Consider the following 72,089-nt stretch of genomic DNA (forward strand, 5'->3'; position numbering starts at 1 on the left):
AAAAAAATGGTGTCAACAGCTTGACGACTCCACTGGGGACTTTAAATAAGAGAGTCAAGCCACGAGTTGATTATTTCTTGTCTTTTTGTCGAAAGCCGATAATATGGTTTAAATTTACGATCCTCTCATTACATTTCATTTTTTTTTGAATTATAGTTTTCATCATATTTTGTATTTTAAATTTTTATATCTCCACACATTGCATTGCATGACCGCTGGTCACACCTTTTTAAGTGAGAGTGAGAAGCTACTCCTTCGTGAGGTTTTCACCTCCGTGCAGGATAGCGGATCGCTTTCGGCATACATCCGTACCTATGTCTTCGTAAGATTTTAATCTTCATGCAACCATAGGGAAATGTATTCTCCTGAACTGAACTCGATCCATATGAGTCCATAATGGGTGAGGATCGAGGAATTTGTTGGTTTGGGTACCTTTGGTATAGAGCCGAACTGCATGTAGTGAACCTAAGAGCCTACCCTAGGTAGAACCACTTCAAACCCCTAGTGGTCACCCGAATAGGTGTTCTATTTATTCTTGCTTGCTTTTGCTCTGTACTAACCTGTTTTCTTTTGTTTTGGTTATGATTGCATTACATTTTCATCATAAAAAAAGAGGTGTTGATTCACGTTCACTTGCTAAATAGAGAGCTTGTCATAAGAAAATGAGTTTCTTGATAAAGTGGATGGTAATACGGTTGTCTGAATATGGTCTAAGAAAACGTGATAAGAGAAGGATGATAGTTTAATGGAGGACTACACGACTATTACTCCAATGCCCTAGGATTCAAGATGACAAAGATTATTCAAGAGTCGCTGAACTTTCTTAAAGAGAAGCCAACGAGCATCACGATGATGAATGAGCAACGAAAGAGAAGGATGACAGTTTAATGGAGGACTACACGACTATTACTCCATTGCCCTAGGATTCAAGATGACAAAGATTATTCAAGAGTCACTGAACTTTCTTAAAAAGAAGCCAACGAGCATCGCGATGATGAATGAGCAGCGAGTCGCGGCCTAGATCAAGCAAAAAGGAGATAGAAGAGACGTCCCTTTTGAAGAGTTCGTGAGATTTATCTTAACGCTCGAATAAAAAAGAGGATCGAATGTCTCCGCCTATGAGGGCAAAGCCGTATATATATCTGCTTTATGTAAAGATATTTGTTTTCTAGTAAAGTTGTTCTAATAGAATTGAACCAAGAATCAATGTCTCTTTTTGCATTCATTTCATGCATTTGCATTACATAACATCATGTGCATTAAAGACCATTAAAAGACCCTAATTGAGTAAAATTATTTCAGCTAATCTGGAAAATCAACATTCTTGCGGTACCTAAACAGAAACTAAAGGAATGGGCTAAAGGTTAGAGAGATTAGAGTAGATGCAAATACAGATGCTAGAGCAATTGGCCAAATTTCAATAAGATATGAAGGATCAGATGCTAGAAGTCCAAAGAAATCTGATGAACCACTTAACCCAGTTGTTGGATATGGGGTTAGGAAAAGGAAAAAATCCAGTGGTCCACTTTGGGAATGATAATGAAGGCCCTGCATATCTTCCAGACTTTACCCCAACAAACATCCTAGCACAACCAAACACATATCCACAAAGGGTAACTGTTAACATCCGACCAAAATACCAGACCAATACCTCGGTACCGGTGAATTTCGCGATAGGCTCAGGTTCCAATCTTAGGGGTAATCTAATTAATCTTGTTATCCTTGATGATCTAGCGGAAACAAAACAGGCGAGATTAGAATTCTCAAAACAATTTGAAGATTGTTACAAACGGAAAGGGCAAGAGTGGAACTCCCAAAATAATACTTCAAAGGTCCCGAGAAAGAGGAAAAATGAGGTGAATAATGCCAGTAGGTATAACGAGGGTTATTCAAAGCCGATTACCACAAGCCAGCCAATGACGGTTGCTACTGGCCATCAGATCCCCCCAAGACAAGAATCCGGCACAAAGCAAAATATTAAGAAGCCCTAATTTGCACCAATCCCAATGTCGTATCGGGAGCTGTATCAGAGTTTATTTGATGCACATGTTGTCTCTCCTTTCTACTTGAAGCCTTTACAACCTCCGTACCCCAAATGGTACGACACAAATGCGGAATGTGACTATCATGCGGGAATTACGGGGTATTCTATAGAAAACTGCACTGCCTTTAAAAAGTTGGTCGAAAGGTTTATCAATATGGACATTGTCAAATTTGAGGATTCACTCAGTACAGAAAACTCGCTACTCAATCATATGGATAATGGGGGGAATGCGATGAATGAAGAAATGTTGGGAAACGTTCACATCAGTGCCGTATACGAATAAGCAACTGAAGAAGAGATCTTATTAGATATCCGCCCTTATAAACCTGGGAGTGTTCTAAATAATAGGACAACAGAAGAGACCCTATAGTATTTAGAGCCTACTTAGAGTAATATTTAGAACACACTTGTTGTTTCCAGCCTAGAGGCAACAAAAACTCTTTTGTGAAATAGGCTCATGTCTGAACGTCATTATTTTAATGAAATGCATCTTTGCGATAATTTTTGAGCCAATATTCTTTCATTCTTTACAAATAATTATTGTTGATTCTTTCATTCTTTACAAATAATTATTGTCGATTCTTTCATTCTTTTAGATTTCCTTCCAAATTATTATTTTATTCATTCATAATCATACTGTACATAATTTCATATATTCATTGTATATTCTTTTGTACCTATAATAGGTCTCAGAATATCAACGACATGAGTGACGTTGCTACAGACTCAAAACCTTCTTTTGAGTGAGACATGTGTTTAGAGGGATCTCATGACTTCGAAGATGACACAGATTGTAGTCTATCTCTGGACTTATTGAGGATGGTAGAACAAGATAGAAAACAGATCCTACCCTACAAAGAATCAATAGAATCCATGATGTGGGGCATAAAGGTCATTCGGTCGATCTCGCCAAAAGCTTCTAGCGGTCATCAATTTATCTTCGTAGGTAGAAGCCGCTTCATATGCCAATGTCACAAAGTCGACAGCTAGTAAATATTTGAAAAATCATATGTCAGTATGGAAAGCAAAAAGGATCATATCAGACAATGCACTAAATTTGAACAACAGAACAATATCAAAAGTTTATATTCTATTCACGATTAATGTCATATCTCTCAAAAAAAGATGGCAAAAAAAAACTCTGCCGGGGCAAAGCCTTCCCTTTTGACTTATCGCGGTTTCACCCAAATAGGTCAAGATTTTCTTCTCTCTGAGTTTTTGGATCCAATCCCAATTGAAGAGGAATGTTAAAAGTTATCCATTATGGTTAAATGCAGCAAAAGCAAATGATGTGAGCTCAAAAAAAAAAGAAAAAGAAGAAGAAGAAGAGTTCTCCCTAGAGGATTTCACGAGAGGGGTTTGGTATTGAATAAGATCTTTCCCATACAAAAGGACTTTAGAAGGAAGCGGATGCTAAACCAAGAAGGGCCTTATGTGAAAGACTCTATTTGGAAAAGTGTTGATTTTGACCGTAAGAGATAACGAGGACTTGCCTAACCCTATGAGTTCAGAGTCAATACAAATATATTTAAAAAAAAAGAAGGAAAGGAAAAGAAAAAAGAAAAAGAAAAAGAAAAAGGAGAGGCCAAGGCGAAAACCCGCAAAGGGCACCTTGAAACCAAATGAGATTTGAGTTGAAAACCCGAAAAGGGCGGCTCAAATTTTGGAACAAAATGGGGCATGAGGAGATCAGAGCAGCTCAAATTTTGATCAAATTGGGGCATGTAGTGATCTTGTTATACCTGAATCAACAGGAAAGGTTAAGCGACATCTTGAGGCATCGACAAAGCCCTGTAGATCTCCTAAACACATGTCAAACTCAAAATGGTCTTTCAAATAGTTTGTACAAAGAAGTTCAAGCTACGATATCTGGGGCATCTAGTCTTCATACTATTCATATTGAATTTTTTGTTCTTAGAATACTCCATTCTTTTTCAATATACGTGTTCCTAATCAATTCTTTTTTTTATTCTTGCTATCCTTGATAATTTATTTCAAGCTATGCTCCCAAATCAATTCTATTTTTTATCCATCGTTATGATCTTTTGCAAGAATGTTGGATTGGAATAATGATTAATGAACTAATAATACTTTCACAAGGGAAGTTTTGCATATTACTTAGGAGTTTCTAAATAATATAGGAACCTGAAACATGACAATTGTTTAGAACTCACTGAGTTTAAAGGTTGAAATATCTAAGAAGGAAAAGTCTAAATTAAGACCATCTTTTGGATTCAAAATATTGATTGAACAAAATGACAAGATGCCAGAGCTTCAATGAATAAATAAGCGATGTTCACCAAACAATAAAAAGAGGTTTCCTAGGAGAAAAAAATTCTTCATTGGTGCATGAGCATTTGGTATGACACCCGGGAATAGAGTAAAAGACCAAAAAGCTTCACATTCTGTATCCTTGAATTGCGATAAGAGAGGATTAAGAAAAGCCATATTTTTTCTACCATTGGGTTACAGTGAGAGAATGATGGTACAAATTTTGCGTCCTAGTGGATTGAACTTTGACGTTCACAGTGGGGGACAATCAGATTAAGTGTTTCTTTGGATACGCCAGCCGAGCAAGAAGACGTTGTAGCACGTCAGTGATAAAACCTTAATAAACTTTGAGTAATGATAACATAATCATTAAAAAGGGATCATTCTCATGACATTCTACAAATATCATACATACACATCTAGTTAGGAGCATTTGATTCATTCTAATCATGACATCCTAAACACTAGGCATAAATAGGTCCATGAAATGGATTTTGCAGGTCATGTTCCTAGAGAACAGATCAATGAAGTTACCCATACCCCTGAAGTTGCAGTGGGATGGATTGAAGTCATTATATCAAGTCTTATCTCCCTAAAATTATAGCGGAGTAGACTAAAAACAACAGATTTTGCCTTCCTGTACTGACAGCGAAGCAGATTGAAGACACCAGCCTTGCCTTCCTATACTGACAGCGGAGTAAACTGAAGATAACAGATCTTGCCTTCCTGTACTGATAGTGAAGCAGATCGAAGACACCAGTTTTTCCTTCCTGTACTAACAGCAGAGTAGACTAAAGATAACAGATCTTTCCTTCCTATAATGACAGCGAAGCAGATCGAAGACACCAGCCTTGCCTTCCTATACTGACAGCGGAGCAGACTGAAGATAGCAGATCTTGCCTTCCTGTACTGACAGCGAAGCATATCGAAAACACTAGCCTTGCCTTTCTGTACTGACAGCGAAGCAAATCGAAGACACCATAGTTTGCAGCAGAGTGGATTGAAGCTACAACAACGAATCTTACTTCCCAGGCGGTGCAGTGGAACAGATCGAAGCTACAACGGCAAATCTTGCTTCCCAGACATTGCAATTAAAAGATTGAGGCCACAACAACGAATCTTACTTTCCTGGCAGTGTAGTGGAACAGATTGAAACTACAACGGTGAATCTTGCTTCCCCGACATTGCAATTAAAAAGATTGAAACTACAACGGCGAATCTTACTTCCATGGCGGTGTAATAGAGCAGATTGAGGCTACAACAGTGAATCTTGCTTCCCCGACATCGCAATTAAAAAGATTGAAGCCACAATGGCGAATCTTACTTCCCTGGCGGTGCAGTGGAACGGATTGAAGCTACAACAGCGAATCTTGCTTCCCCGACATTGCAGTTAAAAAGATTGAAGCTACTAATCTTATTTCCCTGAAGTTGCAGTGGAGCAGGTTAAAAATAAACCAATCTTATCTACCTGAAGTTGCAGTGGAGCAGATTGAAGATCGGCTGTAAATCTCATCTCCCTGAAGTTGTAGTGGAGCAGATTGAAGCTACTAATCCTATCTCCCTGAAATTGCAGTGGAGCAGATTCAAATGATAAATTCAATACCTCTGAAGTTGCAGTAGGTCGAATTAAATTTACCATGACAAGTCTTATCTCCTTAAAGTGTAGTAGAATGGATTGAAGCGACAAGACACAGTGGACTGGAATGGGGCTACTTGAAGAAGAAAAGCGTCAAAATAAGTCGAAACTCGGTGAGACCGGGCAAAATTGGTGTTTCTTAGTCTTTGCCCTATTCTCGTTACACGACAACGAACAAAGAGGGGCAGCTGTAAAGCCCATATTTTGCCTGGGGCCCAAAACCAAGTAAACAAAATAACAACAGTCCATCAAACCTAATAAAACAGTCTAATTACATTACAAAAAATGGCCCAAACCCAATTAGCCCAATACCTAAAAATAGAAAAAACAAAAGAAAACCCTAGCCGCCGCACCTAGCCCCTGACAGCCCCTGCCACCGCCAACTACTCTGCTGCCGTCGCACCAACTCCACTTGTCACCGCCCACTTGCACCTGCAAAATCAAAACAGAAAAGACAGCAAACAAAAAAATAATAGAGATATTGTAAAATGGCTATATAAGCCAAGAAAAATCCATTGTAAAAAGAGGGATTTAAAAAAAAAACGGGGAACGTTTGAGAAATAAAAACAGAAATAGTTTTTTAAAGGTGATTGTTGTCATTTTTTACTCTTATTTTTCATTTTTTTCTTTCTTGTTTCGAAATAACACAAAAAAAGAGAAAGGGGAAGTTTTTACCTTTTGTTTGCCGTCGTCGGAGTGTAGGAAGCCGAGGATCTTAATCAGAGGAAAAAAAGAACTTTTTTGGACTCCCCACCGCCGTGCACGGCAGCCATTGGCCGGATTCTGGGCCGGTGGCCGAATGGGGGGAGAGGATATTTTGAGAAGGAAGGATTTTTTTTTAAATGAAAGCTGAAATGATTTTTTTGGAAAAAATTGACTTAAATAGGCCTCCAAAACGACGTTATTTTGGGCAGGCCTCTCAGGCACCAAAATGGCGTCGTTTTGACCTGGATCGGACCGACCCGACCCGAATCGCCCAGGATCCGCGTGTTTCTAGATAAAAGGGGTTATTTGCGCTCCTAGTCCTTCCGCTTTTGAGGTGTTTACAATTGGGTCCTATTTTGTTTTTATTTTTCAATTTTGCCAAAAAAAATCATTTTTCTCTCGATTTGGTCCTCAATGAAGCTGTGCGTTTTGGAGGGACAGGATTATTTCCCATTTAGCCCCTCTTTGTTATTCGCGCATTCAACATGGCCCTTCTCCTTTAATTTATTTACGATTTGACCCCAAATGTTATATTTTTTTAATTCAATTTAGTCCTCTGTTTGTATTTTGATTATTTTATTATTAAGAATAATAAATTATATTTATTATTATTAGTAGTATTATTATTAATATTATTAAATACTTTTTTTTACTTCAGATTTTGTTATATGTATATACATACATACAATTATTTTAGTATACATACGTCACATTACATTTTATGTTTTATATATTTATATGCACATATGTTTTTTTATATATTTTACAATTTCAAATATGTATATATGTGAATAAGTTTTTATAATATATATACGTACATATTTTTTAATTTGTATAAATATATACACATACATATTTTTTATCTTATAATTTATATATTTATGCACATACATATATCTTTTACCTTTTGTAATCTTATTAATTTCTTTATTTATTTATTTATTTACATTTTCATTATTATTTAGGAAAGAATGTTTTAATTTTATTTGCTCGTATACATTGCTATGTCGTATGTTATTGATTTGTCCTTTTATTTATCTTATTTTTGTTGCTATTGCTCGTATTATTTTCATACCATCGTATTCAATATTACCTTGTTACGCATATTGACACCGTGTTTCATTTATACTATTTCGTGTTAGATTAATTTTATCCAATGCATAAACTATGACTTTTGAATAAGCAAAATCTCGTGTTTAGATTCGAGAAGGTCGTGCCCTAATTTACTGGGTTTCGATTTTCACAATAAATCTAAATACACGAATCTTTTCAAACTTAAGTTTTAAACGACCTCGAGAATTAAAAAGAGATCGTGTCCTAACTTACTGGACATGATTCTTTTTTTTCTCAAGTTTTAAACGATCTCGGGAATTAAGAAAAGATTGCGTCCTAACTTACTGGGCATGATCCCTTTTTTAAATCTGAGATAGCTAAATAGCTTTTAAATAAGTAAATTTTGGCATCCATTCGCGCATCGGGAATTCAAGACATTATGTCCTAATTTACTGGATATAATTCTTTCTCTCGATTAACGTGAAATATGTCATTATTTTTCTCAAAAATTTTCAACATTTCAATAAAGGATCGTATTTTAAATCTCTTCAAAGTTTTCAATCTTCGACACTAAGACATTAATTAATCAACTAGGTACCAATTTTGGGCGTTCCGAGGGTGCTAATCCTTCCTCGTACGTAACCGACTCCTGAACCCATTTTTCTGAATTTCGTGGACCAAAATCGTTGTTTTAATAAAATCAAATTGTTTATTAAAAATAACCACTTTTCAAGGTGATCGATCACATCTTATCAAAAAGATTGGTGGCGACTCCCGTTTCCGTTTTCATTTTCAAAATCTAAGTCAACCCCATTTTCACAAAAAAAATGGTGTCAACATTTTTGTTCTCAATGAAACAATTCTTATACGAAAAAAATGAAATGCTCTTATCCCACTAAATAGATGCATATAAAAAGGTCATCGTGTATATTCAATTATCCTTATAATGGCATAGACGTTCTCAATGTTAAACTCTTATTAGAATTCGATCTTCTATATAATGGAACTTGAATTGAATTGAAAGTATTCATTTGATCTTCGATTTATTTATTTCTTGCATGTTCAAGCTTCACTAATGGGTTGTTTTAACAGAGTTCAAGATTCATCAAGCAAAGGTCCATATAGTTTAGTTCAAAAATATGTCAATTCATATCATGCAAGTTTTATCATATTGTCAACTATTTCTCAAGTTGCAATTTGCTTCGCATTAAATTAATGACTCAATTTGAAATTTAAAATTTAGAAAGTATAGGACTAAATTTAACCAAATTAAAGTACAATGACTATATCTACAAATTTTATAAAGTATAAGGACTAATAATAGAATTTAACCTTTAGGTTATGGTTTCATTTTGTTGATTATTTTAGTTGGTTATTGATTTTTAGATTTTTAAATTTATCGGGCCAAAAAAATGACTTAATTTAATATTTTTATTTATTTAAAATAAATACATATTAATGAAGCCCAATAATCCAACCAATAATTAAAGTTGGTTAACATTTGAATTGACTAAATTAAATTAAGTAAATTCTTAAGCTTTAATTCAATCAGTTGGATACTTACTAAGGCTTCCTTTGGTTTGCCTGTAAAAGCCAGTGAGGTGCAGTTGGGGGGGAAATTGTACCAATCTCACTGCTATGCTGTTTGGTTCAGCAAATCAGTGCAGTGAGATTGCATCTCCACCACAGTGCTCGGCTGAAAATCAACTGGAGATTTTAGCTGCAATTAAAATCAACTGAACTGTTGGTATTTTTAACAGACAAAAATACCCTGCTGCAACTAGAACCATCGTCAATGGATAAGCTTTCAAAATGGAGATAAAAGAGACAGAAAAATATATACCCTAAAAAATGGCGACCCTTTCAACTCCACTCTCCCATAACTCTTTATCCTCTCCAGAATTATCAACGAAACGCCATGGTTGTCCTCTTCATCAACCTATGTACCTCTCAAAGTCACCTGTTCTTCTTCTGGTATGGCCCTTGCTTTTTTTTCTTTCTTTATTTCTTAAACTGCTTCCAAATTCTTTTTCCTTTTTTCCTCTTTGTGAATGTTTGGAATATGGATTCAAGTTTGAAAGTAATTCCCATTATGTGGGTAAATCTCAATTGTCGTGATGTCTTTAGTTCAAGTCATGTTTTGGGGTTTATGTTGTTGAGTTATTGTCTGGAACTTTAATAGGGGAAGCCATGTTTAGCTTTGTGTTTTCTCTTTAATTACTACCGCTGATATGTTTTCTTCCATCGAAGCAGCTAGCAAACGTGTTCCCAAATCCGAGGAAAGCTCGTCTCCCTTTAAGGAACTGAGGACTGTAGCTTGTGGCCTTCTTGTTGTATGCACCGTTGCCACTGCCTCGCCTGTAATAGCTACCAATCAGGTTGAAAACCTTCACCACTCCTTCTGGGTTAAGAATTGCTAGGAACACATAAATTGTTGCACGGTAGCTGTTTGTATCTTAGCCTGAAAGAAGAAATAATGGAATTCATATGTAAATTAGCCTAGTTAATTCAATCAAACTGTCTATCCAAGTTACCTTAGGTCATTTAGTAACTGGCTTGCTCAGGTAAGGATGACTATTGGGATTAGGGAATAAATGTTCCCATATCCATCTGAAGATTCAAATTAACACTGTCAAAAGGCTACTAAAAATGTCCAATTACTAAAGCATTGTCATGCAGAGGCTTCCTCCGTTGTCAACGGAGCCGAACCGATGCGAGCGTGCATTCGTTGGTAACACCATAGGTCAGGCAAATGGTGTGTACGATAAGCCGCTCGATCTACGCTTCTGCGATTACACTAACGAAATCGAACTGAAGGGAAATCATTGCTGCACTTATGTCAGATGCTAAGTTTGATGGTGCAGACATGTCTGAAGCTGTGATGTCAAAGGCTTATGCTGTTAGAGCTAGCTTCAAAGGTAAATCTTCTTTATGTTTTGCATTTTCTGCAATCATACATCTTATCGTAACTCAGTGTTTTTGAGACAATTATAATTTTGTGCAAATTATCTATTTGATAAACTTGGCACAATTACTCGTATATATTTAGATACAGATATATGAGTATGATCTTCAAAATACATGAAAACATTTAGAAAAAATTAAGCATACACGTACCGAGTACATGTGTGTATTCAACACATATCCAAGTTGAGTATTGGAAATCATGGTGAATAAGTTTAGCATAAAAATGGGAAATGATCCAAAATATAATGAACATAAGTACAGACTTCTCGAATGCGGTTTTGGATCGAGTTAATTTCAGAAAAGCGAATCTGCAAGGAGCTTTATTCAAGAACACAGTGTTATCTGGTTCAACATTCGACAATGCGCAGCTTGAAGATGCAGTTTTCGAAGATACCATCATCGGTTACATTGATCTTCAGAAGCTTTGTACCAACACAAGCATCGGTGCTCAAGGAAGAGTTGAGTTGGGTTGCCAATGACTGATTTATATACACATATATATTCTATGTTCTTACTTTCTTTTTCTTTTTTAATTTTCATGTTGAGATTAAAAATGGTACTGGAAAACAGTTATTTCTGGTTTTGCTGCGTCTTTTATCTGCTTTGGGCCACAAATGAAACGATCAAATATTTGTGGAAAGGAATTTGGGTCAATCGGCGCTCAGGCTGATGTCTGATTTGAAAGTTTGCTTTTTTATTTAAAGGCATAATGGCTATTTAAAAGAAAATTTCTATTTTTCATTTTTACTCCATTAAACTTGCATTATTTGGTAAAATCTCAAAATTGATAGAAAAAATTACTTTTGTTGATGTGGCATGTACGTGAATGTAATACCAAGAATTAATTAAAATTTTAAATTTAAAAATTTAAAACTATATTTAAAAAATAAATACATTAAAATTATAAAAATATATTTAATTACATTGAATCAAAGTTCATGTATTAAATTGTACATTGGATCAAAATTAGTGTATAAATTTAAAATTTATACCCATATAAACTATAACAAATATAGCAATTTATACTTGCATCTTAGGAAATTTTGAGAAAAGAGATTAAAAGCCATCTAAAATAAACAAGTCGATTAAGGCATTATTGGCGTTAACTGCATATGCTCCCTTTAGATAGGCGGTGCTTTTATCTAATAAATAATTTAAATTGATTATATAATTCATTAAAATATTAGAAGATACAATTTAATATTTTATTAAATGAATTTATAAATTCACATATTTTAATAATTTTAAAAAAAGTAAAATAATTTTAAAAAAAGTAAAATAATTTTAAAAAATTATATTATATATCAATTCTAATCTGATGTCCTTAATAGTCATTTTTTATTCTCATCTCACCGCTACAGCTGCGTTTGAATCCAAACACACACTCCACCATTGTTTTTAATCTCACCGTTACAGTATCTAATCTCACTGCTACAGTAACTAATCTCACCACCACCGTTATTTTTAACCTCACCAGAAATAAACACACCGCCCATCCAAACTCACCTAAACTTGCTACAAAGAATACCTTGGAAAACAAAAAAAAATGTAAAATATATATATATTATAAGAAATAGTTCTCCAACACTCGGGAAGTTTCTGCGACCGCTCAGTTTTGCCACCTTCTCTCCTTTTCCTTTATCCACGTTTCTACATTGCTCCCATGTTTAGTCTCCTTTATAAACCCCCCACTATACCCAAATCCACTACTACAAAACATTGCCAAAATCCAATACAAAGAACCTTCCACTGTTTTAGTAGCAATGGCATATTCGACTGCTTTAAGAAGAGTACCTGTATCGATTCTGTTTTCGAAGCTGGCCAATCTTTCACCAGCACGTACCGTTTCAGTGGCTACTCCCACCGTGGCTCGCTCCTTCAATACCAATGCTCAGCTCACCAAATTCAACGACGAGGATCGCTCTGTCAACGTTCAGCGCCAATCTGATCGCTCTGTCTCTCGCCGTCGCGATTCTCCCCGTTTCTTCTCTGGTACTTGTTTTCTAGCCCCTTCTTTTCCCCTTTCGTTCGTGTTTCTTTCTGTGACATTATAAATATCATATTTGAGTACTTGAAGCTTTTTTTTTTTTCAGTTAGGTTTATGATCGAGATGGGTATTTGTTTTCTTCTTTTAAAGTTGAATTTTGTTTTAAAGAGTGAAGCTTTGGATGTTTTCTTGTAGATGATATAATCCAATCTGAAAAAAGAAATGAATGTAACAAATAAGCAATTACTATCTAAAACAATGAAATAATTACAGTTTTGAATGTGGATGCTGATACAAATTTCATTCAAATTCAAATTTGTTTTAAACCTCTCATTATCCCGGAAGCAGGGGAAATGCTTATAGCTATATTGTTGGTGGTACAGACGTATTTGATCCATTTTCACCAACAAGAAGCCTGAGCCAAGTCCTGAACCTAATGGATCAATTCACGGACCACCCATTGCTGTCAACTCCGAGCTTGTCGTCAAGGAAAGGGTGGGACATGAGGGAGGACAACAATGCTCTTTATATCCGGATTGAAATGCCGGGGCTTAGCAAGGAGGATGTTAAGATCTCGGTGGAACAGAACACACTCATCATCCGAGGAGAAGGGGGTATTGATTGGGAGGGTGAAGAAGAAGAAGAAGAGGGGGGAGGGAGACGGTACTCGAGCAGGCTTGACCTACCCCCCACCATGTATAAGGCGGATGAGATAAAGGCTGAGATGAAAAATGGGGTGTTGAAAGTGGTTGTGCCTAGAGTGAAGGAGGATGAGAGGAAGGATGTGTATCAAGTCACCGTTGAGTAGTGTACAAGTTTATTGCTAGTGAAGGTAAATGGATGTGAATGAGGACTAGGGTTTTGCTGCTTTCGGGAGATGGAGAGTTAATGTTAGCTGATATTGTAATGTAATCTTCGGGTCTTTAAGATGTGAGTTTAATAAATAATCTAGGGTTATGTTTTGTATGGTAAAAGTAGTTTCTCTCCATCTTTAGTTTGTTGGCTTCATTTCTGCCACACTTGATATAACTGAGGCACTGTCAAATAGAGAATTGAAGTAAGTATGACAATTAGCTTTGCTTTCAATTGATGAAATTTTGTCTGAAAATCAGATAATAGAATACTTTCTTTGCAGTAATTGGGATTCTAAGAGAAACCCTGAGCGGCGAAAGGGGAAGCCATGGAGCTAAACATACATTCACTGATTAAGCTATGGTCTTTACCGGAAAGGTTAAAAATTTATTTATTTCTAAAGCCAATAATTTTGATAGTCAAAAGTGCTAAAACCAATCAACTTTCTCCATTTTTGTTCTTTTTGTAACCAAAATACAAAAGCCAATTCGAAGTAAAAAAAAAAAAGAAGACTCGAGAAGTACCGAGTACAGTGTGAGGCTCAGCTCGGACAAAACAAGCAATGATGGCATTATTTTGATAAACATTAGCTTCCATACTATATTGAATTTCCCAACACTTAATAAAATGTCTAATCATATTATATATCATGCAGGCTGCTTTCCACATGTCCATCCGCATCTTATCTGGAAAATAAAGTATGAATACATAATATATATTAATTAAATGAAAAAACACCGTTAACAAGAGGGCACCAGTGGTCTAGTGGTAGAATAGTACCCTGCCACGGTACAGACCCGGGTTCGATTCCCGGCTGGTGCATATCAATTTTCCGTCGTCATTCTTCAGCAGGAAATTATCCCTATTTTATGGATCGACCTCTTTAACCATCAATCTAGCATCTTGTTGACGTTATTTCTGCCAATAAAAAATTGGGTATTTGATGGCATAACCTTCTTCCAACATTTTTTCTTTTCTTACACACAAGGTTGTGATCTGATGGTCTGAGCCCCTCAATGCCACCACATCTAGAAAACAGTAATGGCGTTGTTTGAAGTAATATTGATTTTGCCAATTTAAAATAGTGCTTTAGATGGAAACTTTAAAAATTAACTCAGGTTTGTGGGATATATACGTTTACAAGTTGAGAAGGAGCATGGTGATGAACCAAGTAATATAGTTAATTTATTTTTGAAGTTTTAGAACCAACATAAATTAATAAATATTTAAAGCTAAATTTATTACTTTATAAAATGTATAAATTCTAAGACCAAAAAATAAACAGGTGACGAAATTAACCATATCCTTCTTTTGTTTATTAATTTATAAAATCGTAGGTTGGTACTCATCATCACATCAATTAAATATCACAATTTCATATAACTTATTAAAACATGCATATTTAAAGAAACAGCTTCGGGCCATGGAGTTTCCTAGCATGCGAATTCCTTTTCAATTTTATTTTGATTTAAGTATACTTTAAATTTTAATTTATTCATGCATTATAATAATTTAATTTTATTCAATAATCATACGAAATATATTGTTTAATATTTTAACATATATAAAAAATTATACTGAACGAAATCTTTTGAAGAATTATAGGGATTATATCAAATTAGTCTCTCTATTGTTAAATAAATCACTTTAATCCATGTGCTGCTAAAAAGAATCAAAGAAATCCGAATTGGAACAGAGTTAATATTTACCACATGAAAAATATCTTAAAATTTTTTTTGTTCAACTGCACTTCAATTTCAAACAAAATATTTCATTTACTAAAACATAAAAACTTTAAAAAGTAATCACTTTGGTAAACAATAAATTATATATGTTTTAAAGGATAATATTTTATGCATTGTCGGTGCATGGGCATCATGCCCCATCATCATTGGTGTAAATTAAAAATATCTAAGGACTTGAAAATAAATACAATTAACTTTATTTAAACATGATTAAATATTAGTTATAATTATTTTATTTATATTTTAAGATTTGAGTTTTATTTATGTTTAATAATTACAATTAATATTCATTTTAAACCCTTCAATTTCTTTTTTGTTTTATGCTAGTAATGATATGTTATTTTATTATTTAATGGTGTATGAAATCTATGCACCGACGATGTATCAAATACTTTTCTTTTTTAGAAAAATGTTAAATGTTAACTATATTCCGATTTTTTAATAGCACATGGATTAAATGGATAGGTAGTATAATACAGGATTTTGACATTTTTTTAATATTGAAGAAAGCAGCTTGTTTGAATAATTTAGTTAGTGAAGTTGAGCAGTACGTCGTAGTTGTCATTTTCTTTTTTCTGCAATATATAGATATTTTGGTTGATAGGGTTTATAAAAACGACAGTTTTGTAGCCAAAATAAAAGGGTATCAGGTTGTATTTAGTTTTCATAACCATGCAATAAAACTAATAAAATATTTGGGAATTTCAGGGCTAGGGTATTGATTGCTATATAGCTGGGAATGGGAGTATCAAAACTATTAGTTGAAAGAAATAGTGGAAAATGAATGGTAATCAACCAAAATCAGACACAATATCCCAATAATTGAGGCCAACCTGTCGTACCTTTTTAGCACTCTTGGTCCCACTAATTATCCATAATCACCTTCCCTCTCCACCTCTCACTTCTCCTTTTCCAAGTACAATTTATTACTTCTACATCTACCCAACTTATCCATAATCATAGGTGTAATACCCTTTCCGGCTAATCACGTGAGACTTTCAGAAGGTATCATATGAATGTTTGAATACAGCTTTTCATCTCTCATTTGTCCCTTTGTTTTTGACTACTTAGTTTTTCGGACTTTTTACTTGTCGTTAGATCACCTATTAATGGAGGAAATGTCCTTTTTTTTATCACACTTTTCATTTATTATGGCTTTTCAGTTTGAACACTCTTTTTAAAGTCCATTGAGGAACATCTAAGCATAACAACTCGTACCGCCTCAAAAAGAAATAATAGAATAAGCCTCACCTTGTACGTCTTCATGCCTTGCAATCAACCTTCCTAGCCCTCATAGCAATCTACCTCCTCTTGTCTTTCTTTGGCTCTATGCCTATTCAGGTGAATTGGTCTCCTTTGCACCATCACCCTCTTCTCTTTATTTCCTTCATTGTTGAAACTTGTATTAATAATAAGTAAGAAAACAAATCATATAATTCCAATGTATTAGATTGTTCACTTAGATCATATGATTTTATGTATAATTCTATATGCTATCAGCTTGCGAAAAAAGAGAGTTTAAGTACCAATTTGAGAAAAAAAAAGGGTATAGTTTAGATATTAATTTGTGGGTTAAGACCTTTTAAAATAAATGTAACAGTTTGACTAACGTTGGACAAAGGGAGGTGCCAATTTAGAAAAAGAATAGTTTAAGTACCACTTGTGATTAAAAAAACCAAAATAGAAAAAGAATATAATTTAAATACCAATTCATGAATATCTCAAAATCATGCTATTTCGGTTTTTTGGAGTATGATATTGGGGAAAAATGTTCTCTGATTCAATTTGTTCCGATTTGTTCATTTGTTTGGGATCCAAAACTTGATAAAATTATTGCTAATTTTAAGTTAGGTGTGGATATTTGTACTCATTTAAAAATAATAAAAGAAATATATATTTAAAATTTTGAGTTGTTTTTAAAATTATATATATTTGAATTTTTAACTTATATATTTTTATATTTTAGATTTTTATATATTTTTATTTTAAATATTTTTAAAAAAATTGTGAGTAAATTAATAGAATGTATGATAGTTAAATTTCTTGATATTTTTAGAATCAAGACTTAATTAATAGAATGTGTGAGCGTTGATGACTAAATTTATCATTATAGCAATCAAAAGGAGAATAAATTGATGGGAAGTATGGATGCTGTGATTAATTATCCCTAGTGACTTTAGAAATTGATAGTGGCTAATTTGCTCCATATTTTGATGATGGATCAATTTGCCAAATATTGAAATTGAGAGAAACTAGAGAAATATTTTACTTGTTCTTTTTTCAAATAGACACTCCTTACTTAAAAAAAAAACCCTTAAAAATTTGAGGGGCCGTAGCCCTTACCCGCCTCCTTAGTTATGCCCTTGTATGATACATAGTTAAGAAATTTTAAAATTAAATGACATTATTTTTGATGATGTATCATTTTATTATTTTAAGGAGGGATCCACCTATATCCGTGTAAAACTTAAAGTGATTTAATACTCTTTCGTAACTTTTTTATACAATTAATATTAATATTTCATACCCCATTCATATAGATTATACATGTCAAGTTTCACATAAATTAAAAAAAATCTAACTATTTGTTTGATATAAAAGGCTTTCAAAAGTTAAATATATATATTAATATAAATAATATTTTATATTGATATGATAGAGGTATTGGATAGATTCAAAATTTACATGCACAAATATTTTAATAAATTTTAATTATATAAAAGGTTACGGGAGTATATAAAACCATAAATGAACACTTTTATCCTATTTTATTTTATTTTTTGACAATGCATAAAATCAAATATTAAGAATAAATCTTAGTTATACAATTGATTTAAAGAAAAAAAAAGTATTTTAAAAAATAAGAGGCATTTGTAAAAATACTCTATATATTAATGGGAAGTTGGAAGAATCAGCGATAGACCAATGGGAGTGGAGAGCGTAGAAATGGAAGGTATTAATGGCCACCTCTTTGCTTTTTGCAGTTAAAACTTGAAACTGTCCTACCACCCCTGACTGCTCTCAATAACCCACAAATCTAAAATATATTATTTATTTTATATAAGCAATGGAAAGGAATCCCAAAGATTATGAGAGAGAAAGAGACGACAAAAAGTGAATATAAATACCAGAAAAAGAAACAATGATGTGCCACACAAACCACTCAACACCTTTCTCTTCTGATACAGAAAGCAAAAGAAAAACAAATAAAAATAAAAATCTCTCCTCTTTCATAGTTTCATTACATTAAATTCCTTCCTCTCTTTTATCTTCTTTTTTTTCTTGTCTTAAACCCAAAGTGATGGTCTGATTGTTTTTCTCTCTTGGGATTCTTGGGTTTTTCTTTTAATATCTTCATGGGGAGGAACTAGTGGAAAGTAGAGACCTTTTTTTTAATCTATCTAATGATGGAATGCTTTTTTTGGGTTATTTGTCTCCTGGTGAGTTCCTTTTCCCCTCACAGTTATGGGATTCGGTGGATAAATTTTAAGCTTTGTTTCTTTTGTTGTTTTATGTGTTTATATCTTGTTTGTTTCTCTGCCTCTTTGTTTTAATGCTTCATGGCTTGTCTTTTATGATGTGGAATTTGTTTTCATAAATGTTGATGTGCTTAAAATTATTGGAATTTAACATCAAGTTCTGTTTCGCTGGGTTGACTCTGTTTCTATGTTTTCATAATCAATGTTTTTCTTTTTTGTATGCGTATAACAACTGTAAACAATGTGGTTTCCTTGGCTTTTTTTATATCTTAAAAAATTCCCGTTAATTTTACTAAGATCCATCTGCATGGTTCAATCATGCACCAGATAAGTGCAAGAAATGGCTATATCTCCATAAGGAATGAAAGAATTTTTTCTCTGCACATCCTTTGAACTATGCAATGCAAAGGGTTGGTTCAATGGCTCTTTGTAATCACATAGTGTACTACTTTAGCGATGTTTCTTTTATATTCAACTGACTCGTCTATGTTTGATTAGCTTGAGTCTTGTATGTGATTGTAAGAAGTGAATTCCAATCACCTAAATCTGCAAGTTTTCTTACATTTTCATGATGAGATCTGTGTGTTTCAGCCGGCTATCTTTTGCCCCAACTAAAGGGTTTGTTGGTGGATGATTTTCTTTTCCTTTTTCATAGGCAAGAGTATAGCATGCATGAAGTTGAGTTGAGCCTTCTTGTTATCTCTTAGATCATTTCATAGTTACTAAATGTTATCATTCTGGGGGATTCCCTTGTATCATATCATGAGATAACATTACTGTTCAATCCGAATTAACTGATAAAATAAAATCTTTATGTGTGGTGCTAAAGTTTGTTATATATTCTTTGATTTTTATGCTTAGATCTTTCCCCATGCCTTCAGATTCTTTGTTTCATACAGCTGAATGATCTATATTTTTCATCATAATCCCACCTAGGACCTATGTACCATTTGGCTACTTTAACTTGCTTGGCTTGTTTTAGTTCCTAAACTCTTCTATGGCTAAGCATGCAAGTAGATAGAGTTACAGCAAAAAACTTGCAATGACTACAATTAATTTGGTATTTCTGTTTAAATTTGTCGTTGTTTAAATGGAAATATTTGTCAGTAAGGACTTGTCCTATTTGCATGCCATGAAATTGATGAAACTTCTTCGAAGTATATCTGATAGTTGTTAAAACTGGAATTTTCTAGGCACCTTTCCCACGCGGAAGGCTAGTATCTTTCCAAGATTGGCTGCCTTAATGGCTATTATCAGTTTTCCAGCCTTATAGATTATTGGTGGTACATCACTAACTTATAACCATCATTTCTCCGTGGAAACTGTGCAGAGATGGAGAGCAAAAGACTGTGTAAAACATCATTTCAAGACTCAGTTATTTGAGGATGCAAGATTTGATATCAATTAATGTATCTGTTCAATTTTTACGAGGAAAAAATGTTGGTAGGAGATTTTGATATGAATTCAATGCCACGAGACGCTGATTCACTTAAAGATGTTTTCAAGCAGACCATGCTTGATCAAGAGATCATATTCAGAAAGCAGGTACAAGGATTTTCCTTTATGGCTCATTACATGTAGTTTGCTACATTTTTCCATTCAAAATTGGCATAAGGGCTTCAGCCATCTTGGTGCGGAAGGTTTTGGCTTGAAGCTTCTGTTCTTGCCAATTTTATTTTCATGTGATTTACTATTATATTTCAACTCATTGCTTTTACGGTAAGGGTCGAACATGATGCTGTGCATGTCACATCTGTTGCATGGAAGAAGCATATGCCTCTCCCTCACTTTAGATGCTTATACTCTGGATGTTCTGTTTTAGGTCTGTGAGCTCCATCGTTTGTATAGTGTTCAGAAGACTCTAATGAAGGATCTTACACCACCGGAGCTTGAAAAGTACAATTCATGGAAAGCAAATCTACAATCTTTTCCCCAAGAAACAAGATTGCCAACAAATTCAATTCCCATGGTAATTGAAGCTACTGTCTTTTGAGATGTTAGAAGTCGACTGCCAATATATTAGTTATTGGTTTCTCTCTTTCTTGAGTGGTGTTAAGAAAAAAAAATGCCCTAAATCTAAAGCATTTTAAGGTTTGATGAGGTGTAATCATGAAGGTTTGCTAAAAACTATTCTTTAATAAGAGAAATCTACTTGAAAATTCTTTTCTTTTGCATGCACTATCACGACTTTCAACATCAGGGAAGTATCTGTATTGTTTTGTACAGGATGGATTAACTGAACTAATACTAATACCTTTCTCTTTGAAATTTTCTTCAGTTGGACTCGGGGGTATCTTCAAGTCTGGAGTTGTTAGAAGGGTGGAAGGACAATAGCTATAAGTATCAGCCTAGGCCTTTTGATCTTCAACTTGTGCCTGATCGGTATATTCGCCTTGGAGATAATAATAACCTTCCAAAAAAAGTAAAGGTTGGAGATCACTTACAAGAAACATTGGGTGTAAATTCTGTCCATGATGGTGGTTTCTCGGATCCACTGGAGTTGAGGCTTTCTCTAAGTCTAGGAGTGGCCAAGGGGAAAAAGGAAGATAAACAGAGAAGCAGGTGTGACCAGAAAACTAATACCTTCTCTAGAATTGTGATTGATCTGGAAGAATCTACCGAGAGGACCTCAGATGAGGATGCAAAACACTCACCTTTTGATTTTGCTGCTAAAGTTACTTATCCTGGAGGAAAGCATGATTCACAAGTTGCAATAAATTCTAATCCAATCACTTCAGAATGCATGAAGAAAGATTTATCTTATAAGATAGCTGAGACTAGCTCCTTTGTCGGGGATAGAAACTGCCAAGATTGGAGTGATTCTGATCAAGGTACTGTTAATTCTTCACATTAGAACCTGCGGTTTCATATTCATTTCCTGTTCAGTTGAAGCATATTATGTAATTTAATCTATCATATCTTTACTCCCATTTGCAGGATTAAAATGCCACAAAAATATGCTACACAAAAACCTTTTGGCCAGGAAGCAACAGTTCACTTCATGTGGAATGGGAAATGTGGACCTTAATGAAGTTCAGCTTGATGATTTGTCTTGTGAGTCTGATGATGCCATAGTGGTCAATCCTTTAATGACTAGCTCGTCATGTGGTTTTAGTGGACTGGTTAGCAAGAATCATGAAACCTTGTGTCCAATTATACTTCGGGGAAAAGAAATTAAGGAGTTCCCCAATGGCACTTCTGAGATGATTCAACAAGAAGATGGTGTAAAACTTGATTTAATTAATTCCAATAACAAAGACAGGAGAACAGAAGTTCAAGTCAGAAATTCTGTACATAGTGGAACGAATGAACGTGGAATCAGTCTTAATAATCCTGCATCTGAATCCAGCCCCCGAATAAACATGCCCGAGTACTGTAGCAGCCATGGTGGAATCACGAAGAATGGAAGGGATGAGCTGATACTGAAACTACAAAATGGTTCTGCTCATGGTCTGAACTCAGCATGTTTAGTTGCTAAACAATTTGGTTGTGAGAAGACTGAAGAAGAGGAGAATGTGTCGATATATTCTGATAAAGTCCAAATTACTATTGAAGATGAACATCATGATGTGTCTCCTCACTCATGGAAGTCTAGTTGCATTTCAGATAATGATTCTAGTCCTATAAGGACTATGGAATCTGGAATTCAATCCTGTAATTCAAATATTCCTGCTTCTGATCAATTTTCGGAAACCCATGGGAGACCTAAAGTTGCAGAAACTTTATCAGGTGAGCAGGATCAAAGATCTTCTGGCAGTAATGAAATGAAACATGAGTGTTACTATAAATGGGAAGAGTCAGCCGAAGTGGATGATTTGATCCATATAGCAGCTGAATCACTTATCCATATCTCCTTGGAGAACTCAGCTTGCTATCAGGAATCTTCAACCCAGGCAGCATCGAATGAGTTAGAGAATGAGGTCAAGGAGCAGCCACAACGGTCCATTGATTCTTTTGAGTTAATGACTTTGGAACAGGCAGAAACTGGTGCTGATGAATATTCTGTAACATCGAAGCCATTTGAAGTAAGTGATGGACAGACAAAAGATTTTGGTATCAAGTTGAGAAGAGGAAGGAGACTAAAGGATTTTCAAAAGGACATTCTTCCGGGCCTCGCATCTCTTTCTAGACATGAAATTTGTGAAGATAAAAACATTCTTGAGGGAGTTTTAAGATCCAGGGAGTACAAGAAAATGAGAGCCAAGATGGCTATTGGAGAGAACTGGTGCACACCGGTGAGAAGTAAACAGTCAAGGCTCAATTATGTTGGAAGAAAAACTTTTAGATAATATTCTAGTTCACGTTGGAAACTTAATCAGATTTTTAACGTAAATGTATTGTGTTATCCAATACCTGTTAACTGCAAATAATCTTTAACTATTTTCTGATATATGATTCGACCTTTCAATTGGTACTCTTTTTCTTCGACTTATTTTAGCTATGCTTTTGAATGTGATTCAAGGGAGAAAGAACTTGAGTAGTAAACATCATATGTATGACCAGTGAGTGGAGGAGTGTTGTTCCTACAGATTTAGCTCATAATGGATTTTATCAAGTGCCATGAATTTCTGTATGAAGTGCCCAACTTTATATGGCTATTCCCACCAGCAGAATCCATATGATCAGCACTAGAATCTAATGACAGAAGTCCATTTTTATAGTGGACCCATGCACAATCTTGAGCATATCGCTGAGGGAATGATCCCAGAAATGAAATCTACGGCCTTGATTCATAGATAACAGCGTTTTTATTAGAGGATCAGTCCATCATATCATTATTTTCTTTGACAAGAAAATTAGACAATGAAATAATGGAAGGAGTGGAAGCGAAGCCACTAAAGAACAACCTTTAGGAACAAGCATGCCTCAATCAGGGCCCCAGTAAGAAAAAGGATAAATACCAATGGTTGAAGTCCCTTGAGTGAAAGTGACTTCTTCTAATATTTGATTAGTTGGCTGCTTTAGTGGATTAGATTCATAGGCAACTCGAATAATGCCACATGCAGCCAAGATTTTTCACCTAAATCTTTGAATCTTTGTGTTGTATGTGTCATCCTCTGTAATTTCACACATCCCCACTAATATAATGCTATTTCATTAATAATCTATTAATACCAAAAGGTCAGGGATTTCATTATATATTTGTTTCTTTATCTTCATTGGCTTCCTCTAATATGATTCTAATCTATAAGGGTATCATCCTCTCAAGAAATTTAATATACTTGGTGTCGTATATATACCCATATCCATAATTCGTCTACGTCCTGGTAATATAGGCAAGCAGTGCACCTTTAAGGTTGGTTCTTCTCGAACTATATTTCTTTTTACTTTTTATCATTGAGTCTTGATGAAGCAGAAAAATGATTGTAGCATAGATTAATACATAAAACCAGCAACTTGAACATGTATTTGCGTTCATTGTTGAGTCTGCTTTTTCAATTTTCTTATCTGTTTTCACCTTCATCCCTTTCTATCAGTCTTTATTATTAATTTGTTGCTAATTTTGAGACTATAATGGTTTATAGTGTGCGTTGGTTGGCGTATTATCTAACCCAAGCCACCGTTGACTAAGAGGGCAGAGTGTTAGATGTGATCGGTTGAGCACTTCAAAAAAAAAAAGTAATCTTTAATATGAACTTGGTTTTCTACATTTGGCTCATTCACTTAATACAAAACAGGGTTCATCTATTGGTTGTTTCTGGTGCATAGGTTTTATCAAAAACTTAGTCTAAATCTCTCTAGCCTATGCTATTTTTTTATAAAGTTGATCATTAAATTCTTTGGGGGTGAAAAGTCTTTTGCTTTTTTGCTACATTTCAGGCTTTAACTGCTAGATTCAGATGCATTTCTTTCTTATTAGTGCATAAATGCAGTAGTAAATTGTAAAATTAGGACAGAAGCTTGAGGTGTTTGTGTGTCAATGAACCCAAGATGGGATTTAAAAGTCCATGAAGTTGCTGAAAGCAGTTTCAGACGTGCCAATCACCTCTTTAGCTGCATTTGTGATGGAAGTCAAAAGAGAAGCAATCAAGAAATTAGCCTCATGGCTCAAGATACAGTAAATGGATTCAGGAAATTGCTTAGCCTCCTTGATGGATCAATGCAATCAGAGTGTAAAAGGATCAGGAGGGGTCCATTGCCGAAATCCAATAATGTAAATCCAGCTGAATTGATGGACAGCCCCAGTTTTGCATCCCAAAGTTCCATTTGCAAACCGAGTCAACCACATATTCTGGGACAATTAGTCTCTCCACAGTTTAATCAATCAAATACTCGTTTGATCCCCAGAAATGTGGTGGTTTTGCCAAATTTGATCATGGGATTGCATCATTCTTCAACACTACCAACCATGATGCCAATATTTGACAAGAAGTTAATTCCATGGTCATCATCAGAAATTGTGGTTCCTCAGGATGAGTCTTGTATGCTTCTTTCAAAGAGAAAGATTGGGGTGGAGAGTGAAGAAGCTAGTACAAAATGTGCAGCCTCAACCGGGGGATGTCACTGTTCAAAGAGAAGGTAAATCCTTATCATTGAAAGAGTAACATGGAACATTAATAATCTGATATAAAGGATGAATTTGATCAGTTCCTTTATTTCTTATTTTCTTTCCCTGCAGGAAACTGAGAATAAGGAAAACTATACGAGTCCCAGCTATAAGTAATAAACCATCTGATATACCACCAGATGATCACTCTTGGAGGAAATATGGCCAAAAACCTATAAAAGGATCTCCATATCCTAGGTATGACATAGTATTGCTTTTTTCATATTCATCCCAAACTAGCTAGTTTATTAATTCAAGAGTCAAAATTCTAAATTGTTGGATATATGATGAAGAAAGGACTGAAATTGAAGCAAAAACAAGATAAAAATAAGCTAAGAATATTAATAAAATAATTATAACTTGACGAATATTGGAACTTGATTAATTCAATTTGCTTCTTCATTGGTTGATTTCAGTCTAATCAACAATCAAAACGTCTTATAAAAAATTATCATTGTTTCAGTGCAAGTTGACAAGTTGGCAACTTGCAGAGTAAGGGCTCGTCTAACATAGCCCGCACTTTTGGGCATTTCACAGCTTTAATGAGCTCGTAATTTTGTAGAGCTCGCACATTTGATGAACTCGCAGTCTTACGATCTGGGTTCACCAACGCATAAATGATCACTTTGCAACATATATCAACTCTTTAGGATTTGAAGTTATTGAGGGGTCAAATATTGGCTCCACTAAGGTTTTGTCTGTGATTCTACCCCCAAAACCTTGGTGGGTTCGCATAGTGGAGCTCCTAAACATACAAAAAAAAAAAAAAAAAACTTTGAAGAGTTTGCGTGCAGTTAAACTCATTATCAATCTTGACTGACATAATTATTTTTTAATGAATTTAATTTCAAAGGAGTTACTACAAATGCAGCAGCACAAGGGGATGCCCTGCTAGAAAGCACGTGGAACGATGTTTGGAGGATCCAAGCATGCTAGTTGTGACATATGAAGGAGATCATAAACACTTGAGGATTACATTTCAATCCCCTTCCAATGTGATGGTTTAAATTCAGTAATAGCAATGGAAGCTCATTTAAAGATTTTGTTTTCACTCGTCACAAGCCTATGTCGAATATTTTAAAAATGACCCTAGAAAATGAAGTACATACATGGGGGAATTAAGTTCATGGGAAATGAGAGTATGATTAGACTTGCAAAAGATATACAGTAGATGAAAAATCAACTCAAATCTTCTGAGATGGGCCTAAATCTTGAACTAATATTGAGCAACATGTTTTATTTCTGAGAGGGGCCTTCTAATGTTGGGTTTTCTCTTTTTTCCCCTTACATTAGATATCATTTGTATGAAGAGAAAACCTATGACTTAAAAATCTCAAATTAAAAATTTTAACATTCTACATGGAATTCGTCTTTTAATCAAATATTATTTGTTGAGTTGTCGGTTGATATTATCAGATGATAAATTTCTAATATTTGATACATGAGTGGGTTATAATAAAGTTAGGCATTACGCACCGGTTATTTCTTCTCATCCATTATCGATGGCTTGTTCCTTTGGATGGTAGACCCAAAATATCATAGTTTTTTTATCTTCTTACAGCAAGAAAGTTTTTTTGTTGGGTTTAAATATGTCAAACATCTATACACTCTTTTAAAATTTAAAATTAATTTATTATACATTATTTAAAAATTTTGATACCTCTATCTAGTTTTGCCATTAAAATTAATATAGATTTACTATTATAGATGCCATGTTTCTTTTCCCTTTTGAATCCAATTGATGTCATATTTAATTGGCTATGTAACGATTAGTACTAGGCAATTACAGATTAAAACACATGCAAAATGTTTTGCTTTTCCAAAAAAACCGGTGACAGTTTATCACCAAAATATAGATTGATGAATATCATTTGTTATAAACTGCGGCCAAACTGACCATCAGTTATCACGAGAAGAGATTGTATGAAACTGTAATTCTGCGTCATCCTTATCCATTTCTAATCAGATTTTTCCTCTTGATTTTTAACTTTTTCCTTTAAGGTAGAATTACAATTTCATACTATCCTTTCTCCCGCTGTCACTTTTGTAATTAGCTATTATTAACTTTGGAAAAGGTATTCATGTTCTTTTCCTGATTTTCCTCCTACTCTCATTTGCATGGCCAAAATTCAAGTCTTGAATACTTTACAGCTAGTTGTAAATTGTGTATATATGGTCATATATATATATATAAATATATATACATATATATCCTTTACAAATTAAATGATTTCTGTGCCTTTTCAGCTTGCGAGAACGAACCAAGTGGGGTATTGTCACATGATTTATATTGTCGTTAAGTAGCACCCAAATCAGAGTTTCAGTTTTTCTATACGTTTTTAGATGCTATAGGCTTGTATGTATATCATTTCGAAGTTTCCATGTTGATCCTTTACAATTCTTTTTGTATAAGTAAAGAGGGTTTCAGACTTATTGAAAGTCAAGCGAAGGACTAAAAATAATACAAAGTTATAATATAAGCACAAAAATCTTAACCAGTTTAAGAAACTGTCATGTTCTTCTAATGGAAGGTAGGGTCGGCTTCTTCCAATTCAATCCCTTCATCTGCAAGCCTCTTGTCTTTGTACATATACCATTTAGCAAAAACCAAGTAAATTCCCAAGTTGAAGCAACTCAAAATTGTCAAAAGCCAATAGAAATTATAGAGCCTCCCTTGGTTCAGATTGTTTGGTAGCCATGGTTTTTTGTTACCGGTGACCTTGTGAACTACGGTTACCAACAAAGAACTAACGAAGAATCCTAATGAAAGGGTACTCAAAAATAAACCTGTACTCATTGCTTTCATCCCTTTGGGGCACTCCCTTAAGAAAAAGTCAAGCTGCCCTATATATGTGAAGGCCTCCCCGGCCCCCACTAACAAAAACTGAGGGACCAACCAAAAGACGCTTAATGGGATTTTAGCCACCGGGTTGGTTGTAAGACCATGTGAGCTTGCGGTTCTCAATCGCTTTATTTCCGTCAGCGCTGCCGCGATCATGGCTATTATGGATAAAACTAAACCAACCCCGATCCTTTGCAAAGGGGTTAAACCTTGTGGATTGTTTAACACCTTTTTTGCAATTGGAGCAATGAGCTTGTCATAAACTGGGACAGTCAAGAGAATGGCAGCGACGAAGAAAACTGTGAGTGACGCGGGTGGGATTTGAAATTTGCCAATGTGACGATCCATAGTTGTAGCCTGAGAAACTGAAAACGTTGTCATTTGGGCATAGACAGTCCAAAATATGACAGTGGTTGCCCAAATTGGCAACATTCTGAGCACCATTTTCACTTCTTCAACATCCGTTAATGTAGCTAAACTCCACTTGTTTGCCTCAAGACCAGATTGGTTCATGATCGCGGCCCTGTCTAAGAATCTGCACACAATTTAAAGCCCTCAAACACATATATAGCCAATAATAAGAAACGAAAGAGAGATGCGTTTTTGTTTGTTTTGTTTTTGTATCTGAAACTTTTCATACACGACATCGAGCCAAAAAGTATCAAAAGTGTTGGTTAATTTCTATTAATAGAGCGTGGTGCAATATCACTTTGAGTATTAAGTGGGGAGTCGCGTGAAGTGAATCGACTGGGAGACAAGTCTGGCTAGGTGGCTCGTGATATTATTATCTAGTAAATATCACTTACTTACCTGTCTCGTGATTGTTTAATCTTAAACACCCACGTATTTTTATGGTCTGGAGGAAACCAAATCTCTATTTCATAACACAAGATGTCCTTATCTCTAAGGGGGAAAACTTTCGGTTTGGGATGCAAATACATGGCACAAATTTCTTGTTTGTTTACTTTATTAAAGTATGTTTGTCTTTTGGTTGCAAATGGCAATGAGAAAAGGAAACCTAAACTAGAATTGTGAACATGCAAACTTTGGTTTGAATCTAAGGTACCAAAGGCAAGAGAGAACAAAGGCAAAATCCAATCGTGTTTTGTCGATTCTTTGAATTGGACTAGCAATAAATGTCCCGGTTGTAGGGTGGTCCATTATCAAGAACCTTGATTAATTCAATAATTGTATTCTTTGGTTGCTTTTTACCCTGATAGAAAACAAGTTAAGCAGCCTGCCACCGCCACTGTCATCCAACCTTACTTATTTTGCATATTTACTATACTCGTGGAATTAACTATGCTCTTTTGTGTTCTCCCTTTTAGAATTGAACCCACCATTTTTAAGCTTCAGAGACGCGTAAAGAATTAAGTAGTTGAAGTAGACAGGTTTTTAAATACAACACTTACCGAAACTGCTTGCTGTGGGGCAACTTTTGTTTCTTCTTCTTCTTCATTGATCCTTCAGTTACATTATCAATATTGAACAGCAACGACGAATCAGATGGCAATTCCAGATGCCTTTTTTTCCAGGCAGCTACAAACACTGCAGCGATTTGGGTCAATGGGCTCCCAACCAATTTCTTGAAACGGTAACGCTTGGTACCCAATAGAAACACCACCAACCCCATCAAAATAGCACAAGCACAAATACCGTAACCCCATTCACGCCCTAAATTATCCTGGATGTATACCAGAATGGTCACTGAACCAAGTGAGCCTATGTTTATGAAGAAAAAGAACCAGTTGAAGAAGTTTGTCATTTGGGATCTCTCTTCAGGGTCCGAATCATCGAACTGATCTGATCCAAACCCTGAAACACTCGATTTGAGACCGCCTGTACCGAGGGCGGTCAGGTAAAGGGCTAAGTAGAGAACAACGAGTTGTATGCCGCTTGCTGGGGTGCATGTAGTGACACTGTCCCTACTGCATTTTGGAGGCCTTAGGCTTGGGATCACTGTTGAGATTGTCAAAATGGTGACGCCCTGCTTGCCAACATAATAAAGAACTTCAAATTTGGATATGTAAAGTAATTAAGGTGATGGTTTCAATAAAAGAAAGGAAACGAATCTTACAGTTGCCTGAACGGTGGCGAAGATTCCAATTGTGAGATACCTGTGAATATAAGGAACTCGTTTAATTCAGTGAGAGCAGTGCATGGGAAACCGTTACAAAGGGAACAAACCAAACCAAACCTGCCAAGAAAAGTGTCGGCGATAAAACCACCGAGAAGACAAAGCATGAAAGATGTGCCAAGGAAGTTGGTGACGGTGGTGGCTGAGGAAGCATTTCCCAAATGCATGGTGCCGGTTAAATATGTCACCATATTAACAGCGATACCTAACGTTGTTAGCCTCTCACATGCCTCAACACCTGATAAAATTAAATACATAGGAAAAGAAAGAACACCACATACGTATTTTCAGACCAAAACCTGAAAACGAATCAAAAGAATATTATTCAAATCAAGGAGAGGGGTATATAAATAACCTAGAATCATGGCTGCACTGGTCCAACCACCGGACTTGGACCGCTCGGCGGGGCAGCCCCTGTAGTCCCATGCGTCAGGAAGGGTTTTCCCTTGTGTTACAGGGAGAGACATTGGTTGATATATGAAAAAAAGGCTGCAGAAAGCTCTGATAATGCTAATGAAGCAGAGGAAATTAGATCGAATCGAAGTGAAGAGTAGTAGTAGTAGTGGTATTGTCGGGTGGTGGACTGGGGGGGGGGGTACTTATAGTGAAGTGAGGGGTGAAGGCGGCTTAAAGTCCAAATTGGAGCAACTGACACCTACGGCTTAATTCGATTGGCTTGTAGTACCAAAGAAAAGAAACCAGCCATAAATTTCAAAGGAATACGTATAATTATAAATATAAAACTTTAATTATAGTTTAAATACATATTTGAATTTTTAATTTTGATTTTTATTATTAATATTTTGATATAAATACATCAATTTATATTTATTATTTAATTATTCATATTTCAAAAAGAGTTAAATATTATTTTTAACGAAAATATTGATTAAAACATTAACCTTTTAATAATATTAGCGTAGCAACCCATGCGATGAAGCATAATTTAGACTAACATGACACTATTTATTTTATAGGTTACATCAATAAATAATTTAAAAATATATGAAAAATTTAAAATTAAAAATTCATAAAATTAAAGAAAATGAAGTAAAGTACATGTGAACGAACATATTTAAAAATTTAAAATTTTAATTAGTATTTCATTAACAAAATAACAATTGATCTCTTTTAAAAATTTGATAATCAAATCAGTATTAAAAAAGTAAGAGTTAAATTTAACTAAAAATACAAATTAAATTTATTATCTTACCAAAACATATTTATAAATAAATATTTCCTCTATTTTTGGAAAAGGGAGTTGGCAGAGGAGGTTTACATTTTCCCTTATTATTTTTTTAAAAATTAAATGGTCTCGATTCATGGTTTGGGTGTGGTAATGTGTTTAATATTAGTGTAAAAATCCTAAAAAGTGGGTGATAATGGTATGAGTCAACCCCAATTTTCGCCTGAGCACCAACAAATCAGCCTTCCTGGTTTTAGCTAACAGCAAATGATAATAAAAATAATCAAATGTTACACTAATCACAACAGGGCACCTATAATTATTCAAAGAAAGGTATATTTCTATTGGCCCTCTTAAAATCTTTTTAAGCAATTTCTCATACCTTGTATTATCCAAACTATATTCCTATTTCATCCCTTAAAAGCTTCTTTAATTTGATCCCTAGAATGACAACACTCCTTCGCTAATATTAGTTTATTTTTAATCAAATCATGTATGTAAGTATATTTGTGTTAATTGATAAGTTACTATTAAATAATTTTATTAGGTAAACAACACTCAATATTACTAAATTATTAGTGGTTACTCAACTTCAAAAAGTTATAAAACGGTCATTGAACTATTTGGAATTTTTTTTAAGTCAAGTAGTTGTTGTATAGCCTTCTCTATTTACGATGCTTGCATCAATCAAAAGCTCTCATTCCCCTTCTCTTCTACAATTCAAACTTTTTTTCATGAAACAGCTTTAAACGTCACAGATTTGTGAATCAAAATACAAACAACTTTTTTTTTCTTTTTCTGATCTCCAACATTGATCATCAAATCAACTTAGATATATTTGATTTGTTATGGATAGGAGTCAGTTAGTCCAAAGCAGTTAGGTTGTTAGTATCAGTTAGCAGTTAATAAACCTTTGTATTAAATACTCTGATGTACTCTCACTTTAGCAATGAATTTCAATGCATCTTGACATGGTATCAAGAGCCTTGGTATAAGTTTTATTTTTTTTCTTTTTCTTTCCCTTCTTCTTGCTGATTGTTCATGGCTACAGATGGTTGTGACACTCATCGACATTCCAACAATTCTGGTGCTGCAGTTCATCGGCCGGATTCTGGAGTTCTTCAGTCATCCGGAATTCATTATTTCTCTAAGCATGATACAATTAAGCTTAGTGAACAGAATTTTCTTCTTTGGAAACATCAATTGATGTTAATCTTGGAAGGGTATGGCCTCGAAGGATTTGTCTTAGGCACCACGCTCCCTGCTCTGGCGTTCATAACGGGTTCTGATGGTCAACTGGTAGCGAATCCTGCATTTTTGGTTCATAACAAACAGGATAAGTTTCTTGCCTCATGGCTTTTATCCACCATTTCTGATGATATATTAGTTCATTTAACAGCAGGTAGAACCAGCTCTGAGATTTGGATGACTATTGACAGACGCTTTGGTGCTAAATCGAATGCCAAGCTTTCCAGCATACGACATACGTTATACTCAATCAAGAAAGCCGATCTTTCTGTTAAAGATTATCTTTCCAAAGTCAAGAGTCTAAGTGACAGTTTGACAGCTGCTGGGAGTTTTGTTTCTGAACAAGAACAGGTTAGTGTGATCGTGGCTGGTCTTCCCATTGATTTTGAGTCCATTCGTGTTTTTGCGTCTGCCACATCAATAAGCCTTGAGGTGGTTACTGAAATGCTTCTTGATTTTGAAGCACGACAGTTGGCTTTGTTAACTGATGCGCCTTTGCAAGCTAATCTAGTGTCTAGCTCGCAGCAAGGAAGTTAAGATAACTTGCGATTCAGGTTTGACTCTCAACGCGGTACTAGTCATGGACATAGGGGTCATACTCGTGGATGGTCTCATGGACGCACACGTGGCTCGGGTCGAGGGTGGTCTCATTCCAAACCACAGTGTCAATTATGTAGGAAGATAGGACATTTGGTGCACACGTGTTATCATCGGTTTGATGAACATTATTCTGGTCCTGGCTCGAGTTCGTCTGCCTCAGTCAATTATCATAGCTGCGGTGATGCTTCTTTGTCTTGTTATTCATCACAAAATTGCTGTAGTTCACATTCGCCACCTTCAGTGACTACTCAAACGTGGTACCCAGATTCTGAGGCCACTAATCATATCACACCAACTATGGCTGGACTTCAAAATGCTTCTACCTACACAAGTACCGGTAAAGTCTCCATGGGTAATGGTGAGTCTGTTTCCATTTCTAATGTAGGATGTTCAACCTTGGTAACTGGTTCTCGTTTGCTACACCTCCGAAATGTTCTACATGTTCCAGCAGTGTGTAAAAAATTGATCTCAGTAGGGCAATTTGCTCGTGATAATGTGGTTTACTTTGAGTTTCATGCTCTTTTGTGTTTTGTGAAGGACATTCGGACAGGGAGGATTCTACTGGAGGGCCGCATGCATGGTGGGCTGTATCGGTTTGACTTTTCTAGACCCACCTCCAAGTTGGATTTTTCTCCTCAAAGTCATACCAATCGCGAATTTGTCGTTTAGAGCTCCCTAGCTGGATTTTTTTTTAAAAAAATACTTAATAATATGGTGACTTAAATAAAAAAAATTGAATAGTTTAGTGACTTAAATGAAAATTTTTGAATAGTTCAGTGACTATTTTTAACTTTTTGAAGTTGAATGATCAAAATGTAAACTTATTAATAAATTAACACCTCGAGTATAATCAGTATTACTATGTTTGTGAATAGTGGAATAAGAGATGATTAGGGGTTTTAATAATTAGAAAGATAAATTTGGGTGTTGTTTAGGTTTATAAATATTTTGAACATAAGATATGTGAGATATTTATTAAGTGGTTCTCGACTGGGATTGATAATACTCGTAATTAAGGTTAATTGTATTAATTAGAACATATTTATCATGTTTTATGTTTAATTTTAAAATATTTGAACTAATGTAATTAGTTACTTAAAAATATTTTATGATTCATATAATTTATCCCTACCCCACGTTAATTAATTTGATATAAAATATGAGGATGTGTATTTTTGTAATAAAAAAGATTCAGAAATAATATAAGTGGTGATGAGGCAATCAAAGAGGCTATCTACCTGTCCAAAATTCATGCAGAATGAGTTGGGACTTGAGGAAAATCTTGGAATCTATTTTCATTTTATACTTACTAATTCCAATGCATCCCTTTTCATTTCTATACTCATTTACTTTCCAACCTATATTTTAATTTTTAACACAATTTGATCCCTATTTTTATCATGAGCATTGGATACAAAATTTTAACATGGGTGACAACTGTAGTTAAACAAACCACAATATATTTTAACATTTAAAAATTTACTCTAAATAAAAATTCCTTTTTTGTTTAGTCGGTGTTAACTATGCCGTCGAAATGTGTTAACTAAATTGCACACGAAAAGCAATACTAATTTGTGGATCTCCTCTTCACAAATTGCAATAGACCCGTGTTAGAGAAAACCAACCCGCTTTTTGGTTAACGGTTCTTATTTACTGTGCTATCACCACCATCCAATGAAGGTCAATTTGGGACCTACTTGCATTGTGAAAGCTACCAACTTAACCTCTCTTTTAAATATGTATTACTTTATAATTCTATCCTTTTTCAAAGAAATTAAACAAAATCCCTTAAAATATAATCTTTTATTTTTAGGAGGCCTTAATGGGGTAGGGTTAAACCAGATTTTTAATAAGTAACCCATGTTGCTCATAAATATTTGGTACCTGGATTTTGTTTAAAATTCATTTTCCTTTTTAACTCAAAAGTAAGACAAATTTTATAGAAATCATTACTGTTTTCTCATTTATTTATTTTTGAAACTAATAGTTTATTAATTTTTAGAGAGTTAATTTACTTATGTTCTGTTTATTTTATTGAAAATGGCTTTCAAAAATAATTTCTGGAAAATGATTTACTTTTCTACAAAAACTAATATTTTCTAGTATTTGGATGAATATGTATAAAATATTTTCCGTTGTTTGATGATTTCTGAAAATATTTCGTAAAAATTGTTTTCAATAAAATAAACATACATTTGGGATTTTACTATCCTTTCATTATTTAATTGAGTTTATTTATTTTTAATTAATCATGTTTTAGTTTTAATCAATCTTAATTTACTTAATTAAGTTAATTGCTAATTTCATATATTACAAAATATAAATTTATGTTTAATTAAGTTGAAAGTGGTAAATATTTTTTGAATATTATTTGGATGAGTAAGTTGAAAAATAATTTAATTTAATAAAATTGAAGTAAGGACCAAATAGTAAAATTTTAAAATTTCAAATTCTAAGGGTTTGAGTAGTGAAATTTGAAACATTATTGTAGTAACTAAAGTATATGGTCATTAAATATGAAAATTTGGAAAGTTGAGCATAAATAGTAAAGTTTGAAACTATATGGATTAAATTGTAAAGATTTCAAAATTGAGTTTTAGGACCAATTTACATTATTTGAGAATTTACAATTCTGAAAAATAGAATATGACAATTTAACTGATAAAAAATCAATGACTAATGTCGACACCATTTTTTTGACAAAAACGGGGTCGACTTGGATTTTGAAAACGAAAGCGAAAAAAGGGAGTCGCCACCAATCCTTTTTGATGAGGTGTGATTGGATCACCTTGAAAAGTGGTTGTTTTTAATAAACGATTTGATTTTATTAAAATAACGATTTTGGTCCACGAAATTCAGAAAAACGGGTTCGGGAGTCGATTACGTACGAGGAAGGATTAGCACTCTCATAACGCCCAAAATTGGCACCTAGTTGATTAGTTAATATCTTAATGTCGAAAATTGAAAACTCTGAAGAATTTTAAAATACGATCCTTATTTTTTTTTTTAAAGAAAACTTATATAAGTCAAGTTACTCGTTAAGACCCTCTCGTTTCAGAAAGAGAAAACGTCACACACAATGCATTAGGGCACGATATTTTACCTCTTTAGAAATGAGCTTGTCTAAAAACTTGCACAATAAAAAATAAAATTTAAAAGAGGATTCAATTGTTTAAGTCATGTGAAAATTGCAACCCAATACGTTAGGGCACAATTTCTCAAAATATTAAACATTGAATATTGCATTTTTTAGAAAAATCCTCGCCTCGAGAAAACAACTGTCATATCCAATGCGTTAGGACATAACTTATTGAATTCTCGATAATAAGCTTTTTATTTACGTTTTTGTTTTAAAGATCACTCTCAATTATTTAGATTCAACGAAAAAATTGGAACCCAATACGTTAGGGCTCAATTCTCTCGAAGATTCCAAATATCGAGTGTTGCTTTTGAAATTTTCGTATTTTGACAAATCCGAGTGAAAATGAATGTAAAATAATGATAATGATGATAATGTAAGTAAAATAACACGAGCAAAACAAAAGAGAAATAAATAAGACTAATATAAAAACAATCATGCATGCACGATAACAAATAATAAACATAAAAAACTAAAGCAAGAAAAATAACAATAATGACATGTAAATAAATAAATTAACAAAATTAACAAAATTATAAAAATATGAAAAATATATATACATATATATATATAAATTATGAAAATATGAAAACATATGTATGTATACATATTTAAAACTATTACACATGAAAATATATGTAGTATGTATGTACATATATATACACGTATACACATTTATAAAAGTGAAATACATAGACATATATGTAGGTATGTGCAAATATATGTATATAAAGATTATATAAAAATATGTATATACATATACGTTTGCATGTATATAAAAATAAGTTATATAAAACATGTAGATGCATAATGTATATATGTAGACATATATATATATTTAGAATAAAAAATAATATAAACTTAATTAACATACTAACAAAATAATAACGAATAAATATAACGAGAATAAAACTAATAATAATTAATAGTAGTAATAATAATAATAATAATGATAATAATAATAAATGATGAACAAAATAATAAAATTGCTAAAAGAAGGGACTAAATCGAAATAAAAACAAAAATACTGGGCGAATTCGAAATAAAAAGGATGAAAAAGACCAAATTGCGACACGCGCCGAAAGGGGGGACCAAAATGGTCAATAAACCAAAGCCCCAAAACGCAGCGCTGCAATGGACCAAAAATGAGACCAAAATAAAATTTTGTGGTTGAATTAAAATAAAAGAAAATAATGAAAAATGGCCAAATTGCAACGCGCTGCAAAGTTGGAGGGACTACGCGCGCAAATATACCCTTTTAAGGAAACACGAGGATCCTCCCCCCAGGGTCGGGTCACCGCACGGGTCAAGGTCAAAACGACATCGTTTTGGCACCTGACCCTTGAGTGCAAAACGGCGCCGTTTAATATCCCCTATTTAAATCAAATTTTTACTAAAAAAATCATTCTTTCACTGCTTTAAAAAAATTCAAAAAAGAGAAAAAAAACATTCTGCTCCCTTTTCCCTGGTCGAACGGACCACCATCGGCCTCGCCGTGTGCGGTAGTCAGAGGCTCCCTACGGTTGATTTTTCAACCCCGTTTCAGAGACCAACTGAAGGCCCAACCTTTGTGGCCTCAGAACTATGGAGCGAAACCCCAAACGCCACCCTCCTAGTCTAATTTCGGTGACCCGAAGGAGGACTCCGGTGACGGCACTGGCGGGGCAATTCAGGTAAGTTTCCTTTCCCGCTTTTGATTACTTCGTAATAATAAAAAAATAAAGCAAAACAACACTACAAAAATAAAAGAAACAAAGAACCCAGAAAATGAAAACAATGAATCACCTTTAAGTTTTTGTTTTTTGGTTTTTATTTCTGTGAACATGTTTGTACAAAAGGGGGAAGAAGACCCCAAAATTACAAAAGAGTTTGGCCTTTATAGCCGATTCTCCCCTCTTTCTCTTTTTGCTCTGTTGCCTTCTTTTATTACTTACAGGGAGTCAGAGACGCAGAGGGGACGTGAAGTGACGGAGGCGTGGAAGGGACGGTGGCAAAAGCGCTATTTTGTTGATGAAGTGATTCTTGTGTTGAAGGAGCGGCGTGATGAAACAGTTGGTGGCTAGGGTAGGTTAGGGTTTCTGTCACTAGTTTAAGTTATGGGCTAGGTTTATTTTGGGCTGAATTGGGTTTGGGTAGTTGGGCTTGCGATGGACTGGACTTTAGCTTATTTTGGTTTTATTTATTTTTGGTTTAATTGGGCCCGGGCAAATTTGGGCTTCTACAGCTGCCCCTCTTTGCTCGTTGTCGTGTAACTAGAACAGAGCAAAGACTAAGAAAGACCAAATTTGCCCGGTCTTACCGAGTCTTGACTTCTTTGAGTGCTTCTATTTTCCAAGTAGCATTCTTCCAGTCCACTGCGTTTTGTTGCTTCAATCCGCTCCACTGCATTTCAAGGTGATCTGATTTGTAGCTTCAACCTTCTTCGCAACAACTTCAGAGGGATGAGATTCATGGTTTTAGTCTACTCCACTGCAACGTCAGGAAGATAAGACTTGTATCTTCAACCTGCTCCACTGAGACTTCAAGGAGATAAGGTTTACACAATAAGATCCACTATCAACGGTCTTCGATCTACTCCACTGCATCTTCAGGGAGATAAGATTTGTTATGGTAGATTTAATCCGACCTACTGCAACTTCAGAGGTATAGGATTCATCATTTTGGTCCGCTCCACTGCAACTTCAGGGAGATAATATCTGCTATCTTCAGTCTATTCTACTGCAACCTCAGTGAGATAAGACTTGTAATCTTTAACTTGCTCCACTGCAACTTCGGGGAGATAAGGTTTGATATGATAAGATCTAATTCGACCTACTGCAACTTCAAAGAGATGCGTTCTGTTATCTTTAGTCTATTCTACTGCAACCTCAGTGAGATAAGACTTGTAGCCTCAATAAAGTCTGATGCGATCTGCTCTACTGCAACTTCGAAGAGATAAGATCTATTTTTTTAATCCGCTTCACTGCAACTTCAGAAAGATTGGACTAGTAACTTCAATCTACTCCACTGTGATTTCAGGGAGATAAGACTTGTAACTTATAGCTTCAATCTGTTCCACCGCAACTTCAGGGAAATAAAATTAGTAGCTTCTGTTTGCTCTACTGCAACTTAAGGGAGATAAGATTGGTTACGATCTACTCTACTGCAACTTCAGAGAGATAATATCTGTGTTTATAGCTTTGATCTGTTCCATTGCCACTTCAAGGAAACAAAATTCGCTATCTTCAGCCTGCCCCACTGCAACTTTAGGGGGATAGGATTGGTTTCTTCTGTCTGCTCCACTGCAACGTCAGGGAGATAAGACTTATATCTTTAGCCTGCTTCACCACAAATTTAGGGAGATAAGGTTTGCTATTTTCAGTCTATTCTACTGCAACCTCAGTGAGATAAGACCTGTAGCTTCAATAAAGTCTGATGCAATCTGCTCTACTACAACTTCGGAGAGATAAGACCCATCCTTTTGATCCACTTCACTGCAACTTCAGGAAGATTGGACTAGTAACTTCAATCTGCTCCACTGCAACTTCAAGGAGATAAGATTTGATATTTTAACCTACCCCACTACAACTTGAAAAGGATGAGATTAGTTTTCAATCTGCTTCACTGCCAGTACAGAAAGACCAGATCTACAATCTTCGACCCATTCCACTGCTGCTCAGGGAGATAAGGCTTGTGGCTTTAATCTGCTTCCCTACTACCTTGGAAAGATAAGATTCACTATCTTCGATCTACTCCACTACTGCTTAGGGAGTCTGGATCTGCAATCTTCAGCCTACTCCGCTACTGCTCAGGGAGATAAGGCTAGTGCTTTCAATATGCTTCACTGCCAGTACAGGAAGACAATATCTACTATCTTCAGTCTGCTCCGCTGCAAACTCAGGGAGGTCAGACTTGTGTCTTCAATCTACTTCACTGCCAGTACATGAAGACAAGATCTGTTACTTTTAGTCTGCTCCGCTGTAAACTTAGGGAGATCAGGCTTGTGTCTTTGATCTGCTTCACTGTCGGTATAGGAAGACTAGATCTATTGTTTTTTTGTCTGCTTCACTGCAAACTCAGGGAGATCAGGCTTGTGTCTTCGATCTGCTTCGCTACCGGTACAGGAAGACCAGATCTGCTGCTTTTAGTCTGCTCCGCTGCAAACTCAGAGAGGTCAGGCTTGTTTCTTCGATCTGCTTCGCTGCCGGTATAAAAAGACAAGATCTGTTGCTTTTAGTCTGCTCCGCTGCAAACTCAGGGAGATCAGACTTGTGTCTTTGATCTACTTTGCTACCCGTATAGGAAGACCAGATCTGTTGCTTTTAGTCTACTCCTCTGTAATTTCTGAGAGATAGGACTTGATATGATGATTTCAATCCATCCTGCTGCAACTTCAGGGGTATGGGTAACTTCATTGATCTGTTCTTTGGGGAACATGACCTGTAAAGTCCATTTTATGAACCTATTTATGCCTAATGATTAGGATGTTATGATCAGAACGAATCAAATGCTTCTAACTAGGTGTGTATGAATGATATTTGTATTGAATGATATTTGCATGAGTGTAGAATGTCACTTTTCGAGAATGATCCCCTTTTAATGTTTAGGTTATCATTACTCGTTATTCAATAAGGTTTTATTGCCAACACGTCAGAGTGTTATCTTGCTCGGCTAGTAACACTCATCTCTTACTTAGCAGAATTGCCCCCACTGTAATCTTCAAATTTCAATCCGTTGTAATCTTCAAGGTTAAGTCCATGGTAATTTTGGGATATAAAATTCGTGCCATCTTCCTCCCACTGAGTATAAGATCTGACTCTTTCTCAATCCTCTCCCACTGTAATTCAGGGATATCGGATCTGAATCTCTTTGTTCTTCTACTCCATTCCAAGGGTGTAATACCAAATATTTATGCACAATTGTAGAACTTTCTCTTCCAAGAAATCTCTTTTTATCACACGGTGATCATTGCTCATTTGTTCATTGAAGTTTTGTCACCAACACGACATTTTATTGTTTTATTCAATCCATGTTTGGATAACAAAATCTGAAAGGATAGTCTTAATTTAGACTTTTCCTTCTTAGACATTTCACCCTTTAAACTTGGTGTGCTCTAAACAATAGTCCTGTTTCAGGTTCCTGTATTATTTATAAGCTTTTAGAGTAATATGCAAAACTTCTTTTGCTTGAATATTCAGTCCATTAATCGTCATTTCAATGAAAAATGCTTGAAAAAGATTATCACAATGGACAAAATGAAATTTTATTGAGAACAAAGCTCAAAATGAATGAATTATGATAGCAAATTTTGCTAAGATAAGATGAAAAAGATTATCACAATGGACAAAAAGAAATTTTATTGAGAACAAAGCTCAAAATGAATGAATTATGATAGCAAATTTTGCTAAGATAAGATGAAAAAGATTATCACAATGGATAATATGAAATTTTATTAAGAACAAGGCTCAAAATGAATAAATTAATCAAGATAGCAAATTTTGCTAAGATAAGATGAATAAGTTGAAAACAGGTGCCCCAGATATCATAGCATGAGCTTCTTTGTATGAGCTTCTTGAAGACCATTTTGAACTTGATATGTGTTTTAGAAGTTCTAGAAGACTTTGTTGATGCCCCGAGATGCAGCGTCTCACCTTCTTGCTAATTCAGAGAGGACAAGGCCACCGCATGCCCCACCTTTGATAAAAAATTTAATTGCCCTTTTCCTAGGTTTTCAATTCAAAGCCCTTTTGGTCTCAAGGCGCCCTTTGTGGGTTTTCACCTTGGCCTCTCCTTTTTCTTTTTCTCTTTATTTTTTGCATTCGAACTCGTAGGATTAGCTAAGTCCTTGCTATCCTTTCTGGTAAAAATCAATGTTTCTCTAGATAAAGCCTTCCACATAAGGTCCTTTTTAGTTTGACATATTCTTTCTGCTAAAGCCCTTTTTGTATGGGGAGGATTTTCTTCGATGTTAGGTCCCCTTCATGGAACTCTCTAGGGCGAACCTTCTTTGATGAGCTCGCGTCCTTTTTTTAGTGCCTTTGACCAAGACGGATAACTTTGAACATTTCTTTTCAATCAAGATCTGATCCGACACTCGGAGAGAAATAATCTTGACCTCAATGAGAAAAACTGCGATAAGGTAAGGTGTTGGCCCGGTAACAGTTTTTCCTCTTCCTTTTTTGTTTTATTTTTTGCTCCCATTGCGCCGTGCATTTTGGGGCGAAATGTGCTAACCTTGAACAGATTGCAAACTTCTAACATCGTGTCGTTGTTCAATTTTAGTGCATTATCAGGTATGCTCCTTTTTGGTATTTCATACTGACATATGGCTTTTCAAGAATTCACAGACTGTTGACTTTGCGACACTGGTATATGAAGCAGCTTCTGCCTACTTAGTGAGGTAATTGATGACCATAAAGATAACCGTCAAAAACCCTAGGTGAGATAGGCCCTATGACATTTGTGCCCCACATAGAGAAAGGTTATGGCTTCCATTGATTCTGTGTAAGGTAGAATCTTGTTCTCCCATCTTTAACAAATCAGGAAATAAGCTACAGTCTCAGTTATCTCCAAAGTCTTGAAGTTTAATCTAGACACATATCTTGCTCAAAAGGAGATTCTGAGTCAATAGCAGTGTCGCTCATATCATTGATATATGAAGACCTGTTATAGGGACGAAAGTAGATCCAAAGAATAAAAGAATCTAAGAATATTTATTTGTATAGTATGATTATGAATGAAATGGAAACAATAAAAGAATATTTGCTTGAAGCGAGAAGCAAAGATGCATTTTATTGAAATAAAAATGTTGGACATAAGCCTATCTCACAAAAGGATTCTTATTGCCCCTAGGCTTAGAACAATAAGCGTGTTTTGGACATTACTCCGAATTAGCTCTAAAAAATACAAGGATCTCTTCCGCAGTCCCACTATTCAAAACACTTCCAAGTGTGTTCTCCTCACCGACCTCTTTTTGGATACGATGTTAATACTTTGATAGCTGGCGGTTGTAACCCTCGGTTGGCCCACGGTTACCAATTTGGGATATCCTTCATTGTACGCTCAGGTTGCTTGCTTCATTTTCTTTGTTCTTTTGGGGTTGATCCTTTGACGCTTTCTCCTGTATCTATCTTCCCACTTCTTATGGTGTTTTCAATCATTTCGCCAGACATTATCATATCTGAGAAGCTTATGGTAGCGCTTTCTAACATGTGGTTAATGAATGGGGCTTTCAGAGTGTTGACGAAAAGCACCGTGGTTTCTTTTTCCAGAAGAGGTGGTTGGACTTGTATCGCTACCTCTCTCCATCTTTAGGCATATTGCCTGAAGCTCTCATTTTACTTCTTTTTCAAGTTCTATAGTGTAATTCTGTCAGGTTCCATGTCTGCCACGCGACCATATTGCTTTATGAAAGCCAGTGCCAAGTCTTTCCATGAGTGGATATTGGCACAGCTCAACTGATTGTACCATTTGGTAGCCAACCCGATCAAACTATCTTGGCAGCAATGAATTAACAGTTGATCGTTATCAATGTATCCCGTCATTCTTCGACAGAACATCGTGATGTGAGCTTTGGGACAACTGGTCCAATTATACTTTTCAAATTCTGGAGTCTTGAATTTCGGTAGGAGTACTAGATCTGGGACCAAACTTAAATCTTTGGCGTCAACCCCGCAATGGTAATCAGCATTCTCCATTGTTTTGAGTTTTTCTTCCAACCACCTATATCGATCTTCGAGTTGCTTTGGTAGTTCTACCCTTACTTCTGCTATTTTGTCTAACTCAGAAACTACAAGATTGGTTGGATCGTTCCTTGGATTAGAACCTGAGCCTGTCAGATAGTTAATTGGCACCGAGGTACCGGCCTGATATTGTTGGGGTCTGTTAGTAGTGGGTGCCCCTTGAAGATGTGCGTCGGGTTAGGCCTGGACGCCTATTGGGGTGAAACTTGGAGGATAGGTAGGGTCTTCATATTCGTCCCCAGAATTGACTACAGGGTTTCTCTTTTTATCTCTAGCTGATAGCTGTGCTAATTGGCTCATCAAGCTCCTTTGGGATTCTTACATATCTTGTTTAAATTTGGTCAATTGCTCTTGCATCTGTATTTCCCTTTGCTCTAATTTCTCCAACATTTGGTCTATTCTTTTAGTTTTTGCGTGGATACCATAAGGGTGTTGGTTTTCCAGATTAGCAGAAATAATTTTACTCAATTAGGGTCTTTTAATGATCCTTAATGCATGTGATGTCATGTGATGCAAATGCATGAAATGAATGAAAAAAAAGACGTTGACTTTGATTCAATTCCATGTAGAAAACTTTACTAAAAAAACAAATTTCTTTACATAAAGTGGGTGCATGTATGGCCTCGCCCTTATATTCCAAGAAACAACATTGATCTTCCTCTTTATCCGAATGTTTAAGATAAATCTTGTAAATTTCCAATGGAAGACCCTACTAGCTCCTTCTTGCTTGATCTTGGTTGCGATCCATCGTCTGTTCATCATCGTAATGCTCATCAGCTTCTTTAAAGAAGTCGGAATGTCGACGACTCTCAAATAATTAGCTTGAATCTTCGGGCCACGAAGTAGAATCATGTCCTCTTCCATCACCTTTCTTTTTTCGTGTTTCTTGGAGTGTATTCGGGCAGCTATATTATCTCTCACTTTATCAAGAAATCCGTTTCCCATGATAAGCTTTCTAATTTAGTAATCGAACTTGAATAAACACATTTTTCTAAGATGCAAATGCAATGCAATCACAACAAAACGAAACGAAACATGTTAGTACAAAGCAAAAGAAAACAAGAAAAACAGAGTACCTAATCGGGTAACCACTAGGGGTTGAAGTGGTTCTACCTAGGGTGGGCTCCTAAGGTCCTCTATATGTGGTTTGGTTCTAAAGAAAGGGTACATGAACCAGTAGATTCCTCGATCCTCACCCATATAGGCTCATATGGACTGAGTTCGGTTCAGGGGAATACATTTTCCTATGGCTGCAAGGAGATGAAAATCTCACGAAGACATAGGTACAGATGTATCCCGAAAGTGATCCACTATCCTGCACGGAGGTGAAAACCTCACGAAGGAGTAGCTTCTCACTCCCACTTAAAAGGGTGTAACCAAGCGATTATGTAATGCAATATGCAGAAACATATAAAAAAATTCAAACCAATAGAGTAATTACAAACCGAAGTAATGAAAATCATAACAAAACGGATGAAATACAACAAAATAATTGTAAATTTAAACCAAGTTTTCGGGTGACCTCTAGGCATTCGATATGGTTCTACCTAGGGTAGGCTTCTAAGGCTCATTATATGCGGTTCGGTTCTAAAGTAAGGGTACCTGAACTAGCAGATTCCTCGATTCTCACCCATTATAGGCTCATACGGGCCGAGTTCAATTCAGTTCAGGGGAATACATTTCCCTATGGCCATGCGGAGATGAAAATCTCACGAAAACATAGGTACGGATGTATCTCGAAAGTGATTCACTATCCCATGCGGAGGTGAAAACTTCACGAAGGCGTAGTTTCTCACTCCCACTTAAAATGGTATGACCGAGTGGTCATGCAATGCAATGCGCAGAAATATAACCAGACTTAAACTAACACAACGATTATAAATCACAATGATGAAAATCGTAATAAAGACGAATGAAAATGCAACGAAAGGATCGTATATTTAAACCAAGTTTTCGATTTTTGACAATAAGATAAAAAGTAATCAACTCGTGGCTTGACTCTCGTGTTGGTCCCCAGTGGAGTCGCCAAGCTGTTGACACCATTTTTTGACAAAAACGGGGTCGACTTGGATTTTGAAAACGAAAGCAAAAAAAGGGAGTCGCCACCAATCCTTTTTGATGAGGTGTGATTGGATCACCTTGAAAAGTGGTTTTTTTTAATAAACGATTTGATTTTATTAAAACAACAATTTTGGTCCACGAAATTCAGAAAAATGGGTTCAGGAGTTGATTACGTGCGAGGAATGATTAGCACCCTCGTAACGCCCAAAATTGGTACCTAGTTGATTAGTTAATATCTTAATGTCGAAAATTGAAAACTCTGAAGAATTTTAAAATACGATCCTTATTTTTTTTAAAAGAAAACTTATATAAGTCAAGTTACTCGTTAAGACCCTCTCGTTTCAGAAAGAGAAAACGTCACACCCAATGCGTTAGGGCACGATATTTTACCTCTTTAGAAATGAGCTTGTCTAAAAACTTGCACAATAAAAAATAAAATTTAAAAGAGGATTCAACTGTTTAAGTCATGTGAAAATTGCAACCCAATACGTTAGGGCACAATTTCTCAAAATATTAAACATTGAATATTGCATTTTTTTTAGAAAAATCCTCGTCTCGAGAAAACAACGTGTCATATCCAATGCGTTAGGACATAACTTATTGAATTCTCGATAATAAGCTTTTTATTTACGTTTTTGTTTTAAAGATCACTCTCGATTATTTAGATTCAACGAAAAAATTGGAACCCAATACGTTAGGGCTCAATTCTCTCGAAGATTCCAAATATCGAGTATTGCTTTTGAAATTTTCGTATTTTGACAAATCTGAGTGAAAATGAATGTAAAATAATGATAATGATGATAATGTAAGTAAAATAACACGAGCAAAACAAAAGAGAAATAAATAAGACTAATATAAAAAACAAGCATGCAGGCACGATAACAAATAATAAACATATAAAAACTAAAGCAAGAAAAATAACAATAATGACATGTAAATAAATAAATTAACAAAATTAACAAAATTATAAAATATGAAAAATATATATACATATATATAAAATTATGAAAATATGAAAAACATATGTATGTATACATATTTAAAACTATTACACATGAAAATATATGTAAGTATGTATGTACATATATATATACACGTATACACATTTATAAAAGTGAAATACATAGACATATATGTAGGTATGTGCAAATATATGTATATAAAGATTATATAAAATATGTATATACATATACGTTTGCATGTATATAAAAATAAGTTATATAAAAACATGTAGATGCATAATGTATATATGTATACATATATATATTTAGAATAAAAATAATATAAACTTAATTAACATACTAACAAAATAATAACGAATAAATATAACGAAAATAAAACTAATAATAATTAATAATAGTAATAATAATAATAATAATAATAATAATAATGATAATAATAATAAATGATGAACAAAATAATAAAATTGCTAAAAGAAGGGACTAAATCGAAATAAAAACAAAAATACTGGGCGAATTCGAAATAAAAAGGATGAAAAGGACCAAATTGCGACACGCGCCGAAAGGGGGGACCAAAATGGTCAATAAACCAAAGCCCCAAAACGTAGCGCTGCAATGGACCAAAAATGAGACCAAAATAAAATTTTGTGGTTGAATTAAAATAAAAGAAAATAATGAAAAATGGCCAAATTGCAACGCGCTGCAAAGTTGGAGGGACTACGCGTGCAAATATACCCTTTTAAGGAAACACGAGGATCCTCCCCGTGGTCGGGTCACGTCTTTGGTCGAGAACCAAAACGACGCGTCTTTTGACACCGACCCTTGAGTGCAAAACGTACCGTTTAATATCCCCTATTTAAATCAAATTTTTACTAAAAAAATCATTGTTTCACTACTTTAAAAAAAATTCAAAAAAGAGAAAAAAAACATTCTGCTCCCTTATCCTCGGCCGAACGAGCCACCATCGGCCTTGCTGTGTCAGTGTAGTCGAGGCTCCCTACGGTCGCTTTTTCAACCCCGCTTGAGACCAACCAAAGCCCAACCTTTGTGGCCTCGTAACTATGGAGCGAAACCCCGACGCCACCCTCCTAGTCGATTTGGTGACCAAGGAGGACTCCATGACAGATCAAGGGGGCGATTCGTAAGTTTCCTTTCCTCTTTGATTACTTCAGTAGTAATAAAAAATAAAGCAAAACAACACTACAAAAATAAAAGAAACAAAGAACCCAAAAAATGAAAACAATGAATCACCTTTAAGTTTTTTTTTTTTGGTTTTTATTTCTGTGAAAATGTTTGTACAAAAGGGGGAAGAAGACCCCGAAATTACAAAAGAGTTTGGCCTTTATAGCCGATTCTCCCCTCTTTCTCTTTTTGCTCTGTTGCCTTCTTTTATTACTTACAGGGAGTCAGAGACGCGGAGGGGACGTGAAGTGACGGAGGCGTGGAAGGGACGGTGGTAGGTGCGCTATTTGCGCTGATGAAGTGACGGTTGCAGCGTTGAAGGAGTGGCGGCGGTGGAACAATTGGTGGTGTTAGGGTTTCTGTCACTAGTTTAGGTTATGGGCTAGGTTTATTTTGGGCTGAATTGGGTTTGGGTAGTTGGGCTTGCAATGGACTGGACTTTAGCTTATTTTGGTTTTATTTATTTTTGGTTTAATTGGGCCCGGGCAAATTTGGGCTTCTACAACTAATTTTTTGAAATTTTGACAAATTTGGTTGTAAGGACTAAATTATAAAATATGGAAATTTTAGAAAATGGATTGTTTTGCAAAATTGTACAAAACGAGGTTTAGGAGTGAACTGTAGAATAAGAAAATCTATTTTTGAGAAATTAAATTGTAGAATAGTAAAAATTTGGATATTAGGGACTAAATCGTAAAAAATATAAAATTAGAATATAAGGGACTGTTTTCTTCGACAGCGAAGAGAACTTCCCCTTTGTTACTCTGAAAGCTTCCCCTTTTTGTTTCTTCGACAATGAAGACAATGAACAGAGTCTTATCAGTTTGGAAAATGTCTTACGGAAAAAAAAATTGGTAATGCATTTTCCTTAAAAAAGTCTTGATTTTACCCCTTTTTTGGAGAACGATTTCCTTTGATAATTTATTTTCCACCAAACAAGCACTGTAAAACAATGAAAATATTTTGCATGCAAACAAACAGGCCCTTAATTTCGAATTGATAAAGATCCTTTATGATGGAATGGAATTATATATGTGGTATGATAAGACCCATATTCTTTCTTGATTGTGGTCTGTGTATAATTGTTAGCTCAAAAACACTAAGAGGGAGAGTAGATTGGTATTTAAAAAAATGTCATTTTTATCTATATTTTAATTTTTAATTAATATAAAATAATCATCAATTTTTAATTTAATTCATATATTTTAATTTTTGACACAATTTGATCTCTATTTTATCATGACATTTTTTTAAGAGCATTGTTCTAATAAAATTGGATACAAAATTTTAACAAGGGTGACAACTGTAGTTAAACGAAAATAAAAACAAATGAGAATATATTTTAACAATTAAAAAATTGTTTAGTCGGTGTTAAGTATGCCGTCGAAATGTGTTGACTAAATTGCACACGAAAAGCAATACTAATTTGTGGATCTCCTCTTCCAAAATTGCAATAGACCCGTGTTAGAGAAAAACAATCCGCTTTTTGGTTAACGGTTCTTATTTACTGTGCTATCAACACCATCCAATGAAATTACGGATTGCATCTAAATCCACATGTATTGGAGGTCAATTTTTAATATACATTTGGGACCTACTTGCATTGTGAAAGCTACCAACTTAAACAGTTTTTAAATTTCATAATCTTTCTTCCCCTCTTTTAAATATGTATTACTTTATAATTCTATCATTTTTCAAAGAAATTAAACAAAATCCTTTTCATATTTTAAGAGCTTAAAATATAATTTTTTATTTTTAGGAGGCCTTAATGGGGTAGGGTTAAACAAAATTTTTAATAAGTAACCCATGTTACTGATAAATATTTGGTACGTGGATTTTTGTTTAAAATTTATTTTTCCTTTTTTAACTGAAAAAGTAAGACAAATTTTATAGAAATCATTACTGTTTTCACTACACCAAAACAGGCTTTTAGCGGCGTTTGAACAAAAAATGCCGCTAAAAATTGAGGATTAGCGGCGCATCGTTTTCAAACTTTCGGGGATTTAGCGGCGTTTTAAAAAAAAAGCGTTGCTAATTCCCAGATCTTTAGCAGCGATTTTGTAAAAGCGCCGCTAATGTTAATATCTTTAGCGGCGTTTTTGGAAAAGCGCCGGTAATGCTCAGATATTTAGCGGCGTTTCTGTAGAAGCGCCGCTAATGCTCAGATCTTTATCTACGTTTTTCCAAAATCGCCTCGATGCTCAAATCTTTAGCGGCGTTTATATAAAAGCGCTGCTAACGCTCAGATCTTTAATTATACTTCAATTTTGACTTTTAATTATAATTTTAACTTTTAACATTTTTGTAAGAATAATATGAATGTTATTTTATTTATTGATATTTATTATATATTATTCGTTTAATTTTAAATATTATATAGATTTATTGCTTTTGGTTGGTTTAGATTTAGTTTCTTCTTATTTGTTTTTACATGAGGGATGAAAATATAAAAAAAATTCTTTTACAAATCTACCAAAATTAGTGGCGTTTGAGAGAAAAAAGCCGCTAACGATCAGGGTCTTTAGCGACGTTTTCTGGAGAAGCGCCGCTAAAGATCAGGGTGTTTAGCGGCGATTGTTGGAGTAGCGCCGCTAAAGGTCATTGTCTTTAGCGGCGTTTGTTTGGTAAGCACCACTAAAGCCATGACCTTTAGCGGCGTTTGTGGTAAAAGCGCCGCTAAAGACCATGACTTTTAGCGGCGTTTGTGGTGAAAGCGCCGCTAAAGGTTTTGGTCTTTAGCGGCGTTTATTTCTAAAAATGCTGCTAACATTAGCGACGCAGTCATTAGCGGTGTTTTTTGCGGCGCTTTAAAAGTATTTGCGACGCTAAAAAGCGCCGCTGAAGGCCTAAAAAAGCGCCGCTAAAAGCCTGTTTTGGTGTAGTGTTTCTCATTTATTTACTTTTGAAACCGATAATTTATTAATTTTTTAGAGAGTTAATTTACTTAGGTTCTGTTTATTTTATTAAAAATGGCTTTCAAAAAATAATTTCTGGAAAATGATTTACATTTCTAGAAAAACTAATATTTTTTAGTGTTTGGATAAATATGTATAAAATATTTTCCGTTGTTTGGCAGATTTCCTGAAAATATTTCGTAAAAGTTGTTTTCAATAGAATAAACATACATTTGAGATTTTATTATCCTTTCATTGTTTAATTGAGTTTATTTATTTTTAATTAATCATGTTTTAGTTTTAATCAATCTTAATTTACTTAATTAATTTAATTGCTAATTTCATATATTACGAATATAAATTTATGTTTAATTAAGTTGAAAGTGGTAAATATTTTTTGAATTTTTTGGATGAGTAAGTTGAAAAATAATTTAATTTAACAAAAATTGAAGTAAGGACCAAATAGTAAAATTTTAAAATTTCAAATTCTAAGGGTTTGAGTAGTGAAATTTGAAACATTATTGTAGTAACTAAAGTATATGGTCATTATATATGAAAATTTGGAAAGTTGAGCATAAATAGTAAAGTTTGAAACTATATGGATTAAATTGTAAAGATTTCAAAATTGAGTTTTAGGACCAATTTACATTATTTGAGAATTTACAATTCTGAAAAATAGAATATAACAATTTAACTGATAAAAATCAATGACTAATTTTTGGAAATTTTGGCAAATTTGGTTGTAAGGACTAAATTATAATATCTGGAAATTTTAGAAAATGGATTTTTTTCCAAAATTGTACAAAACAAGGTTTAGGAGTGAACTGTATAATAAGAAAATCTATTTTTGAGAAATTAAATTGTAGAATAGTAAAAGTTTGGATATTAGGGACTAAATTGTAAAAAATATAAAATTAGAATATAAGGGACTGTTTTCTTCGACAGCGAAGAGAACTTCCCCTTTGTTACTCTAAACCTTCCCCTTTTTGTTTCTTCGACAAGGAAGACAATGAACAGAGCCTTATCAGTTTGGAAAATGTCTTACGGAAAAAAAATTGGGAAGACATTTTCCTTAAAAAAGTCTTGATTTTACCCTTTTTTGGAGAATGATTTCCTTTGATAATTTATTTTCCACCAAACAAGCACTGTAAAACAATGAAAATATTTTGCATGCAAACAAATAGACCCTTAATTTCGAATTGATAAAGATCCTTTATGATGGAAAGGAATTATATATGTGGTATGATAAGACCCATATTCTTTCTTGATTGTGGTCTGTGTATAATTGTTAGCTCAAAAACACTAAGAGGGAGAGTAGATTGGTATTTAAAAAAATCTCAAAAGAAAGTTGGGAAAATTGAAAATAAATCAAACCCATTATCTGCTAAGGATTTTTCAATTCTTTATTTTAAAATTGATAACTTTTATTAACGCTAAAATAGAATACCTCCTCTTATATTTTATATAATAGTTAACTTTCAAGGATTAGTTAGATACTTTCTAGCTTTTCAAGCTCAATTAAAACTCTCACACTTTTACAGAGATAATTTAGTGCAAATAGGGAGTATCTTTCTAATGGGCATGCTTATAGATTTAAGCTCTCCCAAATATAAACAAAAAATTGAATAAAAGAAATACAACTAATTCTAACAAGTGTTTATATATAAGAACCAAAAAACACTTAATTTATAAGCTCTAAATATTTGTAACTTGTTCTCTACTTCATTGGAATGTTCTTTTAAACTCTTTAATGATCTCTAGCATCTGGGGTAGTTGGAAAGTAAAACTAGTTGTTTTGAGCAATTAATTCGCGCATTACAATCCTTTTGTAACTTGTGGTATCTATATTTTTAAAGAAAATATCAAGTTGTTACAAACACATGGATATCAATACCATGAAACTAAGTTGTTAAATGTTAACTATATTTTAAGGATAGGTATTGACACTTACCATTTTAGAATTAGTTGTGGCTATTCACCTTTTAAAGTATAGATTATTGATACTTATTGTACTAGAATGTTTAAAGACATTTTGTTAACTAAAACCATAAAACATTATTAAAATCAATTAAAATAAGTATTGTTGAATTTGGTTTGGACTTGAAAACAATTTGCAAAATATTTCTTTTGTTTTCAATATAAATTACTTAAAAAGAGTAAAATAGAAAATTACTTTTAAATATTGTTATATCAAAAATTTATAAATTAAAATTAATAACTTTTAAAATATTTAATTTATGTCTTTGTTATAAAATAAAAGATATAGAATAAAATACAAAGAGAATGTGAGAGCAAAGAGTGAGCGTATTTTATTGATCAATTGGAATATTTATAATGCTTCTCCAAAGTCTATGTTTATAGACATATGAAGTACAAATGAAATATAATTATAGTTCTAATTAATATTAGAGTTTTAAGTATATCAAAACTTATCTTGATATTGATGAGCATCCACTAAATAAAATATTCATAATACTCCCCATTGGATGTCCTTTGTAGATAATGTGTCTCGTTAAAACCTTACTAAGATAAAAACCACATGGAAAAAAAATTCCTAGTAAAGAAAAAGAGTACACATATCTATAATATGTATAATATATTGCCTCATTAAAAACCTTACTAGGAAAACTCAATGAGATAAAACATTGGTTAAGAGAAAAAGAGTATAACGCGTATTTACTCCCCCTCATGAAAACATCACATACTTTCTCATATTCTACGTATTCAATCTTGAATACTAGTTTTTCAAATGACTTTTGAATGTTTTTGCTAAGCATTTATATCACCATTCTTTTGAAAATCATGAGTGAGGGAAATTTTGGAGAAACATATTTTGATATTTTTAGGAGTTTCAACAATAATCATAGTAAACTTTAACCATGGTTCTTTTATAAAACGCAAATAGGTATTTTGGATCATTTTATAATCCTCCTTCAACTACTATTTACTACGTCAAATTTACCACATGTTCAAATTATTTCAATTCATATAAATGAACAATTTCGAAAATTTTAATATGCTTCTAGCATTCTAATTCCTTCAAAGATTTTAATATAAACTTTATTATATAGTGATTCATAAAAGGTCAGAACAACAACCATTAGATGCAAATTAAATTTTTATGAACTGTCAATTTAATAATATATTTAAAGGTTATTCACCACAAAAGAATATTATATCTCTTCATAATCAATGACAAGGCTTAGTGAAAAACTTCATATTTTTATTTCGCTTTTGCAAAACTACTTCATTTGTACTCTTCTTGGCTTTATACCTTTAGATATTTGGACTACTAGTCAAAAAATTCTAGAAATTTAATTGTACTTGAGTTGCGTCTTTCTATTTTGACCAATTTATTCCATATCTATATTTCTCAATAGATTATTCAAGATCCTCCTTTTATTTCATTATTTGACAGTAATATTGCATGCAAAACCATTGTCAACCAGTTTTATTATCAGTTTGACATTTTCTCAAATTGACATAACTTATCGAGATCTTTTATTGTCACTATTTTAATATTCAGTTTCAGGTAACTGGATTTCTTTTGGAGTTTTATTTATTAGTTATGTCTTAGGTCTCTTCTAGAGCACCCACCTTTACTATATGACCACCTAGATTTATTATTTTCTTTTATGAGAATTTTTATATTTGGAAGTTGTAATGAGTTATCATTGTTGAACTTCTAGTTCAAATTACTCTCCCCCCTAACTCATCACAAGTTATTATTTCTCTCCCCCTAATGTCGGGAAAACTATCGAATCAAAAGAGTAATCACAAATCATGTCATAATTGAATCTCCAAAACATTTAAAACATACAATAATATAAGGAGACTCGTAATTAATATATATTTTCAACTTTCTTTGAGGACTTGCTCATCTTTGTGCGTTGTGGTGGAGCAATTGGAATATATACGCACATACAAAAGTTCAAAGATGGGAAATATTTAGCTCTTGACAAAAAACCAATTGTAATGGGGAGTATTTATAACTTATTGGCTTGATGCACACAACACATAAATCAAAATAATCTCATATTGAAATAGGAAGTTTAGTTCTCATAAGTAATGATTTAAATAATAATCAAATGCGTTCAATCAATAATTTTGTAAACCATTATGCATATAAATAACAAGCTTTTACGAAAGTTTTTCAAACTCAATAAATAAAATTTGGGATATAAGCTTATCAACTTTAGCGATATGAATTGTCTTAATTGCATAATCAAATTAATTATTTAAACAAGCAATCTTGCAAACAACAAAGTTGCAAGTTGATAACATATATATGATTATTTTGTAGATGCATATACTAGGAATCATATAATATCAAAATCATCCACATGGTGGATGAATGAGCCCATATTCATTTCGAAATGCAAGACATTAAATCTTAACTTTAGCTAGTGAGTTTCTAATAATCAATTTTCATTGAGAACAAAAATAAATGAGAATTCTTTAAATTAAAGAATCTTCTAGTTCTTTAATGAATATACATATGAATTCCCAATTAATTTTCACATCATATATGATCCAGATGATCTAACTGGTCACACCAGGTAGTAAATGCATTTGTATCAAGAAACTTCGGTTTACTTTAACATGCATTTCAATTGTACCAATAATGTCAATATAAATTGTGACAAATTGATAATATTACTATCATACCTTTTACTTTGTATCCACATATAAGTACTATTGGGACATTTCCTACCAGAAATGTCTAAATCAATGTGAAGTCTATAATGTCACTAAGTCAACAAAATAAATATAAATTTCAAAGAATTATATGCAATATTCGCTTTAGGAAATATGCCAAAACCTTTTTTCTACGTTGAGTCTTGACGATTTTATCAAGAAGTAAGCAAATTAAACTCCAGTGGTAGACTTGAATCCAATAAAAATCTATTAATAACAAACTTTGAGAGTGGATCTTATTTTCCAGGTGTACAACAGATCTGTAACCAATGACTTTTCATACATAAATTTTCTCTCTTGCAAATTCTCATTGGTAATATTTTTTCTCGTAATTTTAATTGAGAACTTATTCTAAATACTGTAGAGTTATATTCATAGTTTTAAAAAAAACTTGCAACTTCAAGTGCATCCAACCATAACGAGCTTTAGATAGAATTACCATATTCTATTGCTCATAAGTAGATCTTTCACAACAAAATATTTTGCTTTCAACCTCTTAATAGGGATGATGACAAAAGAAGATCACAAAGATAGTCACAATTAATTCAATTTAATAACAAGAGTAATCAATAACTCAATCCTCCATTTTTTATCCTTTCAAAATAGATATTTATAGCAATAGTAGTTCATATGAAATATAATCTTTTCTTCATTCACAATCTTAATATGATATACATTATAATGAATATCTTTTAAAACTAATGCGTTAACCATCACAATTTTTATGCGTTTTAGATATTGATATAATAACTTTTCTAGAGCTTTCAACTAATTTTGTACTATCAAATATTGAAATAATATTTGTTTGTTTCAAGACCAAATAAGATAAATATTTTCTATCTGTAATGATAGAATTCATTACTACATTCTTGTACCCTTCCTCAAAGAATATTAATGAAACAAAATATTTGGACATACACCACATATGTGGTCAATAATCTTTCATATCACATGGATAACATAAGTTATCTTTACCCTTTGAAGAGTTATCTTGATAAGTCTCATTGTTCTCTTATTTATTATTATGCTCCTACTTTTAGTGGTTCATGATTATATATTTTATTTTCTTTATGTTTGTATTCACTTTGGGGAATGCAACAAATCTAGTAGGACAGACTTCTAAACACCTCTATTGATTCTTTTTTATAATCACCATCGCAAACATAAGTGGATTTCAAATCAAAATATATCTATTCATATTGTCATAATTAGTCTCCAATTATAATAAACATGATATAATAAATCATAGTAAAATATACTTGAAGATATTTAACATCATTGTCATCACCCACGTAAGAATTAAATAAATTTCTTTGGACAATGATTACCCATCTTGCGCAGGCCTCAATTTTGAAGACTGAAATTACAATAGCTCTAGAAGGCAATCGACAACAACTTGAGCAGCAAATTTGGAGTGACGATATTATAAAATAAAAGAGAATTGTGTCGATAGCATGTTATAAAATAAAAGACAGAATAAAGAACAAAGAGAATGAGAGAGAAAAGAGAGGGATCAATCGGAATATTTACAATGCTTCTTCAAAGTCTATATTTATAGACATAATAAATATAAATGAAATAGAACTCTACTTCTAATTACTACTACAGCTTTAAGTACATCAAAACTTATCTTGATCTTGATGGACATTCATAACGATCTTTATTTAATAGACATTATGATTGTTTATTAGTTTAAGTTATGCCTTCAATTAGAGGGCATTATGTATTTTAATGAAAGAAATTATGATGTCATTAATGCTTTATCTAAAAGTTGAATACAAAATGGAATTGTTTTTGTCTTTAATGCAAGAGATTATGATGGTATTAATTTAATTAATGCTTCATTAAATTTGGTCTTTAATTGAGATACGTTCATGAATGCAAAATGTATTTATTTGTCATAAAGAAGCATTGATGTCGTATGCGTATATTTTTTGAACAACTTTATGGCTATGCTATACATATCATAGACCGTTTTAATCGTGTTGTTGAAAGTATAGAAATATCCATATGTATAAAATAAAATAACATTTTAAATGCTACTGATTGAAAGTAAAATTTTTATCTTTATTTATAAATAATATTTGTTTTGCGTAGAAAATGGTTTTTTATCCGGATAATACCAAAATGATATCTCAATTCGATTAATTATGGAAATGATATGAACACTATAATGTTTAGGTGTGGAGGGAGATGGGGTGGGGGCATTACTATTTTTTCCCACCTAATCATACACCCATCATTAGCCCACGATTTGACTGTAAAAAAACATATTTAAATGGTGGAGGGAGAAAGAGTGGCGACACTTGTATTTCCACCAACACACGGGTGAAAATCGGGTTAAAATACGAGTTAGAGAGGTGGAGGGCATGTGATAGCCCGAAATAGGGCCTAATCGGAATAGTGGTTTCGTAACCACAAATCCGAAGTGAAATAGTTTAATTTTATAAATTTTTATTAGTTACTGATTGATTGAAATATTGTGTGAAAATATGGATAGAAAATTTTAATGCTTTAGTGCTTAATTGAATTTTTAGGACTAAATTGAGAAAAATGCAAAGTGTGTCTAATTAGTGATTAAATGACTTAATTGAATTATTGCATGAAATTGGAAGTGTTTATGTGGCAATTAGACCATGAATTAGTGTTATGGACACAAAAGGGTATTTCTAGAAAAATATCTAAGTAATGGGTCAAGGGCATTTTGTCCAAATTGAATAAAGACAAAATAAAGATGAAAACAAGTGTTCATCTTCTTAAAATCAGACGCTTGCTGCCAAAAAATTCATGTCACCATAGCTAGGGTTCTTGAACTTCCTAAGCTCAATTATCAAGAAAGAAGAAATAGTGGAAGTGATCGGGGAAAAGAGAAAGTTATCGACTAAATTACAAAAAATAGTCGTTTTGCATCCGAGGTAAGTTACGTGTAAATAATAGTTATATTTTTATAAATTGTGAATTATATTTGATATGTGAATTAATATTGAATGTGGAAGGAAAATTGTTCATGAATTATTCAAGTAATAAAGTGTTAAGTGTAAATTCCCGGTTGAAATTAGGAATAGAATTGGATACAAGTGACATGTCACTAGAGACCAGTGTTACAGATGTTACGTTGTTACAGTGAGTCCCCCTTTGGGTGATCTAGCACGTGTTGCGACACTGACGACTTGTGTGAGCAGGCCCGTGGACATTTCCAGTGTTATTGATCAGTGGTAGCTTCGGCTACATTTCAGTGGTAGCTTCGGCTACATATCAGTGGTAGCTTCGGCTACATATCAGTGTGGCACTTATGTGCTAAATCTCTACGTATCCGTGTATATTCCAACTGTTCAACGGGATTAATAATGAATTAAAGTGAATATGAAATGTTAAGTGTGAAAATGTATATGCAAGTGAATTGGTAAGATTGTGCATGTGTAAGTGATTGAAATTGCTAAGAAATGTTTTGATTAGTTATATGTTAAAAGTGTTAATTATTAAATGAGTAATTATTGTTTACATGTAACTTACTAAGCTATTTATAGCTTACACATCTCTTTCTTTCCTTTGTTTTATAGTGATTTGAACTTGATCGAATAGTGGACCGTCGAGTCAGATCACACTATCATAGCCATCTCGGTATTATGTGCTTTTCAAAATGTTTGAACTATGGCATGTATAGAGTCTTAATCATTTTGAGCATGTTCAAATGATATGGCTAAGATTAGCTATTGAAATGGTTAGTAAAGATTATGTTTTGGTATTATGTATGTGTAAATGGTAACTAATTCAAAGAAGCAGTTTCTTTGACAGCAGCAGTGACGTGAATGTAAAAAATTCACCATAAATAGTAGAAATGGAATTAGAGAGTGGATTATATATGGAATTAAAGCTTATCAAGTCTATTTTTATATGAAAGAAACTATGTAGGAAAAGGAATTCTGTATTTTGAGATATTTGAATTTTAGTGAGACAGGGTCAGAATGGTTTTGAAGTCCCTGTTCTGACTTTAGAAAATCATTATAAATTTTACAGAAAGAATTATGGGTCATAATTTATATGTGTAGATTTCTTAGTGAGTCTATTTTCAAAAGAAAAAAACGATAACCTTATATGTATTCTGTAAAAAGAGATAATTGATTTTTAGTGCCGAGAGGTCAGATCTGTCGAGCTGTGAAACAGGGGATACTTTAATGAATAAAATGTACTAATTGGCCAAGTTAAAAATTCTGAAAATTTTATGGTAAGTAGTAATATGAGTCTAGTTTCAGGGAAAATTTATGGATTTAAATTTTGAGTTCTGTAACTCGGGTTATAATTAAATTAGTGAAAGTCACGCAGGTAGACAGTTTTGTTGTGAACAGTGAATTTAATTTTAAAAACAAATTTTTTTATGCTCCGAATTGGTAAGTTAAATTGGATAACATCTCGTACTAGATTCCGGTGACGGTCTCGGGTAAGGGGTGTTACAGGGCATGTGCTAGGTAGCACCCAAGTGGAGGGCATCTAACAGGCACCTAGGTGGAGGGTAAGTATTAGGCGGCACAGAAGCCCAAAGCGAAGGGGCACTGTAAGGTAGCACTGGGCCCTATTTAAACAACGTTTTCTTAAACAATTTAGTAGATAAGAAGAGAATAGGACAATAAATTATGTAGATGAAGAGAAAAAAAAGAAGAATTCGTAAGATTAGTACATATGAATTGTATTTTTTTTGCAATAGATTTTTTTTCCAAATAATTTATTGAGAAATTTAATTATTTTTACAGATTTAGTATTGAAGATGGATAATCAATTCTTCGTATGCATTTATTTCAATGGAGTAATTTTAACAATAATAGTTGGACGTATATTTGAATGTCGCCAACAAATAGTAATGAGATTTAATAGAAATGTGTCGGTTGATGATATGAAAGAAAGAATCAGTGTAAAAATTGTTAGATGTTGTGAGAGGAGGATCTTGAAACTATTCTACAAATTTTTAGTTTTGACAAATCCTATCAAGTTCATTGAGATGGAAATTGCAGATGATAAAGACATGAAAATAATGGTCACATTTTATTACCGGAATCAAAGTGGCTACACTAAACCGATTCAGTTGTTTGCTGAGTTAGCTAATGTGGAGTTAGCTGAAGATTTCATTCCATTAAGTGAAGAACATGGAGTTCAAGATCCGTGTACGGAGGTTTCGAGAGCATCCGTTGATAGGCAATCGACTATACACAATATTGATTTTAATGCTCCACCTGCGTATGAGAACCTTGACTCGAGTCATTGTTTATAAATACATGTGATGGTGATTGAGACCCATGCAGATAGTGATAATGGATATGATAATAATAGTCCTTCCGATCACGAGGTTGAAGATTATAGTGATCCCAAGTTAGATGAGGTCTCAAATGATATCGATGACAAATGTGCGAATGACGATAGAAATATTAACGAGTCTTTAGTCGGGAACTTGAGTTGAGGCATTATGATACACGATGATCCTAGGGCATACATGTCGATTATAGACCCCAATACGATAAATGCATCCAAGTTTTCTGAGTACCCTAATATACTACCTATGCAACGATTGGTCGCAGATCCCAAACGTGAGGAGTTGTTCGTGAGCAAAAAATTCACGACTAAGGAAGACTACGTATTTGTTATTAAATAGTATAGCATGAATGTGTCCGTTTATTACAAAGTTGCCATGTCTAAATTGACATTATATATTGGGGAGTGTTGGAGGTCTACAGAAGGGTGTAATTGGTGGGTACAAGTCGTATTTATCCAGAAGTCGCAAATGTGGGAAATTTGAAAAATTTGTTAGGCCTCACACATGCACTTTCACACGTATTATGCAAGATCACCACAAACTTGATGTCAAAACTATCTGTAACTACATAATGCCAATGTTGAAAGACATGCCAACTATTCCTATTTCGATATTGATTGTCAAAATGCAAGAACGATTCCAATATCGTGTGTCATACTGGAAAACATGGATAGTTAAACAAATGGCCATGAAGTAGTTGTACAGAGATTAGGATGCATCATACAATGAACTACAGGGGTGGATAGCTGCTATGCGAGAGTATGTGATAGGGATTGTCATTGAGTTGCAGACACGACCTTAGTAAGGCCGGGACGACCAACTACAACCGGAACGTCAATATTTGCATCATATCCGCTAGATCGAAGAGGCTAATTGTCGCAATTAGGTGTTTTGGTAATCTGTAGAGATCCATTTACTGTATTCGACAGATCGCCTCCAACTTCCACCGAGACTACAAGAATGTAGATTGACGAAAACAATTTGTGAACATGGATAAAATTCAGTTTGAACATATTTTTAAATGTTCATAATACTTCCACAAATTAATTCAAAAAGGTAATGTGTCTCTTCGGAATACATACATAGCGTATGAGCTAGAACAACATCGTTTGAGGGCAAAGGTTAACCAGACTTGAGGGTGACATGTACAGTGAGATGAAGTCTCCTTTCTAAGAGTGGTTGGGTACCATGGAGTCGTATCAATATGCTCAAAGTTTTGATGATGAGTCTTGATATGGTCATATAACCATTAACTTGGCAGAAGTGGTTAACTCTGTCTTGAAGCGAACATGATTTCTTTCAATTTCATTTGTTTTCTCAGTTGTGTTCTACAGGTTGGCAACCTTGATGCCATGAATGGGGTTGAAACGAGTAAACCAAATGGAGGCAGGACACATGTTTGTCGACGAGGTCAGAAAGGCAATGAATGTGAACCATAAAAAATCGATGTTGATGAATGTAGAAATATATTTTCGACAGTTTGAAACTTTTTGAGTTATCGAGTCCATCGGTCGTCGACCCAGTATCCCACCTAGGTCTTACGGAGTTGATCTCTGAAACAAACGGTGTAATTACGGAAAGTTCCAAACACTTTGTTACCCTTGTATGCATGTCATTGCAGCTTGTGTTAACGCCTAAATCAATGTTGAACAATATATCAATGAGGTATATGTTCTCGAACGCAAATTGTGTATTTGGGGAAACGAGTTTCTCGTATTATGTGATTTATCTACATTGGAAGTACCTTTGTCGACTTTCGAGCTTATCCTAGACAAGGGGTTACGTAGGAAGCTGAAAGGTCGCCCGAAAGTTACCAGGATCCATGGTGAAATAGACATAAAGGAGAAAACCAACCTTAAACTTTGTGGTGTGTACAGAACAACTTTTATTATTCATAAAAATATACTTATTCATAAAAAAATGTCACGTTATTTATTATTATCATAACTTATTTATAAGAGAAACAATTTTCTAAAGTTATGGAAAAATAGAAGTGTTATGAAAATTTTTGGACAATTTATAAAACCTTTTTTTTTATAAAGATTATGTATGATAAATTTTATTTTATTTTATTTTTGACTTAATTTACATATTATAAAAGAGATTTATCCTAGCATACGTCTTTCTTCAAATTAAGTTTATATAAGTTTTTATAATTAAAGTTATAGACTATTTGGTCTGTGAACTCAAATATTATAAGATCAGTGCTAATTATGCAAATAAAAAAGGTTTTCTTGCACCGTATTGTTGGGTATGATACCATTTGAGAGAACAGTGTCAGACACAAGTACCAAAGGCAACTTGTGAACTCTTTAATTTGAGACATTTGGGAGCTTCAAAATATGGTTGAGAATATATTTGTTGTTCTAAACAAACATTTCTCATATTAATAACATCAGCTTAGTATAGCATAAAAATCAAGGTTGGATAGTACTAGCATGTTGCATATTTCATTCCTTCAATCATAGGGGGAATTGAGATAATCCATACTTTGTAAAATACATGGAAGGAGATATTGATGATTATAATTATGCAGATTCAAATTCAAATGATGATAAACTCAATCAAGGACCAACGATAATGATAAGGAGTATATGTTAAATTTAAAAGGAATAACCCAAAAATATGTACTAGAACAATTAGATAAAATTGCATATGATGTTTATTTTTCAGTACTACTTTTATTAGAAATCATATTATCAACTACCTTTTAGAGGAGCATAATATATGATGATTTAATTTTAGTTTTATTATTTGTTTAGAAATTATTTTATAATATTAATAATTTTTATGGCAATTAATATTTTAAAAATATAAATTATGTAACAAAGAAATTACAAGTTGTACTACCAAACATGATATAGAATTAGAATGTAATTACACTTTGTTAGCTAAACACGTCGAAAAAATTACAATTCTTTATAATTATAAGGAGTGTGAATAGTGATTACACTTTCCTTCAATTACTCTGTGCTATCCAAACAAAGCTTAGTGTAGTCTTTCATTTTCTTCGAGTGCCATTGCAATGGGGAGGATTGTACAATTGGCTCAATATATTTGTTTAAAACCCTAAAATAGAGAGAGAGAGAGAGAGAGAGAGAGAGAGAGAGAGAGAGAGAGAGAGAGAGAGAGAGAGAGAGAGAGAGAGAGAGAGGAGAGAGAGAGAGGGAGAGAGGGAGGGAGAGAGGGAGGGAGAGGGGAGGGAGAGGGAGAGGGAGAGGGAGGAGAGAGAGGGAGGGAGGGAGAGAGAGGGAGGGAGAGGGAGAGAGAGGAGAGAGAGGAGAGAGAGGAAGAGAGAGAGAGAGAGAGGGAGAGAGAGAGAGAGAGAGAGAGAGAGAGAGAGAGAGAGAGGGAGGGAGGGAGGGAGAGAGGGAGGGAGAGAGGGAGGGAGAGGGGAGGGAGAGGGAGAGGGAGAGGGAGGGAGAGAGAGGGAGGGAGGGAGGGAGAGGGAGGGAGAGAGAGGGAGGGAGGGAGAGAGAGGGAGGGAGGGAGAGAGAGGGAGGGAGAGGGAGAGAGAGGAGGGGAGAGGGGAGAGAGGGAGAGAGAGGGAGAGAGAGGAGAGAGAGAGAGAGAGAGAGAGAGAGAGAGAGAGAGAGAGAGAGGGAGAGAGAGAGAGAGAGAGAGAGAGAGAGAGAGAGAGGGGAGGGAGGGAGGGAGGGAGGGAGGGAGGGAGGAGGGAGAGGGAGAGAGGGAGGGAGGGAGAGAGAGAGAGAGAGAGAGAGAGAGAGAGAGAGAGAGAGGGAGAGAGAGGGAGGGAGAGAGAGGGAGGGAGAGGGAGGGAGAGGGAGGAGAGAGAGGGAGGGAGAGAGAGAGAGAGAGAGAGAGGGAGAGAGAGAGAGAGAGAGAGAGAGAGAGAGAGAGAGGAGAGAGAGAGGGAGGGGCATGTAAGCTAATGGTTGATTAGTAGGTCACTTTTTATTAAATAAAAAAAGGTAAATTAAAAAATAGTCATCCAACTATTAAAAATTCATTTCAGGTACTTAAAATAAAAAAAAAAGGTTTGCAATTTAAGCACACGTTACGTAGTTTAGTCATTTTGGTCACTCTCGTTAAAATCACAAATGACAAGCTAACGTGGCAATTAAAAAATTGGTATAATAACAAATTTAGCCTTCAAATTTTACATGTTATATCAATTTAGTCATAATTTTAAAACATTAACCCTCAAAATTTACAAATGTTCACAATTTAATCCTAATTCTAAAAAAATAAAAAAAACATATAAATATTTTTTAAAAAAATTAAATTTTATATCAATATTAAAATAATTATATTGATATTAAATAAAAAATCCTCCCTCCCCAATCTCCTCTCCCTTTCCCCACCACCACCCCTTTCCCTCTCCACATTGGTCTGATTTAATGTGAGATAATTAGGCCTATTTTAGAACGAGGTGGGGGAGGATTATTATTATTACTTAAAATTAATATAATTTTTTTATTTAATATTAATATAAAATTTAAAGTTTTTATTATATATTTTGAAAATATTTATGTAGTTTTATATATTCTTTGAATTTTTTAGAATTAGGATTAAATTGAGAATATTTGTAAATTTTGAGTGTTAAATGTTAAAATTATGACTAAATCGATATAATATGTAAAAATTGAGCATTAAATTTGTTATTATATCGATTTTTTAACTATCATGTTAACTTGTCGCTTGTGATTTTAACAGGAGTGACCAAAATGACCGAACTATTTAACGTGAATGCTTGCTTAAATTGCAAAATTTTTATTTTGGGTGCCTAAAATGAAACTTTTTATAGTTGAGTGTAGAGCTGTTCATTGGCCAGACTGGGTCAGGTTTGAGTCGGGCCTAAGCATGATATTAACATGCTTTATGGTTACCCAAGCCCGACCCAACACAAAATATGAGCCTAAAATTTTACCAAAACCTGCCTATATTTGTAACTTGCTAATCCAAGACCATTTTGTGTCGATCCATATTATTTTTAATTTTTTAAAAATGTATATTTATATTATTTTTAATTTAATAATTTTAATTTATTAAAATTTTATATATAGACATCTTAAGAATGTTTTTAATGTTTACATTATGGTACTAGTATATAATACTATAGATTTAAATTTTATATGTTATAAATAACAAAATATAAAATATTATAAACTTATAAAATGAGTCTGGCCTATTTTTTATTGTCCAAGTTTATTTTTTGTGCCTAATATTTCCATCCAAATCCTCTTAAATTTTGAATGAATTTTTAGACTTAACGAATGATTATTTACGTAGGGTATCGAAAGAAAAAAAAGTGTGGCCCTATGGTTTTTGTCCATTGCGAGCATATGTAGGTGGTTTTGAAGGAAATGGTATTATAAGAAAGGAAATGGTAAGTAGATTAAGTGGAAAAGATGAGTATTATAAGGGGATCTCTTGTGGCAATTGTATAACCCACATGCATGCTTCTTTGTACAAGTATTTGTTTAGATGTCAAAACCTCCAGTTTTTGCATCGCTGGAGTGAAGTGAAAGCGTATTAAAGGGAGAAAGAGAGATTCATTGTGAAAAATAAGAAAATGGTATTTGGTTTGGTTGTTTGGACAGAGTTTATGAAACTGAAAATGAGAGTTATGTGAAAAGTGGTCCAACTAAGGGTGGTGTGATTTAGCACCACAGGGGTGGGTTTGGGCTTCATCTTCCATTAATGGGCATTGCGTGACAATGCCCTGAAAGAATACTGATTTAATGATAATAAAACAATAAGCTTCCATATAAAATATTGAAAATTTTGTAAAATTTGCCTTTCAATCTCGACGAGACGTCTTTCTTTTGATGATAATGTTTGTTCTTTCTGCAAAATTAATAGGGAAATTAGAGCCTCTTTTGATTTGGTTCTCTTTACTCTGTTTTGATTCCCTACATATTTCTTTCATGGATTCAAACAACATCACATAAATATTAAATATGCAAATTATTTGGACCAACTAATATCATAATTTTTTTCAAAGTCATTATAAGATAATAGTAGAGTTTCTCCACTATGCTCACATTTGAGATTTAGGTTTTATATTTTAATTTAACATAATTTGGGGATCCATTTTATAATGACATTAGTCAACCAAAATAGTTAACATTTTAACTATATAGATTAAAATGATTACTTGAATTTCTCTTAAAAACACCTTTCCGACACACTATATATATACACACATATAATTTTTGCATGAAGTTGGAAAGAGTATTTTTAAGAAAAGAACCAAGCTCAACATTTTGACTATAATAATTAAAGATATCAACTATTTCAACAAACTAATGTTATTATGTGGAGGAACCAAATTATATTAAACTAAATAATAGATACTTCTAAACTTAAACATAGTCGAGAGACCATAATAATAATTTGATCTAAAATAATTTATGCCTAATACAATCATTAATCATTTGATTTAATAAAAAGTTTGATATTTTATATAAAAAAGAGTTTTTATTTAAATTTATTTAAAGTAAATGTTTACTAGAAATGAATTGGGGATAGCAATCTAATATTTACCTAAAATAATAAAATATATGTGTATATGCGTTACAAGTGAAAAAAAAGATGTTTAAATAAAATGTATTCACATTTTATTATTTATGTTAATTACTTTTGGTTCACAATATTATTTATAAAATTTTAAGAAAAAACTATAAAAGAAATGTGCCCAAGCGAAGTTGGAGAAATTATACTATAATAATAGTAGTAGTTAAAAATTCAATATTATCTTTAAAAATTATACTATATTATTATTTAAAATTTTTGGTTTTTCTTCAATTAATTTGGTGGGTCGAAAAAAAAAGATTTGGTGTGGGTTCATCTCAAAAGAAAATATATTAGATAATTATTTGATGGCATATTTTATATTTTATTTCTTTTAATTATTTAAATATATTAGATAATTATTTAAGTTTATTTGGTTTACTAATTTGGAGGATTTGGAAAAATCGGAACCTTTTTCTTTTTTAAGGTGTTTCATGGAACACATGTGAGATTGTTAAGATTTCTTATATATGAGTAAAAGAATTTGTTTCTTTTCACAAGGAGGATGTATCTAGACGGAATGGGCAAAGAGTAGTTGTTGAGATGTTGGAAAGTTGGATCAAACTATACATTGACCGGGCGGTTTAGATTATGTTGCAGCACGGGAGTCATAAAAAATAGAAATGGGGATTGGATTATGGGAAAAAAAATATTTGGGCAATTGCTCACTCTTTTATGCTGAACTATAGGGTGAGGGTGAACAAAATCCGATTTGATTCGAAATACTTGATAAAAATTTAAAATTTGAATTAAATAGTTCGAGTTATTCGAGTTATTTTGATTAACTCGAATGAAAAAAAATCAAAATTTTCGGTTTAACTCGAACATGAATTACACAATTTGAGTTATCCGAAAATTCGAATAATAAAAGACAAAACTACATTGTTTCGATAAATGTTTACCCATTAAGTTAAAAGTAAAACCATTGTATTGTTTATGTAGTTAAATAATCTTATACTTCGCCTACTAGTTAAATAATCGGTTCATGTAAACGCAACATTAAGTATAAATAATAAGATTCATTAACTCGACTCGAGTTTTTTTTAACTCGATTAATTCAAAAAAAAATCTAAAAATGAGATTGGTTGCTAAAATAGATTCGTAAACTCAAGTAACTCAAAATTTTTTGATTCGATTCGACTCGACTCGATTGAATACTCACCCCTACTATGGGGTATTCTTGATGGATTAGCTTTCATTTATAACAAAAGCTATGATGGTGTATAGATACAAACCAATAGCTTAGAGGTGGTTAAAGCCATTAATAATTTCTCCTTGTCAAGTTTGAACTTTTCCCTTATTAGACAAATTCATCACTTGTTGCTGAATGAAGGTTCGTGGGATATTCAATATCTTCTTAGGGATTGCAATAAAATTGTAGATTGCTTGGCCAAAATGGCTTTTAATACATACTAAAGTCTAGAAACTTTTGAGGAGATCCAGAGAGAGGGTGCTAACACTTTCTCATACGACCCAAATAAGTGATAGCTCAGGTTAGAGATTTATTATGTAGTTAAATTATTATTATTATTATTTTTATGAAGCCCTGAGTAAGTTAAGTCTTTGTTTGTGAAATTTGACATAAATATGTATCTGCTTTAGTGGTTAAGTGTTTTAGGTGTGTGTGTGAGGAATGGGGTTCAAGTCCTACATTTGAAAAATTTTGGTTTTTTTATATCCAAGCTTTATCCTTGTTGGGTAGGTTTCTGCAATATTCTTTGTTAACCTATATTAAAATGAGCCTGTTGGTTTGAGTGTTAAGGAGTTAGTGTGTTGAAGGTCTTGTGTTCGAATCCCTGCATGAGAGCGTGGATGATATTTTTGTGCCAGTTGTGAGATAGAGGTTGGGTGGAAGTAAAATTTTGAGGTGGTGGAGAGTTAGTGAGTTAGTTAGTGGGATAATGGGAAGTTGAGATATTAGGGGTTTCAAAATTTATTTTTATTTTTTATTTTTTATCTTTCTTCTCTCTCACCTCAAAAAAATCCCCAAATTTGATGTTTTTCGTCCTGTTAATTGGCAAAATCCCCTTTTCCTTTGTCTTCTGAATTCTGTCGCAGTCTTGTCATTCAATCTTGGTATTTCGATTCTTCGGCGTTGTGGTGAGGCTTGGTAAGTGTAAGGGGTGAATTTTTGTGTAGATTAGGGAATCATTTTTTCTCTCTTTAACTGTTCTAAATCGATTCGATCCTTTTCTTTTCGGTAATATGGTTTTGGGCTGTTGGCAGTGAATCGTGAGGAACATATTTCTCCTTTTGGATAATCGTAGTCGGCTTTGTTCAAGAAGTTGTGTAAGTATCGAACACTTGAATTTTTTCATTGTTGATTCTCGTTGGTTCGGTTTAATTGAGGCTTAATATTGATTTTGGGAATGGTTATGTTGATTTTAGGTTCTGGTGGTCTCGGGAGTGTTTTCGCATCAAAATCGAACCAGGTGTGTACTCCTAACATGAAAAATTAAGCTTCGACGAAAGCCAAGAATAGAGTCTGTCGACACCACACGAGCGTGTGGTTGGCCGTGTGCGAGACACGACCGTGTAATGGAGTGAGTGTGGCGTGTGGGCCACATGGGCTAGGCCAGATTGGGTATGTGGGCCCACACGGGCATGCCATACGGGCGTGTGGGCCTATACGGGCATGTGGGCCCAAAATTCTAAAATTTTCTCTAGGGTCGCATGGATCATTCCTATCGACTGTGGACCTACCGTAGGGTCGGTAAGGACTAACCAAACCCTATTTCATGTGCTATGATTTTTGATAGACTGATTTGAGTAGGATACTATATGTATGTCTGACTGTACTGTTTAAGTATGTATCCATTTGTATACGAACATGTTCAGCATGTTGACTCTGATATTTCTGCATCTGTATTCTGTATCTGTGTTTGGGGTGAGAATTGTATATGTGGAGAAAGTGATCTGTATGACGACTCTTTGCCTATATTCTGGTAGCTTGACTACATATCATCTGTTATGTGTCGCATCGACACTATATGTTGTGTAGAGATGGGTGGCTGTTTTTAACCCCACATGGTGTGATGGGATGGTCAGGGATGGTGTGTAGAGGATGGGGGTAGGATTCTGGATATCTGTTCTATTTATCTGATTCTGCTATCTGTATCTGTCATGGACTTAGGTCCGAATTTGTATCTGACTATATATAAGATTCTATGTATGTTGCATGACTATTTCTGTTGGGTTACACACGGAGTTTACGAAAACTCACATCTGTTTGTCTGTTCTGTTCAGGTAATCCGCAGATTTAGGAGGGTCGATGCGACGGAGGCTCAACGGTGACCACTCGACCGAGATCTGTTTTTATTTAATAATATTAGTTTATTTTAAAATCTGGTTTTCTTGAGAGTTTGTAATTTTTGGGACTCTCTGGACTGTATAGTTTTAACTTTTGGATTTAGATTTTGTTGTTTTTTCCTTACTTTCCGCAACGTTGACAAAAGCGTTACGCAAACAAATGGTTTTAACAAATGGTTTTTGGAAACACGAGCTTGGTTTTGTTTTAAACAATTTCCAACTTTCTGCTACGAAATAAATGGTTAACTTTAAAAAACAACTTATAACGGTTTCAGTATTGTATATATATAAATGAATATGTTTTATAATACCTGGACATTTTTTCAAATAACCAAACATGATTTTATCGAAGTGTTGTCAGTTTCAAAATCCTTCTTCGTTACACTCTCAGATTCGGCCATAACGTCTAGGCCGTGTTTGGGGTGTTACATTTAGTGGTATCAGATCCATGTTGTAAAACTCGAGTTGTGAATTTTGGGTTCCAAAATTGTGTTTTGAAAACGGACTGGTTTTCAAATGATTTTGATAATTTTGAGTAAGTATGTGGTACACCGAGTCTCCAGTGCTGATCCTGTAAGTATTTTTGAACTTAGATAGAACTTTCTGAATACACTGTAGTTAGTACTTTCTGAAACTGTACTGAGTTAGTTAGAGACTAAAACCTCGAAAATACTTTGGAACTTCTGATAACTTAAGCATAAAATATCTGTTAATAAATACTGAAATTACTGCATAAAATTTTATAATGTAGATTGTCAAAACCATTTTTTTTGGTAAAAGTGGGGTCAACTTTGATTTTGAAAACGAAAGAAACGGGAGTCGCCACCAATATTTTTTATTTAGGTGTGATCGGATCACCTCATAATTTAATCATTTTAATAAAAAATTAGATTTACTAAAACGATAATTTTTGGTCTACAAAATCTAGAAAACGGGTTCGGGAGTCGGTTACGCACGAGGAAGGATTAGCACCCTCGATACGCCCAAA

General features: G+C 33.8%; 4 protein-coding genes, 1 non-coding gene and 1 pseudogene across 7 annotated transcripts; 5 read left to right on the forward strand and 1 right to left on the reverse strand.

The window, feature by feature from the left end:
• Positions 1-9,471: 9,471 nt before the first annotated feature.
• LOC105792080 (thylakoid lumenal 17.4 kDa protein, chloroplastic-like) lies at positions 9,472-11,360 on the forward strand (annotated as a pseudogene).
• Positions 11,361-12,294: 934 nt separating this feature from the next.
• Positions 12,295-13,758, forward strand: LOC105792081 (heat shock 22 kDa protein, mitochondrial). The gene is made up of 2 exons (XM_012620475.2): positions 12,295-12,668; positions 13,047-13,758. Exons 1-2 carry the CDS (start codon positions 12,440-12,442, stop codon positions 13,469-13,471), a joined length of 654 nt encoding a protein of 217 aa, XP_012475929.1. The 5' UTR covers positions 12,295-12,439; the 3' UTR covers positions 13,472-13,758.
• A 508-nt stretch (positions 13,759-14,266) lies between these two features.
• On the forward strand, positions 14,267-14,337 carry TRNAG-GCC (transfer RNA glycine (anticodon GCC)). Its single transcript has one exon. It is a non-coding gene; the product is annotated as a tRNA-Gly (tRNA).
• A 4,068-nt stretch (positions 14,338-18,405) lies between these two features.
• LOC105792082 (uncharacterized) lies at positions 18,406-23,153 on the forward strand. Its single transcript, XM_012620477.2, has 5 exons — positions 18,406-18,700; positions 20,070-20,284; positions 20,562-20,708; positions 21,018-21,570; positions 21,677-23,153. Exons 2-5 carry the CDS (start codon positions 20,147-20,149, stop codon positions 23,026-23,028), a joined length of 2,190 nt encoding a protein of 729 aa, XP_012475931.1. The 5' UTR covers positions 18,406-18,700; positions 20,070-20,146; the 3' UTR covers positions 23,029-23,153.
• Positions 23,154-23,839: 686 nt separating this feature from the next.
• On the forward strand, positions 23,840-26,646 carry LOC105792083 (probable WRKY transcription factor 17). Of its 3 annotated transcripts, none has more exons than XM_012620480.2 (4): positions 23,848-24,035; positions 24,265-25,258; positions 25,359-25,484; positions 26,140-26,646. In XM_012620480.2, exons 2-4 carry the CDS (start codon positions 24,660-24,662, stop codon positions 26,291-26,293), a joined length of 879 nt encoding a protein of 292 aa, XP_012475934.1. In that variant the 5' UTR covers positions 23,848-24,035; positions 24,265-24,659; the 3' UTR covers positions 26,294-26,646. The 3 variants fall into 3 exon arrangements, with proteins under 3 accessions (XP_012475937.1, XP_012475934.1, XP_012475935.1); XM_012620481.2 differs by having other exon boundaries at positions 24,560-25,258; XM_012620483.2 differs by having other exon boundaries at positions 23,840-25,258; positions 26,158-26,646.
• A 1,001-nt stretch (positions 26,647-27,647) lies between these two features.
• LOC105792084 (protein NRT1/ PTR FAMILY 6.3) lies at positions 27,648-30,846 on the reverse strand. The gene is made up of 5 exons (XM_012620484.2): positions 30,621-30,846; positions 30,326-30,503; positions 30,206-30,245; positions 29,541-30,115; positions 27,648-28,663 (listed from the first exon to the last, which is right to left on the reverse strand). The coding sequence occupies exons 1-5, from the start codon at positions 30,730-30,732 to the stop codon at positions 27,808-27,810; spliced, it is 1,761 nt and encodes a 586-aa protein (XP_012475938.1). The 5' UTR covers positions 30,733-30,846; the 3' UTR covers positions 27,648-27,807.
• Between the last annotated feature and the right edge of the window lie 41,243 nt (positions 30,847-72,089).

The sequence above is a fragment of the Gossypium raimondii genome, chromosome 8 (assembly GCF_025698545.1).
Source record: "Gossypium raimondii isolate GPD5lz chromosome 8, ASM2569854v1, whole genome shotgun sequence".
Classification (NCBI taxonomy): domain Eukaryota; kingdom Viridiplantae; phylum Streptophyta; class Magnoliopsida; order Malvales; family Malvaceae; genus Gossypium; species Gossypium raimondii.

Bases quoted from the DNA above. Each gene is read 5' to 3' on its own strand.
- LOC105792081 (XM_012620475.2), top strand. From the start codon at position 12,440: ATGGCATATTCGACTGCTTTAAGAAGAGTACCTGTATCGATTCTGTTT. The intron at 12,669-13,046 runs GTACTTGTTTTC...TTGGTGGTACAG, and splicing joins TTCTCCCCGTTTCTTCTCTG to ACGTATTTGATCCATTTTCA.
- LOC105792082 (XM_012620477.2), top strand. From the start codon at position 20,147: ATGTATCTGTTCAATTTTTACGAGGAAAAAATGTTGGTAGGAGATTTT. The intron at 20,709-21,017 runs GTAATTGAAGCT...AATTTTCTTCAG, and splicing joins CAACAAATTCAATTCCCATG to TTGGACTCGGGGGTATCTTC. The intron at 21,571-21,676 runs GTACTGTTAATT...TCCCATTTGCAG, and splicing joins TTGGAGTGATTCTGATCAAG to GATTAAAATGCCACAAAAAT.
- LOC105792083 (XM_012620480.2), top strand. From the start codon at position 24,660: ATGAACCCAAGATGGGATTTAAAAGTCCATGAAGTTGCTGAAAGCAGT. The intron at 25,259-25,358 runs GTAAATCCTTAT...CTTTCCCTGCAG, and splicing joins TGTCACTGTTCAAAGAGAAG to GAAACTGAGAATAAGGAAAA. The intron at 25,485-26,139 runs GTATGACATAGT...TTAATTTCAAAG, and splicing joins AAAGGATCTCCATATCCTAG to GAGTTACTACAAATGCAGCA.
- LOC105792084 (XM_012620484.2), bottom strand. From the start codon at position 30,732: ATGTCTCTCCCTGTAACACAAGGGAAAACCCTTCCTGACGCATGGGAC. The intron at 30,504-30,620 runs GTTATTTATATA...TAATTTTATCAG, and splicing joins CAGTGCAGCCATGATTCTAG to GTGTTGAGGCATGTGAGAGG. The intron at 30,246-30,325 runs GTTTGGTTTGGT...TTATATTCACAG, and splicing joins GCCGACACTTTTCTTGGCAG to GTATCTCACAATTGGAATCT.